Source organism: Chelmon rostratus, chromosome 6, assembly GCF_017976325.1.
Source record: "Chelmon rostratus isolate fCheRos1 chromosome 6, fCheRos1.pri, whole genome shotgun sequence".
NCBI classification, from domain to species: Eukaryota; Metazoa; Chordata; class Actinopteri; order Chaetodontiformes; family Chaetodontidae; genus Chelmon; species Chelmon rostratus.
In genome coordinates, this window is record NC_055663.1 from 17,595,613 (window position 1) to 17,665,129 (window position 69,517).

The 69,517-nt window shown below is 41.6% G+C and overlaps 5 protein-coding genes and 6 non-coding genes across 15 annotated transcripts; 2 read left to right on the plus strand and 9 right to left on the minus strand.

Moving 5' to 3' along the window:
• The first annotated feature begins 16,176 nt into the window (after positions 1–16,176).
• map2k1 (mitogen-activated protein kinase kinase 1) lies at positions 16,177–26,129 on the plus strand. The gene is made up of 11 exons (XM_041938205.1): positions 16,177–16,421; positions 22,305–22,515; positions 23,118–23,264; positions 23,459–23,536; positions 23,726–23,777; positions 24,136–24,260; positions 24,779–24,986; positions 25,184–25,248; positions 25,372–25,430; positions 25,554–25,599; positions 25,680–26,129. Exons 1-11 carry the CDS (start codon positions 16,339–16,341, stop codon positions 25,791–25,793), a joined length of 1,188 nt encoding a protein of 395 aa, XP_041794139.1. The 5' UTR covers positions 16,177–16,338; the 3' UTR covers positions 25,794–26,129.
• A 279-nt stretch (positions 26,130–26,408) lies between these two features.
• On the minus strand, positions 26,409–26,476 carry LOC121608630. The gene has a single exon (XR_006006962.1). It is a non-coding gene; the product is annotated as a small nucleolar RNA SNORD18 (small nucleolar RNA).
• Positions 26,477–26,680: 204 nt separating this feature from the next.
• On the minus strand, positions 26,681–26,752 carry LOC121608629. The gene has a single exon (XR_006006961.1). It is a non-coding gene; the product is annotated as a small nucleolar RNA SNORD18 (small nucleolar RNA).
• A 1,114-nt stretch (positions 26,753–27,866) lies between these two features.
• On the minus strand, positions 27,867–31,874 carry rpl4 (ribosomal protein L4). Its single transcript, XM_041939072.1, has 10 exons — positions 31,793–31,874; positions 30,897–31,068; positions 30,653–30,759; positions 30,261–30,399; positions 29,864–29,988; positions 29,055–29,184; positions 28,666–28,822; positions 28,385–28,468; positions 28,087–28,207; positions 27,867–27,999 (listed from the first exon to the last, which is right to left on the minus strand). Exons 1-10 carry the CDS (start codon positions 31,793–31,795, stop codon positions 27,928–27,930), a joined length of 1,110 nt encoding a protein of 369 aa, XP_041795006.1. The 5' UTR covers positions 31,796–31,874; the 3' UTR covers positions 27,867–27,927.
• LOC121608631 lies at positions 28,279–28,346 on the minus strand. Its single transcript, XR_006006963.1, has one exon. It is a non-coding gene; the product is annotated as a small nucleolar RNA SNORD18 (small nucleolar RNA).
• LOC121608628 lies at positions 28,551–28,622 on the minus strand. Its single transcript, XR_006006960.1, has one exon. It is a non-coding gene; the product is annotated as a small nucleolar RNA SNORD18 (small nucleolar RNA).
• LOC121608635 lies at positions 30,063–30,162 on the minus strand. The gene has a single exon (XR_006006966.1). It is a non-coding gene; the product is annotated as a small nucleolar RNA SNORD16 (small nucleolar RNA).
• On the minus strand, positions 30,465–30,564 carry LOC121608634. The gene has a single exon (XR_006006965.1). It is a non-coding gene; the product is annotated as a small nucleolar RNA SNORD16 (small nucleolar RNA).
• Positions 31,875–32,314: 440 nt separating the features above from the next.
• zwilch (zwilch kinetochore protein) lies at positions 32,315–37,459 on the plus strand. Its single transcript, XM_041938118.1, has 18 exons — positions 32,315–32,461; positions 32,657–32,699; positions 32,776–32,868; positions 33,273–33,418; positions 33,541–33,731; positions 33,869–33,948; positions 34,025–34,180; positions 34,310–34,381; positions 34,470–34,563; positions 34,671–34,723; positions 34,816–34,918; positions 35,014–35,093; positions 35,529–35,685; positions 35,830–35,858; positions 35,942–36,078; positions 36,171–36,266; positions 36,585–36,700; positions 36,818–37,459. The coding sequence occupies exons 1-18, from the start codon at positions 32,412–32,414 to the stop codon at positions 36,904–36,906; spliced, it is 1,785 nt and encodes a 594-aa protein (XP_041794052.1). The 5' UTR covers positions 32,315–32,411; the 3' UTR covers positions 36,907–37,459.
• Positions 36,938–42,822, minus strand: lctlb (lactase-like b). 5 transcript variants are annotated; one of them, XR_006006879.1, is made up of 16 exons: positions 42,516–42,822; positions 41,424–41,610; positions 41,155–41,315; positions 40,945–41,032; positions 40,726–40,835; positions 40,499–40,627; positions 40,278–40,373; positions 40,134–40,188; positions 39,866–40,027; positions 39,508–39,785; positions 39,261–39,387; positions 38,968–39,167; positions 38,736–38,799; positions 38,394–38,467; positions 37,843–37,887; positions 37,618–37,666 (listed from the first exon to the last, which is right to left on the minus strand). XR_006006879.1 is itself a non-coding variant. In XM_041938120.1 (15 exons), the coding sequence occupies exons 2-15, from the start codon at positions 41,548–41,550 to the stop codon at positions 37,551–37,553; spliced, it is 1,758 nt and encodes a 585-aa protein (XP_041794054.1). In that variant the 5' UTR covers positions 41,551–41,610; positions 42,516–42,822; the 3' UTR covers positions 36,938–37,550. The 5 variants fall into 5 exon arrangements, 3 of the variants coding, with proteins under 3 accessions (XP_041794054.1, XP_041794055.1, XP_041794056.1); XM_041938120.1 differs by lacking the exon at positions 38,394–38,467 and having other exon boundaries at positions 36,938–37,666; XM_041938122.1 differs by lacking the exon at positions 37,843–37,887 and having other exon boundaries at positions 37,588–37,666.
• Positions 42,823–42,990: 168 nt separating this feature from the next.
• snapc5 (small nuclear RNA activating complex, polypeptide 5) lies at positions 42,991–45,948 on the minus strand. Its single transcript, XM_041938124.1, has 4 exons — positions 45,802–45,948; positions 45,140–45,267; positions 44,975–45,055; positions 42,991–43,631 (listed from the first exon to the last, which is right to left on the minus strand). The coding sequence occupies exons 2-4, from the start codon at positions 45,227–45,229 to the stop codon at positions 43,434–43,436; spliced, it is 369 nt and encodes a 122-aa protein (XP_041794058.1). The 5' UTR covers positions 45,230–45,267; positions 45,802–45,948; the 3' UTR covers positions 42,991–43,433.
• Positions 45,949–69,517: the final 23,569 nt, after the last annotated feature.

Genomic DNA, 69,517 nt, shown 5'->3' on the forward strand with positions numbered 1-69,517 from the left:
AAAAAAAAAACATACAACTGTATACTGATCACAGCATGTGCTGCTGTGGTGGAAGATGCACTCAGATCCTTTACCTATATAAAAGCACCAATAGATTAATGTTAAAGCACACCATTACAAGTAAAAGTCCTGTGTAAAAGTATGTAAGTATATCAGGAAATTGCCCTCAAAGTGAAGGTACTGGTTCTGCAGTAAAACTGCCTGTGTGACTGATATATTACTGAATATGACATTATTAGACTGTTAATGCTGAGGGATCACTGGCTACGTTTACAAGCACACTATTATATTATAATATAATACATAATATATAATATACTGTATATACACTATTCCACTATTATTCAGAAAATGACAATATTAAGAATTTGTTACTGCTCGTGCTGACAGCATGTTCTATTAGGATATTCCGAAATTGGGCCTTATTCCAAATGCAGCATTTTCTGATTAAAACGTGGGATACTGCCAATATTATTCAGGCTTTGTGTGTATACAGCACATTCAGAATATTTGTCTCTTTTGGGATTTTTACACACAGCCTCTCACCTGTTTAGAGTCAGGTTTGCAAGGCTAGATGCATGCACGAAGGAGAAACACAGCAACTTTTAAATACTATGAAAGACTTTGACATCAACAGGTGTTCATGTGCAAAGGTTGACTTTGTCGAGAAGGTGGTTGAACAAATGAAAGCAGGAGGCTTTGTTCGTTGATTGGAGTATGCATAGCTCAATGTAAACAGGCATATTAGCGGAATATTTATCTTTATCAGCCATGTAAGGACAAAAACTCTAATATTTTGTGCATGCAAACATTGTCAGTGTGTGAGCAGTATTTTACTGTTGTAAATCTGAGTTTCAGGGGATATGTTTCCGCCAACTCATAGACATCTGAACTATAACGTGGATTCAAAAGCAGATACAGATATTTTTTTCATAAAGGCTCACAGTCATTAATGTTGAAACCACCAGTTTTATGTGTTATACTTCATAACGTCATCACATGTCATTACATGTTTCATGTAAAATTTTAATCTGAAAGGTAACAAGTAGCTTGCAGCTGCCAGATAAATGTTGTGCTGTAGAAAATACAATATTACTGTAGAATTATGAAGTAGCACTGAACCACAAGTACCTCAAAATTATACTTAGGCACAGTACTTGAGTAAATGCACATAATACTTTCCACAACTGGTGTATTGTAGTTTAATATGGTAACAGTCAAGTGCAGGCCAAACTCCACTGCTAATTCACAGAAATTCAAGACACTGTGCGATTACTCAGAAGAAAATCTGTGTATATTTCAGTGGGATTTCTTACATTACATTACATTAATTAATATGAAATATTAACTCTTACTTTTTCAACTAAAAGCTACATCTCCCACGTCCCTCTCTAGATCAATGGTTTACTCCCACTGCTGGTGTAGCACATTAACCTTCTGGATCACTAGTCAATGACTGAAAGAGGAATGACTTATCATCATGATTATTAAATCTGAAATATGCTTCTGCAGCATGTTAAGCCTGCCCATCACGCAACCAGGTGATCTCAATTTGGTGAAATGAGAGCTCCATCAGCCGGATTTGCATTAAAGATGTGTGCCCAATTTTTGCCACCATGACCTTTTAAATGTCCTTGAATCCACTTGTGCAAAATACTGCTACTTAGACTGAATGGATTAAAAAAAAAAAGAACCGAACAAAAGAGGGAAGTGCTTGTGTCTCTGCTCAGCCTGCTGATGAATACACGAAGAAGATGTCTATTTTCATCACTGATGTGACAGACTCAAATGAAGCTGAAATATAACTGATAGCGAGGACCCAAAATACTCGTAAATCCAGTCAAAGGTATTAGGAATTTGTTTGTACAGTCATTAGGAAACAATACATCCACTGGGCTGGAGAAACAAAGCGCTGAAATGTGTTTGATATAAATCATCTGCTCAATTAGAGGTTCTTATAGTTTAAAGTCATCCTGTTTCTCTGTTTCTCTCTAGTGTGTAATACTAGCATATAATTGTGTCATACATCACGACAGAATAAATATCATCAAATGTCATCATATATATATTATAACTATGCAAGCAAGTGTGTGTGTGTGTGTGTGTGTGTGTGTGTGTGTGTGTGTGTTGCAGATCTCTCTGTCATATCAATCTACACCACCTTGTGCTGCATATAAAAATACTCCAAAAATCTAGGGAAACCTAACCACACTGATCATTGCTGTAAATTTTGCTACACCTCCTCAACACACTCACAACACTGCTTGTTTCCATCTCAGCGTCTGTTCCATTATTCTGTCAGGCGGGTGTCTGACGCTGGTGCAGGGGGTGCCAGGTATTTGTGCCCTGACCTCCTGCTCTCTGGACAGGTCTGAGTGCGAAAGCATCGCCCGTGAGGGGCCAAAGGAGATGGGACACTCGGATGGCTGTGTGTATTATTCATGAGTCGCCCCTGTTGAGTGGGCAGTTATTCAGCATCCAAATCCCAGATGTGGTTCAATCTGTGCTCCATTCACTGTCCTGACTGCTGGCCATTGATCACAAGCGAGGTACGCGGGTGCTGAATAAGCGCAGGGGCTTTATGTTATAGGGCTCAAAGCGCCTCACTGATAGCACAAAGATCCATCACTAGGACTCTGGGAATGGGCCAAAGTTTGCTTGCTCGGAATGATGGGAAAGGCTGAGAGGAGACGCATCTACAACATTTATTAAACAGGAGCAGCCCAGCATGTGGCTGAGATGTGGCACTAACATGTTAAATGTCAGGCATCCACCTAATTTATCAGTGGATCGGAGTGTGTGCAAGTGAGCATCTCTGTTTCTGAATCAAAATTCACTTCCTCCAAAATCTGCACTGTGATTATTATTTGTACACGTAAACGCACACACATACACAGAGAGAGAAAATACTACGATGAGGTCCCTCCCTGAAAGGTGCCACAGGCAAGGCATAACACTCTAATAGGCATCACACTATTAATGGACAGTTGAGCACAGTGAATCATTTGCCCACTTTAATCATCAATCACATATAGGCAGCCAAATGTGGCGTGACCACAACTCTTCCCCTGTCTGCATTTGTCAGGACGATGATCATCCATCATCGATCATGTTGCAGAATTACTGTGTATTATGAAATGTGAATAATAATTACCGTGTCAGCCACCTTACTGATGCATACTGGACTGACTGTGGCACTCCCAAACACCTACGTAACGATCCCGCGGCCTCAAGAGTTCACGCTCAGGTCAATGATTCATGTTAATTACATATTTTTCTAGGACGAGTGCTAAACTCGTTCCAGCTCTTCTAAATTCAGCTTCATTCCAAGGCTCGCACACTGGATTTCTCTTTTATTTAGCACATGTCATTTCTGATTATGCTGTGTGATAAGGAAACAATCTGCAAAGTTCTTAGGACCCACGCAAGAGTTCACACTGCAGGATGCTGCACTGTTTGAGTGATGGGTTTTTTGTGTGTGTGTTTCTGTGTTCAAAATGGCCTCATCCTTTGATCAGAGTCAGGGAGTCATCCTCTACATAACATTTCTTGACACTTTTTAGAAAATGAATCACATCCATTTGAACTGATTTTCTCCATATTTTAAAATGCTCGTAGTGCCTCTCATTACCTTTCTGATGCTGTCAAATTACCATTAAATATTACATTTCAGCATGTTTCAGAGAGGACCATATTTCAATTCTCTACATCCATTCAACAACCTCAGCTCCGAAAAGAAAAGATTAGCCAAAATTTAAAATGCTCGTTGAATATCTTTGGTTTCTCTACAATCTAAATAAGTGATGAAACCATTTTAAAACTCCACAGTAACCAGTATTAAAAGCCAGTACAACTCAACTGCAAATGTGAAAGAGTGAGTAAACCATGCTTAACAAGCATATGCCTGAGATGGAAGGAGGATTTTTGCTGTCTTAGGCATAATGATGAATAATAGCCTTATCAACAAAGCACAACACATCCCAACACGCTGGGATCTTATCACTGCTCATTTCCTCGGCTCATGTATTTCCTGTAGCTCCGGTGGAAAATGTGTCGTGTGGTTCCCCTCACTGTAACTGACAGCCTAGTCATGTCAAAAGACTCATGCTTTATGGCAGCAGCCCTTGCACAAGAGAAGACAGAAAAAAAAGTGGCAGGTGTAAGCAGATGCATCAGCAGTATTTGCAAAAAGTCACAAGATTCCCACAAGGGACATGCTTGTCATTAAAACAAACAAGAAAAGAACTGATGAGTGCATTAATCAGAGCGCGGCCAAGCATCGACGGTGAGCTGTAGTCCGTGGAGTTCCTCCCCAGGAGCGCTTGCACCTGAGGGAGGGGGGATTATCGCAGCCCCACGCTGGAGCCCCTGTATCTGAAATCTGCCTGAGCTCATCGTTTCTGCTCCTCGCTAAGAGGCTGTGGCTGGATATCAGGCTCAGGAAATCTATTCCCCTGCAGAGCATCGGCTGACCGACGTCAGTGCTGTGCATTGTCGAATTATTAATTAAATGCATGCAAGCATAATCAGATGCAGACACTGTGAGACCTTTGGGACAGCTAACATAGAATTGAAGCTAAATCTAAATTGCAGATTTCTCCTTATTTTTCAATGCCAGCTAGCTATGCTGTTTTAGGAGCAAAATCTTGCGGCCTTAAAAATTTAGCATCACTTTGCACTTATTAGCATTGTTGTGATGCAAAACATGTACGGCCAGGACTTTTCTTCATAATGCACACTCACAAGAAAAGGAAATGCATGACAAACGGACTTAAACAAGCCTGTGTCTGTGTTTTGCAGCCAAATAATGCAGCATAGGCTGCAGCATAAATATGTTTACACAGACAAGTAAGAGATAAGACGTGGGTGTATGTTGTGTTTTCATTCACTCTCCACAGACGTGCAAAATGTAAATGCCACAGCTTTCAAAAGTAACAAAGTCCAGGTCCTGGCTCCATACATTTCATTAACTTTTGTTAATGTAGTTGCTATGGCTCTAGGGTATTTGCTCAATGCTCAATGCACTTTTGCTGAAATAATAAGATCTATCAGTCAGCGCAAAGCAAAAACAGCTTAATTTGCAGAATAAAGGTCATTGGAGCTCTTACTTTTGAAAGGCCTTGACAGAGAACAGTGTTCAAAGCAACAGAGTCTCAAGGAAACTCTGCCTGAAAATATTACAGTATACTGAGGTGCTCACATGTAGTCCTGTGTGTCAAGTTTATAACGCGAAACTGACTGTTCTGATTCACCCATGTGACCTGGACCCGACACATTCATTATGCTACAGCGCACTGCACGTACAGCACATGCCGATATGCTGCTGGAGACTCAACATATGTGCTGGTGAGTGTTCCACAGCTTTGAATTCACATATAATTAAGAAATTATTGAACTTGGGTCCAAACCAGCAGCTAATCAAGTGTTAATTGCATGTATTGAATAATCAAAGAATGAATTAGCATGCCCTGAATCAAAACACAAACGTAAATTGTGCTTTCACACTAATCTAATATGTTCTTTTATTGTTTCTAACCTACATTGTGAATTGTTATTACTACTAAAATCAAAATCCTGGCATTAAAAGCCATTTCTCCCCGTTTGCCAATAGAACATGTCCTTGCGAGGAGAGAAAGCTGTCAGCCTTCTGCAGCCACACGCTTTCATTAATCAGCACTAATTAAACATATTGAGTGAGCCAAACATCAGGATTTCTAGTTGAAAGGGTTTACTAGACTGTCAAGTGCACACAACAACAACAAAAAAACTACCAAATGCACAAGCCACTTATGTGCCCTTGAGGGATCCACTGCTTTGGAAGGGCTCAGAAAATGAGACAAAGATGTGTCTGCTCACTTCTCATTAAATACCGTCTGAATTCACGGCGTCTCTGTGGCGAACGTCGTCCTTGGCTCTTCAGAGAGCTGAAGCCACTGAAGCTGAACTGAGTATCAATTTGTTTTCTGGCAGCCCGACCTCTCATCGCTGGAAAAAAGTTGTATGAAATAACAGCTCGGGCCAACCCTAACGCTGGAGGATCACAACCTACACATCACAAGTTTTAATGACCGGCCATCTGATGAGAGGGGAAAATAACTTTGAAGCTCACTGAACATGTTATGGCACCTCCAAGCCCCGACAGACTGAAACTGCTGTATGTGGGTACAATAAAAAACCAATTACTGTTAGACCACATAAGTGATCTGCACACAAAGATTTATGTTTTAAAAATGATATTACAGTTATTTATGTTCAGGATGTTTCACATTACTGCACACAGTAAATGAGCAGAATAAGTGGGTGAAATGACTTCTGAACTCACTGACCAGAACATGTTGTCCAAAGAAGACCACATAGACCATATAGCTCCAAATGTGGTGATTATGAATTTTTCAGATAAACTGAAGGACTAGGAAAATGATCCTAATTCCTAAGGCAAATATACAAGTTAAATCCAGTGGGCTCGCTGAAAAATGCATTGTCACAAAGAAGAAAAAGGTGGTTATTTATGCTCAGGGAAGGTTGACATTTCAGAGATATGCATAGTTTGCACAGGACAAAATATAAAAAATGAATATGTGGATTAAGTCAGCGTGTTTGAGACTAAATTACAGTGACATGGAAGCCAGAAACGACAGAAAGCAAAAATGTGAGAGATGTGAGTCCACATTTCGGCCATGATGATCCGAAATCACAATTGGCTTTGTCTGTTCCTTCAGTGGATTAAAAATAACAAACTCCTTGACGAACTTCTTAATATAAAGGCAAAGAGAAATACTAAAATAAAATTGAGTTTGCATGATGTGAATTATTTATTTGTCCGTGAGGATGTGCTGTGTTTGTGTGGTTGTGAGGGGACAAGGATGCAGGATGTTACATTTGGGAAGTGATTAAAGACTGTACATGTGAAACTGATACGCACCCCAACAAAAGACAATTAAAGTCAGCAAAAGGGAACAAAGAGGAAGCATATCATGATTTTTTTTTTCACAAGGTCTTCGTTTACACAGAGTGTCAGCCTCGAGGTCAGAACAAAACCTGTATTGCTGTAGTGTCGTGATACATTTATGATAAATGACTTTATGAAAAATTGCTATAATGCGGGGCACCCATGCAGAGAGTGAGTTCTGCAGTTCCAACAGGGCAAAACAACAGTGTCTACTGTAGAGCCCCAATTGTTTCAAATAACAGTGTGTGTGCGAGTGTGTGTGTGTGTGTGTGTGTGCGCACGCTTGTGTGTGTGTGTGCGTGAGCCCCTGCCACCGATTTGATAAAAATCATTGATTTAACAAAAGCCTTCTCGGTCTGTTTATTTTTCCACAAAGGAAATCAACAGCAGTAATGATTCCATTATTAAACCTCGGTGCAGATCTGCTCATTGGCTAATAGACTAATGCAAGTTTAATCAGCTGCGTTAGGTTGCGCTCTGTTGCCATCTAGTGGCACAAACGTGGCATAACACGCTGCATCTGACGTTCATTCCGGGCTGAATAAAAACGTTCATCAGCTGCTGTGCTCACTCCTCATCTTTGACTTAGAAAGGACAACAAACTACCTTAAAATCCTCACCGAGAAATCAGTCTTAAACTGAGAAACACACCGCGACATTGGAGGTGCTTAAGTGCCACTTAAATCAATGTTAATGTCAAATGCAGCATTTTATTAGGAACCAAGAAATGACAGGTGATCCGCTCTACAGCCGCCGATGAAAACTTACACTGAAGCAAGTCAAGCCAACTGCTTGTGCATCCTCCAACACTTCTGCATTATTCGCGTTCACTGCACTACAGCTGGCTTTTAAATCTGTGCATCACCAAACTAATAGTTTTTTTTCTGACAGAACATGCAGCTTTCGAGGCATGTAAAAAAAACAAAAACAATTAAAAACACTACATGGCTGCAGTGGGTTATCAAACTCTCCGGGATGATACAGCCCTTTCCTTTGGCACAGCACGCGCATTTCCATGGGATAGACTCGCCAATAGCCTAATTAAATAGAAAGCACAATTTGTCACATCAAGCAGCCAGCGGCAGCAGCTTTCAAAATGCCAGAAGACTGCGCCCCAAGTTCCTGTGGGCCGCTTCGACAACACCAACAAAAATACAGGAAAGAAAAGCTATTTCATCTCCTCTGACAAACATCTGCAAAGCTGTTTATCACCACGGACACTGTCGATGGTTGTTGACCCGCCTGCTGCAGCATCATTAGCATCCTCTGCCGATTCAATCAAGCCCTTCTCTCTCTCTCTCTCTCTCTCTCTCTCTCTCTCTCTCTCTTTGTTTTTTTTGTACGTTTTTCGGGAAAAAGCATTTGAACTCACCCTCAGGGAGACTCGAGACTTAAAGTTATCGCCCTCAGCAGAACAGAAATCGGCGGGTCCGCGGTGCCACACGGTCTTCCATCTTTTAATCAGCGCGAGAAAGTGAAAAATTGCAGGTGGGTGAGAGCAGGTAGTTTCTGGAGTTCACGCCGGCGTGTTTCGATACGCAGGTGTTGCGAGGAGGGGACCGCCGCTGCTTCCTCCCTCTTCTCTCTCCTCTACTTCACTGGGTGAAGCGCGGCCCACTTTAAACTCTGGTGACGTCATGGGCACTGATGCTGATGCTGCACACCCCCCCTCCCCATCTCCATCAATACCTGCACCTCTACACACACACACACACACACAAGGTCTTGTCCTTAGACATCATCCTACAATGTTCCTATGGCAACTTTAACAGGTATGCAACCTGTGAAAGCTGTCAAATCCAAAGACAAAGCCTCTTTTCTAATTCTGTCGGCTTGCCATGCATGGTTTCAATATTCAAAATTAGCCTATATGAAGTGAAAGTGGGTAAATTGCCCAGAATGGCATAATGATTATAATTAAGTCCTATATTTTTCTGCAAGGGTGAGCACTTCAGTTCTCCTCTGATCCAGAAAAAAAAAGAAGATCACATCAGATCAGGAGAGTTTTTCTTCATTTTTCATGGTCGGTGAAGATTCACCTGTACTGACACATCCTCATCTGCCTGTCACGGCATTATGTGTCCAGTGTAAAGTCTTTGCATTTTGTGCATTTGAGCATTTCTTGTGCATTTGAGCAACATTTCAGGCATCAGCAACGATCGCGCCTCGCAGGCCTGGCGCTTCCCACGGCCGACAAGATTTCCCTTTCTGATTTTCCACATGGAGGATTTGTAAAGCTGGCAGTGAGTCTGGTTTCTTGCGGTGACATTTAACAGAGGTGTGTTTCTCAGTGGGAGGTCAGAGGCTGGTGAGTATGGAGGACAGGTTTAAGGCAAATGTTCCCTTTTTTACCAAATGATTGTGTCACCTGAAAAAATGTGCTTTTACCTGATAAGTCTGGTGATAATCTATATTTTTCTCAACAAACAGTCTGTGTATCAAAGCCTGCTGTAGCTTAGAGCTCCATTGTTGTCCTAAAGCTATTAAAAAAACATCAGCGAGCCACACTATTGCTGCTTCATTACAATGATCGCTGGCACTTTAGTTTGTTTTTAGTCAATCCCACATACACTGTCCTCCTGTTGTAAATACTCACTAGGGCACCATGTTTGTATTCATCCGCTGCTGAAAATAGTTCCAAATAAAGGCACCATTTACTCCAGAGATGAGCAGTATTTGCTGACTTTTCATGGGATTTATTGACAACAAGAAAAAATATAGCATAGCACCAAACTTGTCCTGCAATTAAATTGTGTCATTGCAGAATTTTGCAAAGACATGTTACCAGAAACATATGACAACTGAGAAGAAAAACATGACACAACAGGGAATGTAACACCATCTTAATTTATTATCGCTCAGGATCTAAGAGCAGTACACTCAGTACAGACGGGCTGTGGTCATGTACTGTAGCACACCAATCAACACCTCCTTGGCCACTCAAACCTCCCTGCTGGCCCCAACAAGACTACGCTGAAACTGCTGAGCTGCTCAGCTGTATCAAAACATGCTTTTAAAAAGTTTTCACAGGCTTTTAGGCTCCGTGCTCTGATTCTCAGACGTTTCTCAGTGATTATGTGTGACGTGAAACACCCAAAGTCCCTGAAATAACGACTAAAAACCTTTCACACGTTACGCTCTAAATAAACATTCGAAGGCTCAGCGTCTGACTGTATAGTAATTACCTAAACCTCTCAAAGTCGACTGACTGTCCAGATTTAATTGCAATTAGAACAGCAAGGGGTCATGGTACATGAAGAGAGTGGTGCAGGATGCAGCAAAACTGTAAAATGTACTTAAAGTATCAAAAGTAAAAGTACTTGCTTTGCAGAAAAATGCCCCATGTAAGTGTGACTTTACCATTATATATAATATTATTAGATTATTCTCAAGAAAGATTTGAAGTTGTAGTTGGTTGAGGCAGAGCCAAGTGTTTCATGCAGGGCTCTTAAATGATGATTATTCAAATTAATGATTTATATGTTGATTTTTTTCTCTCAATTAATTGGTAACTACTGAAAAATGCCCACCACATCATTGTTATAATTATTTATTGTAATTAAAGACGAGGAAAAGCAACAATCCTTATATCTGAGAAGCTGGACCCATGCAATGCTTAACATTTTTGCACGAAAAATGACTTAAATGATCATTTATCATAGTAGCTCTAATTTTGCATATTGTTACGTGCTCTCCATCTGTAAAGTAACAAGTTACTGTAGGAGCAGAAGTATAAGGTGGCATGAAATGGAAGTACTCAAGTAAAGTAAGTGAGGTAACTATGGGTATTTAGTTACTTTACGCCACTATATGCAGCGTTCAGGTGAATGTTTGCCTTGAACCTTCAACATCCCCCAAACCAAACCTGCAGTATTCCCACACGTGTGTATGTGTGCACTCATGTTTCAGTCTTCTACAAGCGCTTCCTCTGCCTCAGTTCAGCGTCAGAGCGTTGTTTTTCGTGCTTTATCAGAAATGTGTTTGCAGTCACATTCAGCGCATGCAGTCCTCCGTGTGCCGTCTTTGGCCCGGCTCCAGATGAACTACATCTGCCCAAAAGTAAAAGGAGACACAGCTGCCTTCGCCTCTGTATTAGCTCGCTGAGTTATCTTACCCGAACAGAAGGGCACAGCTCCACCTTCCCTTTGCCACTGGCTAAGGGACATTATGTTCTGTATGAAACATGAAAATCCATTACACCACTCAAGGATCTGCAAACAAATTCTTTTTTTTTTTTTTTTGGGGGGGGGGGGATTTTTTTCCCTCCTTGAGATCTCCTTTGTTTTCTTTTGATCCTTGTCATGCATGGTTCATTACTGTAATCTTTCTAAAGATTTGCCGCCATCTATGCTAGCCATTAGTCAAGAAAAAAAACTTTTACACATCTTAAACATTTAAAAAGCAGCGAAGTTTGCTTTCGTTTGCACCTGAGCAGACTTCATCCTATCCTGCCCAGGGGGCGGAGGACGTTCAAGGTGAAAGAAACAATGATGTTTGTGTTGCGGTGATTCAGTCGAATGCAGAGCGAGGAGGGAATCTCAAACACTCCAAATGAGATTCGGCCACTGAATAAAAAGCAAATAGAATGCTTATTAACAGTTATTTCAAGAACTGGAAACAGTGCACGAGCGCCCACTTGTCCTACCGTGGCCGTCCCATCCTGTGGCTAAATGTCTGTCTTAGTCATTGGACAGATTTGCATGTTTGGGGCCCCAACTGTTGGCCTCTCCTCTCAGCCGGAGCAACTGTCTGCTGTTATCGGCTGCTTCAGAAGCTGCCTTTGTGGCCTGCTGTAATCCCTGACCATAAATCCCCAACTCCCCAAACAAAGTAGTGGTGGATGAGGCAACAAATCCGCAGCATCAAACAAGACATGGCGTATTCTGGTTTTCCAGCAGTGCAGCTCATCTTCGATCAGTGCATCTGAGCTTGTTCCTTTATGTCTCTTCTGCTGTCTCCTCGCGGCACAGCTGGGGCACATCTGGAGCCGGAGCTTCAGCTGGTGGCCTGTGCGTCGCCTGTAGTAATTGTAAGTTACCATCTTCCCTAATGTGTGTTTTCATCTGCAGTGATTTCTGACTTTTTTGTCTTTTCTCTTCAGACAGGAGACATGTGTGAGGAGGCTATTGGCCCCTATTGAGAGAGATACAAGCGTGTAGCTCAACAGAACAGAAGCCATAAGGAGAGAGAGAGAGGAAAAAATAAACATCAAATCTAAAACCAGCAGCAACAAGATGACTGGCTCACAGAGATTGAGGCAGGATCTGATTGGTAAAAGTGAAAAGTGTGATTGTGCGCCAATCGAGCTGGAAGTGGGAATAAAACAGAATAAAAATGATTTTGTTTTTATTTACCCATTCATTTGGGATACGTCTCTGACGTTTCTGCTGCATTAAAATGGAGATAAATGTGATTTCATTTGCGGCATCCACGGCTTTAAAGAATGACATTGAGGAGCAACATATTTGGAGCAGCATCATCAGTCCCTGTTACTCTGTGGCAGTGATAATCCACAGACCCCACAGTCAACAGTTTTCATTGTAGCCGCTCTCTGACAAAGAAATAGCCCTCATAAAAACTGTTGACAGCGAGGTCTGTGGATTATCCACAGTACCAGAGACACACTGACTCCGGAAAGAAATGATGCTGCTGAATTTTTTAAAGATCCCCTCCAGACATGTTAGGATATATTAAAAATACTCTGCTTTAAATAATAATTTGGATATGATAGACATTTTCCTGCTGCTTTGTGGAAAAATCTGCTCCTTCGCCCTCACTGAAGGTTAAGCTGCTGGACGCAACATGTCTCCTCACTGAAGAGTTCACTCACTGCATGCCTTCACTGCGGCTTCAAGTCTCCGCATCACACCTGTGTAAGATGCATATTAGGCTGTGATTGGCTTCCGGACTATGATGTCACACCGTGTCACAAAGTCCTGCTCATATGTACGCGTCTTAAATTCAGATTAAAGGCGAGCACAGAGTGAGCTTTCCTCCTTCAGCAGATGAAACAGATTTTTGGGTAAATTAAACCCAAATGACCTGCATGACTAGCAGCACTGGTAAATTAGAAAATGTGGCATGTTATCATTTGATCAAATACAATCATTCCTTGCTTAGCTCGCCTTCACCCTGCACAAGCAACATGATTAAAAGATGACTCCAACTCGGACGTCAAAGTCTCTGCTTTCATAACCACTTTAAAAGTCTGCCGATGTGTTGTATATTTTAAGATTTGTTAACAATTTACATTTACCCACCTCAGGTTCGGATGGAGGGACAGCTGGGTGAGTGGGGGGAGGGAAGGGGGATGGAAGGGCGGGGGGAGTGTTTGTTTTTGTTTCATTTACATTTATTTATTTATGAGGACAACGCACATTAATAAACATTTCTGCAAATGTGCCAGAGTTAGCCAGCTGGCTGTTTACATAATATAATAGAGATTCCAAGCTGCATGAACTGCAGTTGTTATGTTGTCATCTCTGTCTGTTGTCATCATTTTTGATATTATGATTTTTTTTAAACCCCAAAGATGCTGCACCAATAAGAATGCATTGGAAAGAACACATGGAATATTATGGATGCTCCCACAAGCCTGGAGGATCCCTTGTACAGGTCAAATGTCGTGAAAACAATGTTCTTTTTAGAGACTGCGTTTCCCAGCATGCTTCTGAAGCATCAGTACAAAGCAATAAGGTGCCTGTTTGACCAACGTGAGCAGCTCAATGCAGTTATTTTAAGGTGTTTCCTTTTTTTCTCAGGAACAAAATAAAAACAAATTAGTCCCAAGCATAAATATAATTTTGTGAGGGAGAATTCTGCTTTGTTTTAATTCAGATAATCAATCTGCAACAAGTTGGGGGGGTCCAGGAAAACCACTGGTGTCGATGTTTCATGGTCTGTGTGGGATTATAGTCAGGTCTGAAATGCTCGAGTGGCCACAACCCAATTTGTCAAAAGCGACTTAGAATTCACGCGGCTCCTGTCCATGGGCTCGAGGTGGGACACGACCAATCTTTCCTCTCTGTCAGTCCTGGTTTATGGAGAAAAATATGATTTTGGCAGCAAAATGCTTTTGGTAAACCGGGCACGGCTCAGTGGCCTTGTGTCTGTCAGGACAATGTGTGGAGACTTCAGAGCAGATTGCAAAAATGGCAGCCGGTTCCAGCTTCTGCTTGATATCTAATCTACATGGTACGGTCAGGCTGACAGCTGACACATCATTCACGAGGGAAGGTGGTGCGCTCCTGTCGAACAGGTGAAACCACTCATTCCTAGTTTTGATTAATTGTTTCCACAGAGGTCAAACAGCCTGACTGGTAGAGCATGTAGCTCAAATTAAGGGAAGAATAGATCAAACAGTTTTTTCCATGCTGTGATTTATCTGAAAGAATAGATCAGAAAGTTTAATAGATACCCAGAAAATGTACAAATCATCAGATCAAGTTCAGAATTTAATGCTGCAATGTGCAAAAATTGTTAGAATAGCTCTTTTATACGCAAAAGCACTAAAGATTTGATAACCTCATAATTGTATAAACAGTGAGCAAGGCACTGATGGAAAAAGAGAAGAAAGCTCAGCACTGTGGAGAGTCTGAGCTCCTGCAGAAGACTGACCTCTTGCACAACATAATAATAATCATCAACAGCTTCTGAACAGCCGCAGAGAGTGTCAACAATAATAAAAGATACCAAATGTTTAAAAGGCAAGTACTAAAGAGGGGGAGGGTATTGCTGTGGATGGAATCAGACACTGAATCCTCTGTGATTTTGGACTAAATTAGCAGAAGTGGAGCATGTAGGGAAAATTTCACTGAATTTGTGGGAGGCTGATGGTAAGCTGGAAGCAAAAAGATGGTGAAATGATTCTAAAAGGGCTGCGTTCAAATGAGAAACAGGTTAGTGACCAAAACAGTCAGTGGGAGAGGAAAACAGTGGAAGGTTTGGAGACCAAATTTAGAACAGCTACATAGATGTTTACCCCATCGTAGATTTGACAGATTTCCCGTTTTCATCCCTTTGTTGAAAGTGGTGGCTTTAATGGTGTCTGTTTAAGGTCCACTGATCATATATTCCATCCTAATTAGAAATTAATGGCATTAATTTAATCACACAAAGTGGCTTTCAGATGTGTTCACATGAGTTTCCTGCATTAAAAGCATTTACCCCATTTGCATAATTATTACACACAACTTGCATCAAAGTAAATTCACATTTGCATTCCATTTGCTCTTTCCATGACATTCTTTTTTTTTTTTTTTTTTTTTTTTTGGCTTTTTGGGATTTTAATGTATGTTGTGCAGTCGAAATTATACATTGTTAGAATGTGCACGTGCATAATTGTTAGTCTGGATTTTGGATAATTAAACATTTAAGGGAATAAAATGGTGGGATGAGAGATCCTGAATTTTAAAAAAGGGGAAAAAATATGGTAAATAGACAGTTTTCATTTTTATTTATACTGCTTGATTTTCCCATTATGTTCAGTGGTGAAACAGGCAAACATGCATCTCATTTGTTGTGTAAGTGAGTATACAGTTTTTGGCTTTTGAAGTACTTTAATTGACTCTGCCAAGACTATCTTGTAGCAGCAATTAGAATAATGAAAATGTAGTAAAATACGGGATATCGAATATTCATAGTCCATGCTAATTTGACGTATTAAGGATTTTTTTCTGAGCATTTTATTTTATAATTACATTAATATTATTACTTTTGGACCTCTGAGACTGCATGTTGGGACATTTTAACTTTCTTGTGACATGGAGAACCGGTGCCTGGCTCTAACCGAGCACTGCAGCCAGGGGGTACTGTGGTCATGAAACAACATCACCTATTAGAGAAATACTAAATCCTTTATTTGACTTTAATTCCATCATTTTGTGGCCTAAAAGTGGCGCAAGTTCAATATGCTGAGTCCAAAAATGCTGAAATCGGGCCATAAAAAACACATTGTGTACTCGCTTTAAAGTGTAACTCCCTCCGAGTGGCTAAAACCAACAAATACAAAAGAAATAAACTCACTGTCTTCAGTAGTAGCTACACATATATGTATATTAGTAATAAGAGGAATTAGACCTGTAGGTAAGTGGTATTTGGGTGACAGCGTGGTAGTACCACCCGTCGCCAGCAGAGGGGGCGCTGTCCCAAGCACAGCCATGCTGTCCGGAAGACGAATGTAAATATTTTTGTGACGTTCATCTCCGGATCATTCACGTCCATCCACCCATTAGGGAGACTATCGGTCCCCTCCAGCTCATGACTGCGCCTCTGTGTCAGTCCATGTCGAGTGACCTGCCTGTGCCCGTGTGATAGCGGAGCTCTCTTCCTGCGCCTCTCCGTCGCTGCAGCTCGTGTGTCTCCACATCAGCTGCTTTCTCGAGTGTAACATGCAGAAGAGAAGGAAGCCAGAGCCGATCCAGCTCAACCCGATCCCCGATGGAAACACTATCAACGGCACCGGAGCCACAGAGTGAGTGTCAATGTTCATCTGCTACTGACGCTCTGACCGGTGACTGAGGAATATTGATAACGCTCATCTGATTGATCATTTATGTCAGATTCACGTTCAGCAATCAATAAATGCTCGTGACAGCTGCATAATAACATCCAGATATTGCATATCCCCTTTACAGTGGGCTGTGTGTACACTTATTTCTCACATCTGTAATGTGAGACTGCACCAGGTGTGTGCGTGCGTGCGTGAGCTCACTGAGGTTTTGCACTTGAACTGCAACTAATGATCGTCTTCATTTTTATCGATTTATGTGTCGAGATGTTTTTTTGATTGATCGAATGATTGTTTATCTAACTTCCCAGAACGCAGGGTGAAATCCTCCAACTGCTTATGTCTGACTAGTGATACAGATGCAGCTAATGATCATTTCCATTATTGGACTAATTAATCAGTTGATAGTTGTTGTTGGGTTTTTTGTTCAATTAACAATTTAGACTATAAAATGTAAGAAAATAATGAAAACGAAAGCCAACGAGCCCAAGCTAACACCGCCAAACAGCATTTTCCAATTGTCCAAAACACAGAAATATTAAATTTACTATAGTGTAATATAGAGAAATCCTCACATTTAAGAAGCTGGAACCAGCAAATGTATAGTATTGATAAATGACTTAAATGATCAAGCAATCATCATAATAATTGGCAATACATTTTCTTTACACTGACTGATCGATTAATCGACTGATCTGTTTCAGCCCTGACCAGCAGCCAAAAACACAACCAACACATTCTAATAGTTTAGAAGCCGGTAGCAGTAAATCTTTGGCACTTTCGCTTGATAAATGCCAACAGTTAATCAATTCTTACATTTGTGGTTGATCAATGCTTCATGCACTAGTTTGCACTCAGTAAACGTGCAGCTCTCAGGTCCTCAGGTTATCTCATCCAGTGTCATGGATGAGCAGGGCGCTCCATCTCTCCAGCGGCCCACTTTGTGTGGACAGTGATTAGTCAGAGATTGACCTTTGCCGGGAGGCAGCGTGTAGAATAATAGTTCTGTGCGTTGAAGAAGTTTTGTGTTCCCACCACGTTGTGACAAAACACAGTAATGGAGATATTGAACTGCTGTGACACCATGCTCTCATGGTCCTCAGTCCACGGAGAAAAGCCCAGTCAGTCCAGCAACAAGCTGGATCCGCTGAGAAGAGAATTACATAACATGTCATCTCGTGTGATGTCTGCTTTTCAAATGTGCTGCAGACGTGGAATATTTCATTGTTTCTTCGTTAGATCACACATCTGAAGGCCATTTGGGCCTTTTGCAATGAAAACGGCCTAAAATTAAAAATCCTGCATTAAATCTAAATATAATTCTGCATTAAACATTTCTTGTCTTGAGGCTGCAACCAACAAATGTTTATAATTAAATTATTTTCTAAATTATTTTATTTTTTCACCAAACAAGACTCTTTAACACAAATCTATGCAGTTTATAATTAAAAAGGTAAAGAAATGTAGCAAATTGTCACATTTAAAGTAGGAACCACTAAATATTTGACATTTTTGCTTCAGAAATCACTTTCCAACTAATTTTCTGTGGATTGAAAGACATACAAAACATCTTAAATGTGGCCATAATTTTGTGGCATTTCATTTTAAATTGGAAATCAAAGAGAGAATACAATGAACAAACTCAGTCCCCCATTCACATTTATGCACTTTTGTATATTAGAATCGTAAAAGGATGTTCAAGGCACTTGATGCTTTCTGTTGTGGGCTCAGCGTGTTAAATGTTAAACAGGGGAGTCGTGCCTTGGCTCCGCTCAGTAGAACTTGTTGATGATGACATAATGTTTGGCTGGCGCTGAGCACATTCCTGCTGCTGGGGCCGAGGAGCAGCATGTCACGACGCAGCAGCTATCAGGAATTCAGGATCAGACATTTGGAAGTCTCTGTCGTGGAGGGCTCCCTCTTCCCACCACAGCAGGAGCTCACAATGTTCGTGTGTGTGTGTTTGTGTGTGTGTGTGTCCAGTAATACTGCTGTACCGTGCACTGTGACACTCAGACTGACACACTGCTGACAGAAAGCCACACAGCCTGGTGCTCCTCAATCCTCCTTTCCATAAAAAGACATCTTTCATCTACACTTTCAGCTCTCTGAGGAAAAGCAGATCCCGTCTCAGACCAGTGATGGTTGTCGGCTGCTCTGCAGGCCCACAGATGTCCCTCATGTTAACTCTTAAACTCCTGCATACCATCATGAAAAAATCTGTCATAGTTACACAGTTGCAGCATCAAAAGTTAAATCAGATTTATCTTATAATGAACCTGTATGTTGTATGTCAGATGACGAGGGTGCCAGTATGATTCAGTATGTTATTAGACGAGAAGTTATCGCTCTCTAGACTCAGTTAGGCTTTGATAATCCATTTAAATGTCAAAGTTTTTGAGTAATTCCAGATGTGCAGTGTGCCCTAAAGTGGCCTCTGCATCATGGCACCAGCAGTGTTTAGAGGCGGCCAATGGGCACCTGAACTAGTAGCTATCGTGAAGAAGCACGGCGATGCACGGCCACTTCCGAAGATGCAGGGTTTAAATGTCCGACAGGGCAAATATGTTGACCAAGCTTTTTAATATTTCCTGATTTCCTCATTATAGCTCTGCAAGGGCATAATGAGCCAAAAGGTGGATGGGTGATTTGTTTGAGAGCTGGAGCTTTGCCAGACATTTGCAGACAAGTGAAGGGGAGGACTGAATTCAAAGAACAAGGCTACCTTACCGCACATGTGCGTAGCATTAGCTCGGGTGTCTATGTTTGGAGCCACCACAGGTGAGATATTGTTGTGTATCTTTTTTCTGTCCTCTGTCCCATGTGTCAGGTAGACTTTTAATGGTAGCAAAATCAACAGATTAGGCATCCTCAGGGTGCTGCTGTCCGCAGTTTGTCATGTGTTGGTCTAGGTCCCTGATATGCTGTATTAGCTTAATATATAGAGATAAAATAATGTCACAGAATTTGACCATGTAGCAAACAGTTGGTTGGTTTATCCCGCAGGCTGATTGTACCTCCTTTCTGCTTACGCCTCTGTCATTCTGATCAGCACACTTTAATGACCTCCTGTAATTCCCATTAGTAACAGGTGTTACTAACAACATTAACAATGGCTCTGTCCTGTTTAAATGTTCCAGTTGGCCGTGCCAGTGTGACAGCGAGATGGAGTTTGCAATACAAAGACCCTGAAACTGAAGCAGACAAATGGAACTCAGCCATCGTTAATTTTATTAATTGCACCAGTGTTTTACCGCTGTGACATGTCAAAATGTGTTGTGAAAGAGGTCTGCACTGTGGACAGGATGATACGACAACGGTATCTTAGCTGAAACTAAAGATTTGTTCGTTTCGAAACGACACAGAAATTAGCACATGGTTTTGGCTCGTTTGGACCAGCACACAGGAGGACGCTCACACCAGCAACACAGGTGTTGCATATTGGGTGTAGACAAGCTTAATGCAATCAATGAGCCTCTTATGGAAACCAGACCATTCCACTCTGGTGAAAAGGAACTGCCATTACTGCCCGCCAAATGCTTTCTCAGCGTGAAATGGCTGGCAGCCATGGGAGAAGTGTACTGAGTGGCCCACATAATGTCAGCCAAGCATGTAATATTATCAGAGGACATCTGAGAACAAATAAAAACAACCTGTTCTGGGTGGACCTGCTCATGCAAATTTGCAGTTTGCTAAAATCTTGGATAAGATCCTACAATCACATACATCCAGACTATCTAGAATATGACTGTTTTGTTTAGGGAATCTTGTTTTGTTGGAAAAGGTGTTCAGGTAAATGTTTGAAAATGAAGTCAACATTGACCCATGCAGCGACCATAGTCTGAGGAAGGGATTCATGATTGTTAGGTCCCTCTTACCATATCCTGTTTTCCACAAAGGAAAGATAAACATGCTTGATTGCAAAAGCATTAGTTTCCCTTTCACTTTAAACATTGTTGTGTTTTCCAGCACAGTAAAATCTTTCCAAAATAAAGTCATGCCTTTCTTGTGATACACCAAACTATGCTATTTATGTGCATTTAACCTGACTTCAGATTTTATGATGGAAGTCAGTGGAAAAACTTACAGTAGCTTGTATACTTGCAGGTGTATGAAAACATCAGATCTTGCATGCTTTTTTGCATGAAGCTTTTAGCTTTGAATTCACAAAAACAATAACAGTGCAATGTTTTCTGGATCAAAAAGCAAAGAAGTCATGATGATTTTTCATTTCCACTGTGGTCCATGTCACAGGTTTGGTGGGAAAACAGCAGATTGGCCTTGCAACTGCAGCTTCTTACGTTGATCTGGTTTCATTTATATCAGTTTAATAACAAAGATTGCCATATGAGTTCTGTTTTACAGTGATATCCTGTTCTAGACGACCTTGATTTTTAAAGATATTAGGGTCTAAGAAATACAGTTCGCAGTTAAGGTGAAGGCTTTTGAGGCCCAGTTCACAAGGCAAAACCTCATGGTGCTTCTAATTTTTATGCAAGTGTGGCACATTTCTTCCCACTTCTTTGTCGCACTTTATGGCAAGCTGCAGAAATACCGAGCCTGTTGCATTCAAGTTCTACTGGATGTCCTTGGACATTGTGTGGATGGAGCACAAAAGGCCAGCGTCGTGCTCGCTTCTTCCTGCACCCAGAGAGGGGGCTGAAGTGTGCAGCAACCGTCGTCCCTCCCACATGTGTATTGTGTGGAGTGTGTTTCAGGCTGCTCTTCTTCTCCGTATCTCCAGCCTCCGCCACCCCCAGCTCTTGTCGACAAAACGCCCACGCTGCCCACAGCCAACTCAAACTCAGCGCCTCGTCTCCATGGATATGCAGGCCTGCTGTCGAAAATAAAACCACTTAACCCTCTCTTTGCTGTGTGTTGGAGCAGCGGAGAGAAGAGCATAGTGCTCTGCTCGAGCTGCTCTCCACTGAGTCCTGATTAAGTACAAAGATTTATTTTTAAAAAGCGTAATTACCACTGAGCTTGAAGAAAAGCATCTAATTACCACCGTGCTATTGTGCAAATATGAAAGACAGGCAGTTAAAGTAAATATTCATCCTTTATCAGAGGCTGAAGATGAAACACCTGACTGGATCTTGAATACTTGCAGCTGTATGAAAACATCAGATCTTGCATGTTTTTGTTTTATTCTTTTGCAGCATAAAGCTTTTAACTTTGACTTAGCGAACATTTACTCCAAAATACAATGCTGATTTGTGCCTTGTTTCCATTAGTTTACATGAGCAGGCATCTGCAGTCTTTGAGGGTTTTTTTAAGAGCAAAGTTCAGTTTCGCAGACCGGCTACGATCAGTGGAATTAACTCGACTCGGTGGTCTTTACTCCTCATCAGATTCATGATTAAAGCTTAGCCTGTGTGTTGCAGTGCGTACAACGTGACGAGAGGAGAAGGAGAGGTCAGAGAGCAGCATGTCAAAGCACTTCACTCCACCTTTGATTTCTCAAGGAAATGAATCGCCATGACAACAGCATCAAGGGAGCAGCGTCAGCGCTCGGAGGAACTCTGAGCTTCCTTACATCAGGGCCGGGGAAGGAAGACTGACACACACACACACACACGGCGACCCTTTCTATGTTCCTGCTGGCTCCTGGGTTTGTTGTCATCGTTCCCAGAGGCTCGTGCAGCCGTAGTTGTCACACACCAAGCGCTGTCTTTTCTCCAGTGTTGTATTTGGCCCATGTAGGGACAGCCGGTACTTTGCGCAAAGAACATCTCAATCAAAAGTTCTGTCTGAATGGACTCAGGGACTTTTTATTTAGGGAAGAATACATTAATAATACATGAATTACTCATCTTTCTCTCCGTCTTTCTTCACCTTCTTTCTAAGAACAAACTTGGAGGCACTGCAGAAGAAACTAGAGGAGCTCGAGTTGGATGAGCAGCAGCGGAAACGCCTGGAGGCCTTTCTGACACAGAAGCAGAAGGTGGGAGAGCTGAAGGACGATGACTTTGAGAAGATCTGTGAGCTCGGTGCAGGCAACGGAGGAGTCGTCTTCAAGGTCTCCCACCGACCCTCTGGTCTGATTATGGCGAGGAAGGTAAAGCTGCAGCCCTGATGGCTGCTTAAAGGGTGGGGGCTTTAGTGAAAACACTGAAAAAAGCTGTTTTTTCAGAGTTTTCTTCAGTGTCTGTTTTTAAAATCGTCTCTTTTTTGTTGTATTTTGTGAACAACATGAAATGTGGGTTACTGGGAGAGCAGTCTGTCACAGCCTCAAAAAGCTTTATGATATCCACACTTGGCTGAAAAGACTGAAATATGAACACACCGTCCATATTAAAACACTTTTCTTTGTCATTTGTTGATCATAATTGTGTGTGGATGGGCATGTATTAGGCCTGCTAATGTTGTTGGGACCTAAATCTGCTTACATAGTCATATTTTGGGGACTCAACTTCCTCTTGAGAACGAAACACAAATCTTTAAATTTTAGGGTGAAGAGTTGGTTTAAGGTTTGGATAAGGGTTATGGTTAGGGCAAGTCTACAAGAAATGAATGGAAGTCAATGTAATGTGCTCTTAAGTGGTGGAAACAGGACTGTGTGTGTGCACGGGTGCGCAGAAAAGGAAGATCGAACCCCCGGTAATCCCGTTCAGTGTGATGTGAGAACATAAATAAAACCCGACGTCTCCTGTGTTCCAGCTGATCCACCTGGAGATCAAACCAGCCATTAGGAACCAGATCATTAGGGAGCTGCAGGTGCTGCACGAGTGTAACTCCCCCTACATTGTGGGTTTCTATGGCGCTTTCTACAGCGATGGAGAAATCAGCATCTGCATGGAGCATATGGTACCCATCTTTAATATGTTACGGCTGCCAGTGTGTTTGCACAGCATTTGCTTCGAGTGCTGCTTTTTATAGTCTGTGCTGCGAGTGTGTTTTCTCCCATGTGCTATTGAAACAAACCAATTTTGTTCAGATGTGTTGAATTTCACATGTTATATTTTGAAGCTCTCCGTGTTTTCCTTCCCTGCTGGCTGTAGGACGGTGGCTCCCTGGACCAGTCGCTGAAGAAGGCAGGCAAGATCCCAGAGCAGATCCTTGGCAAAGTCAGCATCGCTGTGGGTAGCTCCAACACCTCTCCTACCAGTATTGTGCTCTGGTCGTCACACTCCAGCTATACTTGTTTTGTTTTTGGTTATGAAATTGTGTCTTTATCGCTGATGCACATTCAGTCATATATTATTGCTTTTGCACTACCAACTAAAGTGAATCGTTACAACACTGATGTGCAATATTTGTCTTTCCAGGTCATTAAAGGGCTCTCCTACCTGAGGGAGAAACACAAGATCATGCACAGAGGTCAGTCGCTGTTTAATTTACTAAAAGATGTCATACATATATTAAGGTTTTTTAAGGCTACAAGACCTTTAAAACATAAACACCTGTCTTCAGGCATGCTAATCTTAATAACACTGTTCGCATTAAATAACATGAGGCAGAGTATTGATCTTCACCTCACAGTAATTCCCTATTTCAGATCCATGGACTAGATCTTTGTTGCACTTAGTGACATATGACCAATAAAAGGAAACGTTAAAACAGATAAGCAGCACAGCATGCGGCGGGCCTTTGCAGCAGCTTGTTCTGTGGTGCTTACTGTTCCCTGTTGAACACTTGCCCGCCATGTTCTCCTAAATACTGCATGTCCCTCTCTCAGATGTCAAGCCCTCTAACATCCTAGTGAACTCCCGCGGTGAGATCAAGCTGTGTGACTTTGGAGTGAGCGGACAGCTCATAGACTCCATGGCCAACTCCTTTGTGGGCACTCGCTCTTACATGTCTGTGAGTTCAAATGGACACGCTCCTGCTTTCCTGCTGCTCTCATTCACACGCCAGCCTTCACCATTCCTGTTACAACTGTAGTAAGAGTAGGATTTATATGTCTAGGGCAACTGGACTCCCCAGATCAGAGTCCATTCACAAATTGGATGACTCACAGACCAGCTGGGACTGACTTTGTACATAGGCTTCATGGGGGAATAGGCCAGATATTTTTTCAGCATCAGTTGTTAAAAGTAGGCCTGCATTTAAACACGGGCTATGCAATTCACATAATATATAACACTGATTACATGACGTAATCCAGAGCTCTAAATTTATGTTGCTTTATCAAAAACTATTTATGCAGTAATTTAAATTAACACAACAGCAGTTGTTGCATGTTAGTGTATGTAATGAATTTCAGATTTGCTTTAGCCTGTTGCTTGTTATGCTGCTGTATTTTACCAGGAACTTTCTAATTCTTGTATAAATCAATAATGGTTGTAGTAATGATATAATTGCATGTGTGTGTTGTGCAGCCGGAGCGTTTGCAGGGCACCCATTATTCTGTTCAGTCGGACATCTGGAGTATGGGTCTGTCCCTGGTTGAAATGGCCATTGGACGCTTCCCCATCCCACCGCCTGATGCTAAGGAACTGGAACAGATTTTTGGCTTCCCAGTGGAAGGGGAGGCAGCCTCCAGTGAGTCCTCCCCAAAGCCACGGCCCCCTGGGCGACCAGGCAGCTGTAAGTGCCATTTTTTTTTTTTTTTTTTTTAATAACTACAGCTGCTTTTACTGAAATAATTTTAAAAGGTCTGTTGAAATTGTTTACCCCAAGAAATCAGGCACAGCATTGTCATGCAGCGAGATGTATTTGTGGCCTTGAGCGATGATTAATGCGCAGTGAATTATGACAAAAGCTGATATCTTTCACCCCCTTAGCATACGGCCCTGACAGCAGACCACCGATGGCTATATTTGAGCTGCTTGATTACATCGTCAATGAGGTGAGTGTCTCCACTGTATGATCACCTATATACCTGTGCACACTTTGGGAACATGTTTGCCAGCAATTTGATCACGTTAAACTTTGATCCATTCAGTACTGACTGGCCTTTTTCAATTTTCAGCCTCCACCAAAGCTACCTGGGATATTTAGCGCTGAGTTTCAGGACTTTGTGAATAAATGGTATGTAGGAGAAACATTTACTGGCATCTACACCAATGGCATACCCATATTTGACAGACTTAATGCCACCTAGTGGTGTTAAAAATGCAGTACATCCTAAGTTGGTTTGTGTCTCCATTGCAGTTTGATAAAGAACCCTGCAGAGCGTGCAGACCTGAAGCAGCTGATGGTAAGTGTGCATGTTTAACAGTATTGTCCTACATTTTGCTTCACCTCTTTACCATCTTACAAACCTTTCCTTGTCTTCAGGTGCATTCCTTTATCAAACAGTCTGAGGCAGAGCAGGTTGACTTTGCTGGCTGGTTGTGCAGTACCATCGGACTCAATCAGCCTGTGACACCCACCCACAGGACAGCAATGTGAGACCCGCTCTGTCTACGACAAAGCCCATGTCCCAAAGTCACTAGGGGACTGGATTTGTATTATGGGCAAAATGTATGTTTATACTGAGTACTAAATGAGTTTAAAGTTGTGCAATCAGTAGTTGTAAATTTAGTGTACACACCTACATGCCAAGTGAAATTAACTATGTATTCTTTGGGCTACATTACAGGCCTGCCTGAAAAGCCATCTTTTTCTAATGATCAAAGTATTTAATGATAAATGCTGCTCAACCTGTGTGCTTGATATTCCCTTTACCTTTTGTCCTTACAGCGCCAACAGATTACAATCTTTGTTAGCTTATGTGAAATAAAGTCTTGTGAATCAACATTTTGAATGACGGGTCTGACTCGTGCATTTGGATCAATTTATTTATTTCTCTCTCTCTCCAGTCTGAGAGATTTATAGATTTGCACCTTGGGTTTGGCAAGTGCTCCCTTCTTTCCAGGCTTCTTCTCAGGCTTCAGGCTGACACGACATTTTATGAGGATTCTTCTTCCTCGGCACTCTGCGGTTGATCTTCTTGCTGTAATGACAATATAACCTAGTCTTAACAATGTGAACTTGCACTAAACTAAGTTTTAAAGAAACTTTGTGTCGCTCAGGACTTCCATAATAATCAGGGTTCAGAAACACGGACCTGAAGTGGAACATCATCATAGTTGACAAGCTAAGCTAATTTCAAGAACTGAACAGTGCTTACTTGGGTGTACGAAGTGCTTTCTGGATCTCCTCACTCTTCAGGATCCTGCTCAGGTCTATGTTGGTCATCTTTTGCATGGGCAGGCTGGAAAAAATAAGGCATTAAGAATTAAATTCCTCATGTTGGAAAACATGAAACTAGCAACATGCCAAGTCTTTTGATGCTTAAACTCAGAACTTCATTAAATATCACAGAATTTCAAAAACACGGACCATGAAGTGGAAGCTCATCACAGTAATGTTATCAACACTAGTTTAGTGCGACTGCTCCTTAAATACTCACTTTTAAATGAGCTTCAGGGAAGCAGGTTTACACCAGGTGCCATGCAGCTCGTCTCTCTCCAGACAGGGAAGTGTCCAATGGACCACTGAGAGCAAGCCTCAGGAGGTTGTTTTCATTCTGCAGTGACACCTTTATAATAGAGCACAACAATTCAACAGGTTGGGTGATCCTGTTGCTTCTTTTAAAGCCATCATAAGTTCACGGATTTAAAACTGATGGCCACTGTCGGCAGAAGCTTATTTTACTTGCATCAATACCAAGTTACGTAAAGACTGGGGTCTAAAGGACAGCAGCTTTACTGCCTGTGTCGCTACACTGCCCCATGTTCTTCATTCAAGTCTGTAGTAAGCATCAGGACTACACATCATTAGGTATTAATATAGACTTAAGATAATGGTCTGATTATAGTGTATGGTATAGTTAAACAACACACCTGGGATATTTGTGAAGGCTTCTGTGACACCAGCGTCTTGATGGTAGATTATGTGTGGTCATCTTCATTGGATCCATCTGCAATTCCTCATCTTACCCGTACCAGCATCATTCACCGTCATGCTTGACTCAACCTGTGCTGCAGCCGTCTTCGTTTTGTTCGGCTTTCAGTCTTTACTTCAGGTGAGTACGACACATGCAAGGATTCCCCTAAAATTGAGGGGACTGTGCTCAAAGCACCTTGACTCCTACTCTCATAGACCCTTCTGTCTGTAACAAACCCCATATCCCAAGGTCCTCTTCTCGTGACAGTATTTGTACTTTAGCCAAAATGTATGTTCATACTGAGTACTAAATGAGTTAAAAAGGTGTGCCATCAATAGTTGTATATCAAGTAAACACACCTACATGCCAAGTGAAATTAACAATGCATTCTTTGGGCTACATTACAGGCCTGCCTGAAAGGCCATCTTTTTCTAATGATCAAAGTATTTCATGAGAAATGCTGCTCAACCTGCATGCTTGGTATTTCTCTTCACCTTTTGTCCTAACAGCACCAGCAGATTAAATACTTTGTTAGGTTATGTGAAATAAATAGTCTCATGAATCAAATTTGAATGACAGGTCTGACTCATGCATTTGAATCAACCGATTTATTCTTTTTTTAACTGAACTCCAGTCTGTAAAAGATTCATAGATTTACGCCTTAGGTTTGGCAGGTGCTCCCTTCTTTCCAGGCTTCTTCTTGGGTTTCAGCATCTTGGCCTTGATCTATGGCGAAAAATATGGTTTTAAAGTCACAATCAAAAATTACAGTCTCCAGTTTTTGTCTCCAAGTTGAATTGTTTAGATTCTTACTGTAGGGTCATGCTTGAGGATGGCATGACGTCTTGCGGTCTTGGCGTAAGGGTTCAGTTTAAGCATTATCCTCAAGTTCTTCAGAGGATTCTTCTTCAGCACTCTGCGGTTGATCTTCTTGCTGTAATGATAATATAACCTAGTCTTAACAATGTGAACTTGTGCTAAACCGTAAGTTTAAGAAACTTTGTGTCGCTCAGGACTTCCATAATAATCAGGGTTCAGAAACACGGACCTGAAGTGGAACATCATCATAGTTGACAAGCTAAGCTAATTTCAAGAACTGAACAGTGCTTACTTGGGTGTACGAAGTGCTTTCTGGATCTCCTCACTCTTCAGGATCCTGCTCAGGTCTGTGTTGGTCATCTTGTGCATGGGCAGGCTGGAAAAAATAAGGCATAAAGAATTAAATTCCTCATGTTGGAAAATAAGAAAATAGCAACATGCCAAGTCTTTTGATGCTTAAACTCAGAACTTCATTAAATATCACAGAATTTCAAAAACACGGACCATGAAGTGGAAGCTCATCACTGTAATGGCAACAAGTTTGTCTTGTGCAACTGCTCCTTAAATACTCACTTGTAGTCGACCTTCAGGGAAGCAGGTTTACGCCAGGTGCCGTACAGCTCATCCAGCTTGCGGAAAGCACTCTCTGTCCAGATGCAGAAGCGTCCAACGTGACCACCAGGGGCGAGCCTCAGGAGGTTCAGTTTGTTCACGTTCTGCAGAGTGATGCCTTCATAACACAACACAACAATTATAAGCTTGCCAGGTTGCCTTGTTGCTCCTTTTAGAAACTAATTTAAAGTTTACTTATTTAAAACTTTGATACAATACAATTGGTATAATAACCGCTGCATATGAACTATATACACAATTACATATTAAATAATTCTGAAAAAGACTTTAATGGTCTGATATCTATTTACCTCACATTACTGAGTTCTACATTTGACCAAATAACACACCTGGGATATTTCTGAAGGCTTTGGTTACACCAGCATCTTGGTTGTAGATGATGCATGGTCCTCTGCGCTGGATCCGTCTGCGATTCCTCATCTTACCCTTACCAGCACGCATGCGCTGAGAGGCGTAGACCTGAGAACAGAAAGCTTATTATTTCAATATGCCATGAATCAATAAAGAAGATAAGATAAAACTTCATTTATATAAATCTGGGCACGTATACAGCAGCATGTGATAGCAGTGGGAAGAAAAATAGCAGCAGAGGTAGAGAACATTCGAAAAAAAAAACAATAAAAAGCAGACTAATATATATATATATATATATATATATATATTATACAATCAAAATGAAATTTGACTATATAAATGAAAATAAAACATGGAGAAAAAATATGTAAAAATTATGTGCTACCCCAAAAACAATGTAAGCTGCCTTCAGATTAAAAATACTAGTAATGTCTAATAAATGTACTTAATTTATTCAGTGACCACAGGCAGAGGAACCGTTCTTAATTGATCCTACTGAAAGTAACAAGTTTGTCTGACATTTTAATGCTACACTTCCTGTTGTACATATGAATCAGATAACAGCTGTCTAAGTCATCCTTTCCTCAGCCTGTGCTGCAACCATCATAGTGTGATGGGACTTCGTATACAACTATGATTCCTACATCATTCATACAATAGGTAGACAAAGACAAGCTGAAATCAACACTTAATTACATGTTCACTTTGTTTCAATTTCGAATCACGTGTTCCCTAATGGAGAGCTGAGTCAAGTCAAAAGAGAAAGTGTGAAAAATTTGATTACCTTCTTAATGTCATTCCAGGCTTTGAGCTTTTTCAGCAGGAGCACTGCCTCCTTGGTCTTCTTGTAGCCCTCAACTTTGTCTTCAACCACCAGTGGGACCTCAGGGATTTCCTCAATGCGGTGTCCTGACAGACAAAAACATTACATTAACCAGAGAGATCCACACACAAACTTCTTATGAATGTCAAAGACCAACGCTTGCTCAGAATTTAACACACATCAATTCCCTGTGACAGCTTGAAGACAGCAGGCAACTGTCACTGTTCACAGGATCAGATGCAAATTACACCATCATGGCAAGTCAAATATTATAATAGACTTAAACTTGTTAATTATCATGGTAGACATATTTCTAAAAGACTTTCTTGTCCTGTACAAATAGTTTTTTTAAGCTCACCTTTGGACATCACAAGTGCAGGAATGGCAGAGGCAGCCACAGCAGAGCAGATGGCATAGCGCTTCTGGGTTGTGTTAATCCTGCGGTGCCAGCGGCGCCAGGTTTTGGTGGGGGCAAACATGCGACCTCCGCGACACATCTAGATCAAAGTCAAGGAGGTCTGACAACTACTGTAGGAACATTACTACTGAAGTACCTAATGCCTGCTCAGACTCTATTGTTCGTCAGCCATCTGTGCCAGCATATGACAGCAGGCATTCTGTCACTGGTCACAGTGTCAGACGCAAATTACACCATCACTGCAAGTCTTTGGTTTCAGTTTGCCCTGCCACGTACAGTATTATAAAAAGGAAGAAAAAAATGTAAAGCTCCAATTTTGGTCAGAAGGATACATTTCCAAAAGCACCCTGGCCAGAGCGGTGAGTACCACCACCTCTCACACGAGGGATACGGGCCACAGCTCTTCCTGTACCCCAGGACTCTGCACTGGTCTGGTGACCTGAAATAAACAATTACACAGCTAAATTACAAACAACAAAATAACTTAGATTTGTGTACGCATGCACTCAAATAACCAACTTAACTGATGACAAACCTTGATCAACATGCAAGTTGAGAACAAACGTGTACACTCACCTGCCAGTTCACTGACTGCATAAGGCTGGCGGCTGTTCTTGCGCATGTTGGTGTGAACAAAATTCACAACATCAGGGCGAATTGGAGCCTTGAAAACAGCAGGCATGACAACATTCTTGCCTGCAGATTCTCCTTTCTCGGAATAAACCGAGATCAAGGGTCGGGCACAGGCCTAGGAGGCAAAATGAACCAGAACACTGAGCTTCAAGCAAACATGTCATACTGACTTTAAGTCATGCACTATATTACTCTGTAAGGTGTAGTGGCTCCTTGAGAGGAAGGAATTAAGAACGTGTCTGCCGAACCCATTACATCTAGCATTTGCCAGCAGACAAGTTGCTAAAGTCAGTCTGATGCAACTGGTATGTCAAATCAGGCACAACTCACGCTTAACGAACATAATAGTAGCAGAACCTGCCCATTTACACTTACATTTATTCACGTATCTAGAATAATTAATCTTCGGCTATTGGCCTTAGCTTAGCTCGATTATGCTAACGTGACTTAGCAAGGCAGTTTAAAACGTTACCTTGTCCTCTCATTATAGACGTCATTAACGCAAAGCATAAACACACTCGAATACCACGATTAGTTTCTACAGCGAGCAAAATATAGATGCCATCTAAATAAGCGACATCAGCTGCCTGGTTGTTAGTGATCTACCACTGAGTCGTAAGCCACACGTGTAACTTGGTTGAACTACTGAAGCTATTCGTCCAAAATGGCTCCTCGTGTTAGCTTCGCTAGTCGGGAGCATTCCAACTCAGTACTGTATTAAATCTGATCTTTACCTTTCCAAAGAAAGAAAATATAGGTTTATTTGTAAAGTAAAAACAACGAAACAACCCCCACGTATAAAACAGCATGTTAATAACATTAGTGGTATAATTTCTCACCATTTTCGGTAGTTAATTTTAGGCTCGCCGGGGACCACGCTCCACTCGCTATGGCGGCCACAGTAAAAAGGAAGTTGGTAAATCACCCTGAATGGTTTATGCCTCCGCCCTGACGAATATCACTTCCGTCGACAGATTTTTTCCCCACCATTATTTTTGTTTACAGCAAAGAAATACACATGATAAACTTTGGATGAATGTAAGAAACAATTGCTTTAGCATCTAAATTAAATTATGCAGCAAAACAAAAAGCACCTTAAAGTTTGTTGCTACAGCTGGGACTATTTCTTTACGCCATGTTGGCGCAGTATGAACGTAAACGCCGGACTATTTTCATAGTACCGTTTTTTTCCTGTAAAGTATTTTTAATTTGTTTAAAATTTCTATTTTATTTGTGTTGCGTTGCTTACACCCTTTTATGACTCAATTTGTGAATTCCTCAAACGTAAACTAAAAATAAGAAAGAGATGACCTGTGACCCCATGACATCACCGCCCGACTGAGCGCGCGACTGTCAAACTATCAACAGTAGGAGAGCAAAGCAGTGTCTTCACGAACGTCTCTTGTATTTCTCTACGTTGTGTACTCTCTAATAGGAGTTTTGTTAGATATTTTTTCAATGGGCTCAAAGGTGATATCTAGTGCTAACGAGTTTTATAATGTTCTTCGGTGAGTTTACTTTTAGATATTTGACGTTACTCATTTTTAGCTTTTTCAGCTAACGTCAAAGTAACGCTCGGCATTGGCTGACTTTTCAACCTACGGCTTATGTTTACAATTGACTGCCTCAACCATCATCTACTTATCTTGCCAAAGTAAGGTTAATTTTTGTTGTGTGATTTGTGTTGTCCCGTTTCGTCGAAGGTCTCTTCAAGATGAGGAAAGCAATGATCCATGTTTATATGAGGTAATTTTACTTAAAGTAAAATATGTCGCAGTTCTTTTGTCGCAGTGATGTTGGTGCAGTATTTGTTGGGTTTCAGGAGGACATCCAAATATTAAAGATGCATGGAGACCGAATCCCTGTGCTGAATATGTACTATGGCAACCAGCCAGTCTTCATCTGTGAAAAAGCTGTGAGTAATGTTAATGCTGTGACTCTTTAAATATATTCAGGAAATCTGCAAGCTCTAGACGAGTTTTAATGTGTAACATGTAAACTGAATAAATTAACACATTTTAATACATGTAAGAAGTCTATAGTTTCTTGATGCACGGTTCTTCAGATTACCAGTTGCTTATGGCTTTTTTGACATGCAAATCTTGGTATGGGATGGTGCATTAGTTTAATATCTTAAATAGGAATCAATATCTTCCACTGGGCTTGAATGTCAGTGCAGTTGCCAAGAACCACGCACTATTCTAAAAGCCAGGGATATACTATAACTAAAGATGCAATTTCTTTCCTAATACAATCTTGTTAAGACCTCTCACTAATTGCCCACCTTTGGGTTGTGTCTTTATTTCTTTATTTCACAAGGTTCCAAAAATAAATGAAGCTGGTGATCAACAAATGACTGAAACATCAAACTGTACTGATGATGATGATGATGATGATGCTGATGATTATGCCCGTGCACTCCGGACAGAACTGGGACCACAGCCACTCACAATCATGAAAGCAAGGTGACTGATGTTAAGAGGTTTAACACTTCATCCAAATGAAGCAAGTGCTGGTAGGACTTTCTAACCTGTCTGTCTAATACACTGTAGATGACAATCAAAATGCTAATATCTCCTTTTTACAGGCAGTTGCTGTCTTGGTACATATTATCTCAAAATGCTAATGTGTCAGCTGTGGACAACAACCCTGCCTTACACCCTCTGTGGGTACGGTGTGACATGTCTGACCCAGCTAGAACAACCTGGTTTGGAGCTGAGACTGTCTGCATTGGCAATAAAGTATCTGGTGCCAAATTATACTCTGTTACCTGCAAAGGTATAGCTCAAATGTTTCATGCCTTTTGAATAACCCACCCTTCAAACATTATCAGTATAGTGATTATGCTTTTTAATTAATTTCAGTGTGATTTTGCTGCTTCTGAGTTGTTTAATTCCGATTCATATTTTATTTAGGCTCTACTGTCGACAAAAGATCTCTCATAACCTTGGATGAGCTTAAACAGGAGCACAAGAACAGGCGTCACCCATCCTCGGTAAGTGAGTTTGCATCCCTTCTTGTAAGTCAGTATGAATGAATGGTCATTCACTTACATCTGCCAGTGCTTCCAGATGACAATTAAAGGCAGTGCCAGGTTCAACTTGTTTGGCTCTACTGTTGTTGAAAACACCATGATTGAGTCACAGAGCAGTGTGACAGTGGATTTCAAATGGAACCACGTGGAGAGTATCCTTGAGACCCCACCCCTGTCCTCTACAGCAACACTGGTAAACACCAGTAGTTCACACTCAAAACATGCTCTTTTTCTGCCATAAATACTTAAAGTTGAATTGTAAAATACAAAATAAAGTAGTACATTTTCTATACTTACCTACTTTAAATTTGTTCACGTGCAGAATATCAAAGTTGCCAGCGGGGACATGAGGAGCCCAATGTTTGAGATGTACAGGGAGCTAGAGTTTCTTCAGGTTTGTGTCTCACAGTAGTCTGAGTTACTGATTGTGAGTATCAATACATACATAAACAGCTTAATATATTGCCTTCCTGTTATGTCAGACTCTTGCTGATGGTTTGAGAACTGGTGAAACTGAATGGATGGAACCTTTGGAAAGCACATCAGCAGTAAATCTGACCAAGGCCTTCCTGGAAGGTATCTGCTGTGTTAAGTCACTGCACCTTCACAATGATTTAATGCATATAATGCATTTAATAACAGATGGTCAAGAAGATTGCTTTCTTTTTTTGTTCTTCTTTCAGAGCTTCAGAGCACTGCAAAGACACTGCAGGACCAGGCTGCAAAACCAGCAGAGGTATGATAGTGTTAAAATCAAGGGACTTTTCACAGATTCACTCATTTCAGAATAATGTGGTAGCTATGTTGCGTCTTCTTCTTTCTTTAAAGACCACAAAGCTGAAGTCTGAAACGGACACCCCCATTTTCAACTCTCTTTTGGAACGAGGTGATTTGGATTTTGTGGAGCAGCTGTGGGTTCGGATGAGAAAGAGTGAGTCAGTTCCTCTATTAAGATAACTAATACATGTGATTAGTATTACAAATAGAAAGCCACAATCATTTCCTCCGTTTTATTCGTCATTGTAGGTGTGACTTCATATCAAGACGTAGGAGACTGCCTGAAATTGGTAGTTGAGGCTCTAAGATACGGCGACATCAAACCCTGGGTATGAAATGATGCAGCTTCTGTCAAGTGTTTATCGCTGAGAAAATATTTATAGTTGTGTTTAAGGTTTTTTTTAAATTTCCGCATCAGTGATGGCCGTGGCTGGAGGCCTTATGTTTTCTGGTTGTCCCATCCCATTCTAAAGAACATAATATCTCAGGGATGCCAGGAGGGAATTTCTTCAAATTTGGCACAAACGTCCACTTGGACGCAAAGATAAACAGATTAGAATTTGGTGAACAAAAGTCAAAGGTTACTGTGATATACATTGAAATTATCAATTTCAGCACAGTGATAACTTAATTTTGCCAAAAACTACACTTATTTATTACCTTTTATTGCATTCCTTCATAGTCTTCTCTTGACTGGTTGGCGGGGGCATACAAGAGCAAAGCGGTAATTTTAGTTTTGTTTTGTTTTGTTTCACTTTGTCCAGATTCACAGAGACAGCAGTAGCTCCCTCAGCAAGCTCATCCTGCAGTCCTACCACCAGCAAATCGATCATGTGTCTCTCACAGGTGTCACTCCTGTCCACATGCTGCTAGAGATGGGTCTGGACAAGATGAGAAAGGATTACATAAACTACCTCATTGGTAATCGTTTACCTATCACTCTGAATATTTGTATAATTCTGTTTATGCTTTATGGTAATATTTCACCTCACCGCGTATGAACTGTTAAGCACAAACTTTGATTTGATATTCAGCCATTCACAACTGTTTGTTTTTTTTTCTCAGGTGAGGAATTGACAACTCTGAACCACTTGGTAAGTTCAAGACTATTTTACTGACAATTACGTCCAAATGACTGTTCACAAAATATTCTGAGTGTGAATATTTTACTCCGTAGTGTTATTACCTGAGCACAGAGGTGGATCTGCAGGAACAAGTGATTCGACTCAGAAAACTGCATCACGTGCTGGAAATAATTTTGACCTGCAGTACTTTCCTGGGCTTGCCCTACGACCGGCTCTTCCTTCTCACACAGTAAATGGCTTTGGCTTTTTCCAGTGATGTGTGAGTGTGCAGAATGTAATTTCCTGAAGATGACATTAAAGTCTCCAGTTTCATTTCTGTAGGTCATGTTTGCAGCACTACAAGACATACCCGTACGATGAGGAGCATGAATTCAAACTGCAAATCAAACCCACGCTGATCAGCCATTTCTACCAGAAGTAAGGATCTTTTGCTGCTTCATTACATCCAAGGAAACTGTAGTGAAATTGAAATATTTGTATTTTTATTCATGTTTCAACACAAACTGGGACTTTGCTTCACCGACAAAGGTGTTAAAAAGGTGAAACAGAAGATAGGACTTCTGTTATTGGGTTTTATGACATTTAAAAACTTGCCGAAGTCGTTTGACAGAAGGAAGACAACTGAATTCAGATGTGTTCATGAGGTTTGTTGTGCTGGGTTTTGTGAAACACACATGCATGTAAGGGCCAACTTTTAACAAGGGCTATTGTCTCATCCCTTTGTGTGTGTTCCAGGGAGCAGCCAATAGTGTGGGGGGTTGAGGTGTCCAGTGGCCACGGTCCTCGTGAGGTCAGGACATCCTTACAGCTCAGTGACAGACCGTTGGTTGATCACGTCATCTTTGAAACAGGTTATTTTTATGCCCCACTCCAAACATACTGTAGTACACGCCATATAGCTGCAAGTGATTACTATCCCAGTGTACAGTGGGCATAGCTCATTCCGTCTTTAACTGTTCTGTCTTTAGATTACCCAAACGAAACAGTGAATGGGGACAGTGAGGATCCTGCCTTCTTCTCCACCATGGTGTGTTGCAGTCTCATCAACTTTGCATGAATTTACACAGAACACAACTGAACAACAAAGGAGGTGTTTATTGTCATTTTTGATATTCTCATCAGGAATTAACATGTTTTAAAATTAGGACCTAGCCAGATGACCTTGTTTTGCATCACAAAGTGTACATGTACAACTATAGAGTGTTCTGGTATTATACTGTATTTTTGTCAGATGTTTTAAATGAACTTTCAGTCCTCTGTATGTATGTTCTGTAACGATGTCATAGGTTTTCTAATTGCATCTTTATTATCACATTTGCTGAATCTTCTCCTGAAACAACTCCTAGTTGAAACCAAATGAAAAAACAAAGTACAGTTGCTCACAAGGGTGGTTTGCAATGGTAATATTCCACAGCAATGTTTTAAAATCCAACATGTTGAAGGGCTGTCCACACTGTTTGAGTGTCCTAAATTCATTTTTTTAGGCTAAACCAATGTTTTTACAGCAAACACTGTATGCACATCAAATTAATGAAGTCACTAATTCTCGTGAAATTCAGTTCAAATAATGTATTTATGTTCAAACATGATCCATTAAAGAAAGGATGCACTTAGAATATGAGTGTGTGTGTATGTAGCCTGTGTGTATGTGTGTGTTGATGCTTGTGTGTGTGTAAACATGCACACTGTGAGAGCTCCTTTCTAGTTCCGCCTTCGCAGCAGGAACATGAGGAAGACGGCACTGAGCAAAATAGAGAGTGTGCACACAGTGGGAACAACGATCTCAGTTACCATCTCCATGTGGCTGGTCAAAGGGTCTGCAAATTGCACACACACACAAACATTAACAAATCACTAGCATTATTATGTAGTTCAGACAACTGCTTATGAAGCGAGTAATGATGCTCAAGCACAGCACTCAAAGGGTTAATATTTTTCCCTTGATTTAAATAATCCTTGATCTGATTCATAGTGAGCATGAGTGATTCCTTACCATGTATAAGTCTTAGAATATTGGCAGCAGTACTCCGCTGTTCCTCTAATAAAAAAAGAGAAAGTACTCAGAGTTGATTAACAACACTTTAACCCTTTGAGAACTGCATGCAGCTACTGGGGAATATTTCAGAGAGCAGCATTTGCACCATAGCCAGATAACAAAAAAATCCAATCATCTGTTATTTATGATTACCAGTGGTCAATAACCATGGTGGTCATGTTCCTAAAACCTCATGCTGAAGTTTTGCTTTCTAAATTCAGTTCTATCTCAAACAGTTTCACTGGTTTTATGTTATCTGGGTAAATTTATAATCCTGCTTTGTGAAATCCCCTGTTATGCTCATGAGTTTTTGTCAGAGCTGCTGTGAAATCAAAAGGGCTGTTCTTGGTTGCAAATTAGATTAAAGCACACTAGTAAAACGTTAAAGAAATGAAGACGTAGTTGCACACATCTCAGTGTTAAACTGCAGAGCCTTAATTCTGTTAGTCAGATTTAAAACCGCACAATCACAAAGCAACAACAAAATGACATTAATGGAAGATATATACCCTCAAGTTCTAAACTTCATCATGCACTGGCCAAACCTTTGGCATTTCTGCATGTTCCTTGGATTTTCTTCTAGCTGGAGGGGCAAACAAAGAAGATATCTCAGATATTCTGTCAGAGATTTTCTATTTCCATCATTATTATGTAACTAGTAATTTGTTTGTGTGTTTTCTGCTTAAAGAACAGCAACACAAGTCAAATTATAATTTCTAATCTCATTTGCATGTAAAACTACAGGCATGTTTGTTATATTTAAGTCATAGAATCTTTATTTGTTTACCCCAGCTAGTTCCTCACCTCTGATCATTGATAAACATGGTCAGGGATGTTGTAGATGAACTGACCTGCAGCAAGGAGCTGGTTGCTAGAAGAGCAGGTCTCGATAGCCTTCCTCCGCCAGCTCTCAACCTGTTTGGGTTTAGAATCATGTCACATATCATCACTGATGTTACTTTTGTGGCACACTAGAGCATTAACCAGTGAATCTTGATGTTTTAATTTCAGAAGAGTGTCTGACACGTCTGTCTGGGAAGAATTAGAAGCAGGGCTTTGTAGCAACCACATTGCGTCTCTTACCTCTCTCTGATTGGGAAATCCATTGGAGCTGATGATGCGTTTGTAAAACTGAACAGAAGCTTTAGGATAGCGAGGCTTGTTTTTGTTTCTGAAGTCCACGTAGTACAGGCCGAACCTCTCGGAGTAGCCTTCATCCCACTCAAACTTGTCCAGCAGGGACCATGCAGTGTAGCCCTTTACATTGACTCCGTCTTTGATAGCTGAGTGACACCACAGAGAACAGAGAGTGGGATTAGACTTAAAACCAACCTAAACAAATGCACAGCTTGTTGTACATGTATGAGCTCATTCACCTTTCAGCATCTCATTGATGTAGTCTTTGTAATACTGTATCCTCCAGTCATCACACAGCTCTGTGCACAGCATCTTCTCAGAGACTCCATTCTCGGTCACATAAACCATTGGGTTTCCATACTGAGTCTAGATGGGGAACAAATCAACATGAAGTGCAATAAGCTGTCATAATGAAATATATCTGTGCTGAGATCATTGCAGGAACAAATGTCAACAAGCCTGTTCACATCATTGACTATAAGTCACCTTGACAAAATTGAGCAGACGTCTGAAGCCCCAGGGCACAGAGTAGAGCCACTCAGACCCGGGATCAGGCCATCGTGGGTCTACCAGCTCAGCCAGGTCACGGTCAGTGAAGTAGCTGCTGCTACTACGACCTGAAGGGTTGTTCTTTTGGGTGATGTAGCGGGTGGTGAAATGACCGATGCCGAGGAAGTCACAGGTCCCTTTGATGTAGCTCTTCTCTTGGGGGGAAAATGTGGGCAGGCGAGACGTCCCGAGGCCCTGTTGGACACTCTTCCTCCCTGCACACACAGTCACATGTAGTGATTAGTTCGTTCCCACTGATATTTCTCCAGGACTGACTGTTTAACATGCAATGTACCAATGAAGTCTTTCATCACTTGAGGGTAGTCTCCATGAAAGATGGGTGTGGCGAACCAGCCCATGTAGAACTGGACATATCTCTCAGCTGCTTCAATGTCTTTCTGGTTGCTGATATCCACCGGCTCTCCCCAGTCTCCAGACAGAGAGATGCCAATCAAGCCTGCAGATATGAACAGCAGCTCTCAACACAAAGACAGACAGTACTGTCGAGAGGCGGATATTGAATTAAGTCAAGATGTTACTTTCAAGAGTTTGACCATGTTTACCTTTTTGTTTTCCCCTCCACTGTGTATCATAACTGTGCCAAACTTTAGCATGTGCCTATGAAAAAGATGTTATGAATACAATTTCTGTTCAAAGTTGCACATTTGTTGAATGATAACTTGTGTTTCTTGAATGCATTCTCCCACCTTGATTATGTGATGTGCAGCCCTGTACGCCCCCGTTCCTCTCAGCTTCAGCCCGGGAGCGTGCTCACCTGTCTCATAGCCTTCAACTGCTATAGACTGAAGCAGATTTCCAGATTATGGAGTATTAGTGTGATGATAGTACTTTCAGTAACAGGCAGATATTTACCCACTCTCTGCGATAAAAAAGAAACAAAATGTACATGTGTGAATGTAATACCTACCCATGGATTGTTGAACGTGATCCAGTACTTGACTCGGTTGCCGAATCTTTCAAAGCACAGGTTGGCAAATTCATTGAAATAATTGACCATGCTTATATTCTGCCATCCACCATATTTCTCTTGCAAGACCTAGAAAAGCAAAGAATACGGGAACCCGGTAAAGATGAATCGTGCTGTAATGCCAAAAAAAGACAAAGTAAGGCATAGGAAATATTCTGTATACCAACCTGTGGAAGATCCCAGTGGTAGAGAGTAACAACAGGGGTGATCTTGTTCTCCAGCAGGTGGTTGATCAGGTCGTCATAGTACTGTACTCCTTTTTCATTTACATGGTCGGCTGCAAATGGTATCAAAGTGTGCATAACTCCTCAGTTTTAGTGATCAACAAATTCAATCATACGTGCCAGTTCAGACCCAAAAGGCTTGAATTAACGGCAGTTACTCACACTTTATGCCTGTGGGGATGATTCTTGGCCAGGATATGGAGAAGCGATAGTGGTTAAGCTTCAGCTCCTGCATCAAAGAAACATCATCCTGTACAACACACACACACACACACACACACACACACAGACGATAGAGTGTAATATTAAGATTTCCTTTTGCCCCCCTCAGTTCTCCATATCTCTCAGACACGCCGCACCTGCTCACCCCACCTTGACTTTGTGGTAGCCCTCACAAGAGGAATCCCCAGTGTCATTTTGTTGTATTCTGCCTTTCTTATGACTGAACACGTCCCAGATGCTCAGTCCTTTTCCATCTTTGTCCCAGGCTCCTTCTGTCTGATAGGCTGAACTGCCGGCACCCCACGAAAATCCTAATTAATGCAACATTGGCAACAACCATTCAATTCGGGATAATCTCACCAGTTACCAAATTGTTAAAATGTCTTGAATCTATCCCACTGAGGAAAACAAGTGTTTACCAGCTGGAAAAGTGCCATAATAGAAGGAGCTGTGGTCGTTCTTTGTCCAGTCGAAGTCCTCAGCCGAAGACAGACACAGCACCAACATAAACACATGGCACACACTGAATGCACAGCGGGGCAGCATGGTACTCCTGAGCCTGCAGCACAGTCACTGTCTGGTTCTGCTCCAGTCTCTCACTGACGTCTGCACACAGAGGAGAACCATTCAGCGTCACCACCTAATCACAACAACGAGCTTGGACTGGGCTTCACATGTTGTTCTATGCGAGGCACATACACACACGTGCTTACAACCCTGTTTTCTAAATGTCTAAATTAGTAACAGAAGAAAATCTTGACATAATCACAATAAACTGTCATCAATCTGAAAGCATCCAATGTGACTGGAGACTACAGGGGGTCCCGCATCCCTAATGCAGAGCCAAATACCCCTTTTCAAACTCAATGGCGTGTGAGCTCATCTTGCTGAGGCAGACAGATCCCATACAAACTATGGTTTCACCTCTGTAAGCAAAGTTAATGTTAGAGAGGTTGATTATATTTGCAGTGCACAATCACATGACATGTGGATGCACACGCATATAGACTAAATGGGAATATAGGAACTTGAATAAACTCATCATTTGACATTTATGGGAATGATATTGCATTATGTTTGTTACATTGTCATGGTTAATGTCGAGATTTGACCGCTCAAAACTCTAAATATAATTCTCTTTGTAGATCATTCCAATCCCAGTTGTTCAGGAGCATCATATCACATTTCAGTCTCATAGTCTAATAAGCCTGCAATCAATGTGCTATATGGGATTTATCATATGCAAAATTGAAGATATTGCACTATGATAACTTTAACTCAGGATTGAAAGTTTGGACAGAGTCTAAAAACTCTAATGTTGCAATTATCATACGTTCCTGGCCATGTTTACCTTTGTTTTTTCCCCATATATATAATTTTCCCCCTTAAGCAATTTTGTTTCAGTAACCCGCCTGCAAATAAATAATTAAATCACTTGTGCAAAAATCCATAAGTCTCTCCATACAGTTTGATTCACAATAGCAAACATGGTGAATAAGATGTGCAATTACCTGTGTGCCTTATGAAGAATTCATTTGCAGCAGGTGTGTGTGCTGAGCCCAAGTCCCTGGGTGAATGGGAGCTCTCCTGGAACAGCACACCACATAGAAAGCTGTATATATCTATCGGCGCAATCTCTATTGTATGTTGCCTGTTGTAGCACCACCCTTCTCCAGAGCTGTCCCTGCTGTCAGTGTGAAAGCTGGCCTTATTGTGAGGCTCACTGTATTGTTTTAGCTGTTTAGAAAATGCTGAATGGTTTGCTAGTGGAAAGTGTTTGCACTGCACTACCCATTTGCCTGGGTCAGGTTAGGACAATTTTACATAGGTATTACCCTTAATTGAGTGTCCGAGAAGGAAACTGGAAAAAAAAAAAAAAAAAGGATTTATCTGCTTATTGCTCATAAATAAACATTCATTACAGGTAAAAAGCATTACTGTGTGTTGCAAAGCATGTTGGCATAAAACTAAAAGCGTACATTGTAAAAATCAGTCAGGTGAACCCTATGCAAAACATTTTATTTTGTGCTTACGATTATCATTTCTTACATAACGCATACACACTATCTTCTTATATGGCCCAGCCATACATTTTAATGCTAATCCTCAAAATGCACAATATATCTAGTAAGCTATAAGCACCTAGTAACACTGTCTTACTGCATTTCAGTGAGAAATGTCTCACAAAATTTGACACATGAATTCTAACATAATTTGAAATCTGGATGACGTGCCTTAAATCAGGCGAAGGAGCGGATACTGTAAGCACCAGACATCATTTTACGCTGTAACTGTTACTTACTCCATCCAAATAAATTAAACTTCCTAAGTGATAATACAAAACAGGTCAACACATAAACAGATGTCCGTTTACATGTGGTTCTTCTTCAGTGGTGCAAATATTGAAGCCCCTTGAAACATTGAGAATCTCAGTAATCATCATCATCCTCCTCCTCTTCAGGCACAAACTCAAGCTCATTGTCATCATCTTCATCATCCTCTTCATCATCCTCCTTATCATCATCATCCTCCTCCTCTTCCTCCTCTTCCATGTCATAATCTACAGCGGCATTCAGTAGCAGTTTGGTTCGATTGATCTCGCTCTCATCATCAAGGTTAATGTGAACCTGAAACAATGAACACGAATAGTAAACACATGCCTGTTGACCATTTTTAAATCAAATCTTAAAAAGTGCAAACTTAGTGCGCAAGACAGCATTTTCAAAGCAGTGAAGAGAACAGGAGACAAACTCATTGAATGTCAAGATGGAGACAACGAGTACATACGTTTACATGCACATTAATATTCCACTATTATTCTGAATATGACAATATTCCAAATTTGATATGAGTCATGCAAACAGCAAATTCAATTTGCATATTTGCAAATTAGGCCTTATGCTGAACAGATCATTTTCCACTGTGGGATGTGCCGGTATAACTTGGGTTTGAGGAGCATTCTTTGGGCCTGTACAAAGTGCATTCAGAATATGCATCTCAGTTATACTTCTCACTAGTTTGCAACACACGGCCTCTTGCCTTTTTACAGTCAGCTCTGTGTGCTGCCAAGCCAACAGTTTGCAAGGCTGGGGTAGAGATGTATGCATGAAAGAAAAGCCCAATTTCTGGTCGGGTGGAGACACACACCTACTTTTAAACATGAGGACAACCTGGATATCAAAAAGTTTTTCAATATGTGCAGAGGCTTTGTTCGTCAATCGACTATGCACAGCGGAACACAAACGTGAATATTAGAGGAATATTCCTTTTCATTAGCCATGTAAACAGCTTAGTATGAATATTGTCTTTTTTTGGAATAAATTATTTTGTGCATGGAAACAGTCAGTGATTTCATCACCTAGTTTGATGAAATGGATTCTTTTGAAAACTCAACTACAATTTCAGTAAAAAACTAATGCACAATTTAAATGTCTGAACCACTGAATGACACAAACACACTTCCTGCAAAGGCGAGGTATGTTTCTGAGTAAAAGGAAGTAGAGAATACAAAAACAGTTCTACAAAGTTTTAGTCAAAGCCTTTATGGGCGCTGTAATAATCTGATTATAAAAATAAACCAGTAAACTCAGCAACATTTCTGCTTGAGAAAAATGATTACTTGGCCATGTGTACCTTAGTCGTACTGTATGTAAACTGGAGTTTTAAATTAATGAGATTACTGCCTCACACATAAACATGTTAACTGATTTCCTGTCTTAACACTATTACGCAGAGTAGCCTGGTTTGGGTCTGGATGTAAATGTAATCGGTGATGTTATGCAGGTCTGCAAACTGTCATATCCCCTGCAAGACAGTACAGTGGTGTAGTAAAAACATCTGATTCTCAGTTCACCAAACCAAATTAAGTGTGACTTAATCAACAAATACAAGGAAAAATATTACTGAGAATACATTAATATGACAGATTGAGACATCATCTTTCGCAGGGTTGTCCCCTGATGTGATTTACCTCAGTGTCTGGGGGTGAGCGTTGTGAGGCTCCTTCTTCTGTTTGAGCGTTGATGATAGATTTCAAGGCCCCTTCTTCAAACTGAAAGAGTGAACACACATATAAAGCACAGGCGCCACAGACACAAACCCCAATACAGTCAATACTGTGAACTCTGTTGCTCACCTTCAACCTGTTCAGCTGGTCTTGTAGCATGACTTTGATTTTGAGGAGAGTCTCCTCTTCCTTCTTCAGCTCCTGCAGACGGCTGTGCATCTTTACTGGTCCTGCTGCAGTCAGACCATTCCTCAACACTGAAAGGGAAGAAATCAGTAGTGAGGGATACCGTAACATGTCACGTTTCATGTTAATCACAAAGGACGACGGGGATGGCAACGTCAACAATTGTCAACGCTGTCAAGTACTGCCTTGTAACTTGTGTTGGACAACAAGTATCTTCAGTAAAGTCAGTGAGGAGTCTTATAAGTATGCGAACAGTGTGGAATATGACGGTGGAAATTCTGCTAGGTCGATGTTTTTTCATCTTCCTGTACCACCAATTTAGATTTCATTTAACAATATGACAATTCCTAAGCTCTTCTTATCAGCTACCAGCCACTGTAGTAGACTAAAAAATTAAGTCTTTCATTGTACATTATAGTATAGCTTTTATCACATCTAGTTCCTAACAGATCAGCGTTCAATCTTCAATGCTGTGGCGACTGCGTCAAATAAAAAATAGGTAAATAGATTGCACTGCTACGGAAAAACAATTTGGCTAAGCAGCGGTGCATCATAATGACAGCTTATTTCCGCACATGGCACAGTAAACAGTTTAAGACTATTACCTTTATTTATAAATTCTTCCTACAGCCTCATATCAACGTCGAAATGAACGATATACAAGATAACAGCCTCCCGACAGCTTTAATTTGGAATACTGGTTGCTTAGCTATTGTGCTACAGCTATGGCTACTAGCTAAAGTTTGGGTCCTGTGCGGTCATATCCGGGCTTAGTGGGACTTTCAAGTGCAATGGGAAAGTTTTTTTTGTGGTCCTCGCGAAAACTAACGATGTGTCAGATATGAGTGTCAGCACATAGATGCACTGTATATATCTATGGTAAAAGCAGAGGTTTAGTAGCTACAGTGACTCACTTGAAATCTGTAGTTTAACAACAGTCATCAATGACAACATCTGACAGTGAAAATTATTGGCTTTTAAAGGAAAAGTAATTCGAGGGAAAAGACTCTTTCATCACATTATTAAAAAATATATTTGTCATACTCGTGTTTCACTGTTCATTTTGGTAATTAATTGCTTAAAATTATTAAAGCAATCCACAACTCACGCATTTGTCTTTGAAACCATAAACCTTTCCAGAAGCACATAAATGCAGCATTACAAGTAGCGGAACATTGTGTCTGGCGACATCTTGTGGTCAAACGACTGTAATTGTTGCCTTGGCCTTTGGGGTGAAAATGAGATTGTTTGTAAATTATTTGACCAAAACATTCTTTGTAGACGGTAAGAAAACCCAGCAGTGTTTTTGTAATGTACGTCAGTTAAGTATCTAACTAAAGTTAGTAAATGTGCCTTAACGGTACCCTGCAGTCATTTTGACCAGGTGGACGTTAGTTAGCTAGCCTAGCTAATTAACGTAAATTAACGCAGGTATTTCTTTCTAGTCGGTTATCAATGCCCCGTCATCCTTTTCTAAAGGAAGGTTTGAAGTGGCAGGTGTCAACTTTACGGCACTAGGAAGCCTAATTTGTAACAAATGTAGTTCATGGTGTTAGTCTCTCTCATAAAACATAAGGGTCACACTATTGGAAGGCAAATAGGCCTTAAAAGGGAGGCCTGCTTGCTACTTCAGCAGACGCTACGCTGGGTGTAACTGAGCTAATGTGCAAGGTGTAAATTTGCCTCTCATGCTGGTGTGAGTCCAAAAAGTGCCTTGACTGTATGATTCACAAGCCTAAAAGTGAGTGACACTTGAACAACAAAGGTTTGCAAACATGCTTTGAGAATAGGTTTGTTGGAAAAGCAGGTTTATGAGAGTAACAGAAATAAATGAGGATATATATGCATTTTTTGTATTCTGACAAGATGTATCTTCTTACCTGGCAGTTTTTATGTTGGACTATTTCATGTGTTTCAAGCTTTTTTTGTCCTTAATTATCTTTACAAGCTATTTTAACCTCTTGCCTGGATTTTATTATTAGTTCTGAGTAACTTAATGCTTGAAACTAGAATTTCCAAAATGATAAAGCTGTGTGATCAACACTGACAAGCAAAAAACAGCTTTGTCACAGTTAGAATTTCTTTGCATTCAAATAAATTGACTTGTTTTTAGACTTGCTGGAATATTATGATAACTGAGCCTATGAGACCAGATATTTTTACTTGTTTTAAAAATGTTTCTGTTCTGTTTGCAAATGCTTTTGCTTATATATGTAAATTTCCCCCATTTTATTTTTGCTTTTTTCTTGTTTTGGAAGCTGAGTTTTTGCAGTGAATGAGAGTTTTAAGCACTTGCACGTACGTAAGTAAACTGGGATCGTTTTGATGGTACAGAAACACCTACGATTTCTATGTATGCTCAGTTTGACAGTGATAGAGTAGTCTGCCATGTTTGTTTAAGTATCTGACCTAGCCCCATAAGCAAATATTCAGCAGCCTTGCACATTGCCTACAAAGCATGCAAGTCTCCCGTAAATCCCCCAAACCCCCATTACATTGAAACGGAGCAAGTAACGCAGATAACGAATTCAGTGAAAACTTAAATAGATCACAGATGGAACTCATTGATGTGAACAAGATCTGAAACGGCTCTTAATCAGTCTTCAAAAAATGTTAGAAGAGCCCATTAGGTTCTTTATAGGATTCCTAGGCTAAGTCCATCCAGATGTGTGCATTGATAATCACAGCACGCAGGCACGACTGGCGACTAACAATAAAGTCAAGCCAAAATGAGAGACGTACCTGTCTCTGTTCACACACGTGAAAACAGAACTGCTGTAGGATGTAGTTTCTTCAGATTTCTAAAACCAGATGCCTTCTGTTAATGTGGTAGACCATCATTTCAACAGCACAGACCATTACTGTTTGGTGAAACATATATGCCCTGTCAGGATCCTTATAAATGTCATCATGCATCTTATCCTACAAACAGGAGATTTGTAAAATTGTAAAAGATATCGTTCACACTTTTGTCACTGATTATAGAACTGCTTTATTCTAAATATCCTGGAAAGAAAGTACTGTCATTATTTTCACAAACGTTGAAAGATGTGTAACTATCCTTAACGACCATCCTGCCTATGAATCTGCATGGTTCTTTGTAAAATGTCTTCAAATGTCTTCATACATGATGTTGCATAACATCCTTTTTTCAGCTCACCTGTGAGGTGCATGACTATCTTGCGTTTTGTGTCTATAGTTTCACTTTGTCACAATAGTGTGTGTTGTCTGTGCTTCAGGTGAAATGCATCAGCTGTCCAGTGCAACGCAGTGCCACCACTAAAGACTCAGGAACATCCAGCACCCAGATACCACAGGTATGAGGTTGCAAGAGGGTGTCGTCTGTCTCTGATACAGGTGTGAGTAAGTACTCCTGTCAATACTTCTCTGAACTGTGCTTTTCTGACCTATGCTGCAAGCAGGCATGTGACAATATATAGATTTTATAGTACAATTATTTTAGCCAAAATTAAACTTAAAATATAATTAAAACATCCAGTACATTATACATACTTATTGGAACACAAAACGGCTTACATGCAAAAGAAGTAGGTTCTGGCTCATTTAATGATGACTTTTCAACAGAATACTGTACACCCTGTTTGCTTGCTTTCAAACAAATGCTAATATTTTCGACACAATACCCAGCAGAGTTTTCCAAAATACAATAAAGTCATGATATTTGCACTAGAACAAGTCAAGCAGTGATATTTCTGATGTCTCTGCTTCCGCTGTTTAGCTGCCACTGAAGGTGACGTGCGAGGGGAATAGTCAAGGGTCTGTTAAATTTGCGTCAGTCAACTAATGGATTAATTGGTTGTTCATTACAGCACTGTACATTTGCCATGTTGTGGTATGTGACTATGCACAAGAGCATTATTGTTTTGAGAGCCAAGCACCCTGGGAGCCTTGGGAGGGTGAAACCGGAGCAGTGTACAAGAGACCTTAAGGATTTGGGGGTCAGACGAAAAGGTGCTCTGAGACCTGCGCCCCACTATCGCAGCTGCCAGCCTTCCAGCACAGACATGAGAGGCCCCACTGTGGCATGAGGGTTTTACTTGGAGCTGGTTTCAGCAGCTTGAAGGTGGCTAATACTGTACAGTTATCACTCTGCTCCTTGAGAAACACAGTTGCTTTTTCCTTGTCATCACGCAGACTCTGTTGCTGCTGCATTGCAACTTCTCCCCAATGAAAGCTCTCTTCGGCAGGGCTTGAGCCTAGTGCTGAGGCCTGGTGGCAGCTGAGGCTGGGGCTCAGTTGCCCCGCGTGCTGCTGGGAGCCGTGGTCTGCTATGCTTGTGCAGCGTTTGAAGGTGCTCCCCACACTGTGGAATGCAGTGCTGGGCGTGTTGGATGAGGGGCCTCCCAAAAGGGAGAGGAGGAAAAGGGGAGAGGAAGAGAGAGGGGGGTGGCTGGGTAAGGGGTGACCTTTGAACAGTGCCGTCAGGAAGTTATGACTCAATTTTCAACCGTGGCAGTTAAACAGAGAGTAAGAGCATGGAAACAGGAGAGGGCTGAAAGATGGAGAAGGAGAGTGGGAGGACAGATGATGATACAGATTGTAAGGTGAGGCCCAGAGAGATAAGATTGTAAAACAGCAATGAAGGGTTTGTGAAGTCGATGGGGTCTATGAGTCACTGTCATGCAATCACAGCTGAGGAAAACCAGATCATTCCCAGCATTGCTTGTCATTTGCCTAAAGTTCAGGAACAAGGCACCAGCCTAGCAGGGCTTTACTCTTAACTTTCACAAAAGTTTTTAGAACATTGTCAGCTCGTGTTTTACATGACTGTGATGCACTATAGGTTGAGCCCATAGAAGGCGATGGGAAAGGTGGGGGTGGCAGCTCCAGGATGTTCCCTCTTAAGTGTTACAGTAATGTGGACAGGAGCCTCAGGCGCCAATGAAAGGAAAGGACCCATGCGGAGATGTGGAGGAGCCTTTGTTTCCAAGGAACTAGCTCAACCTTTACGTTTCCTGTCCTGAACTCCCACACACACACATATTCATGCAAATTGGCACGCACACGCACTGGGACAAATGTATTAGAGTTCATTCATTGTAATCAGCACAATCTTCTGCACGTACGCAGAGCCAGAAAGGTATGGATGCATACTTTTGAAGTGAATAAGTGGATGTCTGAGTGTTCTGATACATTATGTTATGTGGTTAAAAATATGCCTCTGGACAGTCACACCCTTGCATGCAGTACACAGTGCCATAAGACACAGATATATGTTCATATTTCATGTTATATAATCATCTACGTAAAGGTGAAGATTTAGAATAATGGTCCCGTTTGCCTTATTTCTTTGCACATTGAAACCTTTTACACTAAATTAGTCAGCCGCTTAATCCCAGTGGGAATGCTGTCACTGCATCACAGAAGATGATTGATAACAATGTTAATCACCAGATTAACCACAGTGCTGTGGTATGATCCACTGTGTGGTTTTTGTCTATCAACACTTACGTGTGTATGTGTGCATGCAAGTGTATAGCTTGGTGGTGCCCGCTGCAGTTATGATGCTGTCCTCATTCGTCAAGCGAGTGTAGTAAAAGCCAAGCATTACTCCCTTGTCCAACTGGAAAACCTGATCATTGTTGCCGTCAGCATTTCATTATCTGAAGCACTTACGTACCAGGAGACACTCTTGGTTCTGCGCACTATTCATGACAAGCTCAGGAAAGCCTATTCATCCCGTGCTCAGATTTGATTTCAGTGTGCTTATGTGGCTTTTATTTGGCTTTTAACGTTAAACTGATCTGTCCAGAGAGGTATAAGCTCATTCAGTCAAATTGGAAAGGATGTGCAGCATGTTGCGATCCCAGGGAAGTGAAAAAGCAGAGTGACAGAGTGGTGGAGGTCTGGTTCTCAGAAGCACGTCGGACGCATGGAAAACTGAAAAGGGGCTGAAAGCGCTGGCAGATCCTGGATGTAAGGCAATCCAGTGTAACCACAGTAAAAGGCTGTTGATTTAGGTCGGGCTAAATCGAGTGAGCTTCTTTATGTTGCAGCCCAGGGAATGCCTCAGATCACGGCATGAGGTTTGGGCCTTGATATGATGTGGTTTGGTCAGGGATGGCAGGAGGGAGTTTGGGGCCGGGGCTGTGGAGAATGCCGCTGTCACAGCTGAAATTTGTAAACTAATTGACCACCCATATACAGCATTCCCGTTTCACTGGCTTTTCTCTTAAGACTGACAAACAAACCCAGAACTCAAGAACACCTCCACCAGACCAGACCCACTGACTGTAGTGTGATTAATTACATTTTCCCTTTTCCTCTCTGTCTCTGTCTCTGTCTCTGTCTCTCTCTCTCTCTCTCTCTCTCTCTCTCTCTCTCTCTCTCTTTCTGTTGTTGTTGCTCACTCTCTCACTCTCCTGGGCCTGGTGTATTGGTCTGCATAGTTCACCTCCCTTGGTACTCTAAGTTAAACATCCCAGTAATGTCAGACCAGCCAGAAGGAAATCCACTTTGTTTTCCTTTTCTGCTGTCGTTTTTTCTTCTCATAATGATTCATTATTAGTGAGTCCGCAGGCTCATTTTTCTCTTTTAGTGAGCCTTTTCAATCTCAAATATCCAACTGCCTGGCCACAAAATGTGGTGAAAGATGTTTTGTAGAAAGGTGAAAATAAACAAATCCTTTTGACCCTATTCACCACAACCCAAGAGAGTGAAAAATGACAGGGCTCTAAGATATCGTCCAGTACAGCACTGGGCAAAGGGAAGTCAGGGGTACTGATGCCAAGGACAAAGGTCAAATGACAACACAAGGTCAGATTGTTCCCATACGATTGTCTGTTTGATCATGACATAGCATTGGCTAGGTAACAATGTGATCAATAATCGTCTGCGTGGGACCGTGCGTAATGTTCTAAAGGCAATGCAAGTCAAACATTTGGCTAGTTAAAAGTCGGTTTGAATGTGTTCCTTTGGGTGCAAATTTTTGGCTGGTGTCCCGGTTGTAGTTGGTGAGAGACTGAGCTGTTCTTATCATTTCGCCTAAAGCAAATATTGACTACAGAGGTTTGGGCATTCCTCAAATTCCTCATGGAAAGACCATAGCACAGGTACTGCACTCCTGCCTTACCTTCTGATTTCCTCACTCTCATTAACCGAGCCCTCTGCTCCAATTTTACCACCTCCTCAGCCAAAAGCCAAAAATGCAGAGCGCCCTTAACACATTCCCCTTGACTACAGTGACGTTTGAAGAAATTGTTAGCTATTTTTTTTACACCTATTCTCTTTCTTTCTGAGAATTAGATGAGAGTTGATTGAATTGCTTTCACATCTGTTTGTTTAATATGAAGGTAGAGCCAGAAAACAGTTAGCTTAGCTTAGCATAAAGACTGGAAATGGAGAAAGCAGCTAGCCTGACTCTGTCCAAAGGTGACAGAATCATCTACCATAAGGGGTAATGTGCTGGAGCAATGACTTCAGAGCTGTAGCTTTATGTTTTGGAGAAGAGAAGAAAGAATGAATGGAGCATTACGTAACTCATTTCAATAAATGAGTTTCGATAAAAGTGATTTCAAAGATTGCGAAATGTGTACTTGAGAAGATAACTCTGCCATTTTTGGTCACCTACTGTAAGTGTATGTCATGAGCTGATGTCAGCAGTCAGCTGTGAGCATGGCAGCCTATGCTAATGGAAGAGCAGGCCCATTGGTTGGAGGAATGTGTGAACACAGTGACAAAACCATTTATTTACAGGCACTTCCACAGTGAGGTCTAGCACCCGCAGCCCAAGTGCAACCCCAGGGACGACACAGCTGCGTGTGAACCTTGTAGCGCCAGTCCTGCTTACTTTGATCGCCCGACATGAGAGCGGCCCTGATCTCCAGGAACACCACCCATCTTGTCTGATATTCTGAGTGCACAAACTGAGACATTCCAGACGTGTGAACTGCCCGTGACAAATGATCGCCCTTTGGGTTTTCAGCTTTCGCATGCTGTGGGCTTCTTGGCACGGTGAGGTGGGTCTCAGGCTGAGAGTTTTCCCCTCTCCACGGCTTCGGTAACTGGAGCGGCACCACAGAATGTGGACAAGTCCTGGTGTGGATTATGTTAGAGAGAGCCTTCAGGGTGGGGCCATGATTTAATATTGACCTTTTTCAACACCGGACAGCCTGCCCTCGGAACACTGACTGGACTGTGGGGACTCTGTGTCATTTAGTGGACTGATGACTGGATTAAATCAACTTGAATAGTACAGATCCTAGGCACAGTACAAAAGAAGTTGGTTTCATTTTAGTTTCAAGCCATAACCCTTTGAGAAGAGAGAAGTGAAAATAACATCTATTACTGCCAGATTAGTCACTGCATATTAGGGGGTGATGTTGGTTTTGATTGGATTCCAACTCTGCTCCAATTTCTTCTGCGGTTGCATGAAATATGTCCTTTTTTAATTCACAACTGGAGTCTTGAGGTGTGCTCCATGTTTTAAAAGGCGTTATAGAAGCACATTGATTTCTCCATTTCATTAAACAAGCCCTGCACTGTGCCATAACTGATGTCATTCTACTGTTTCCTGTCATTTTCCAGCTCAGGCACTGTTCCACATGCCCTTCTCCAAAGTCTGTCCAGTCAAACCCATGATTGATTCTTTTACACTTCATTTGTAGCATTCATCAAAATTCCATTGAATCATGAAACTTTGGCTGACTACTGTCCAAAGTAATCTAACCGCAGCAAAAGAAATGCTAGGGCCTCCTGGGACACAGATTTCCCCAATGAACTGATGACATTTGGTAATACAAAGAGAAAAAAATACTGCTTCAAAAATGTCCTGCCCCCATGCAAAGAGTTTTCCCTGTAAAGTTTGCCTCAGGCAGTTGTATCACTCAAAAATGTACAAGATTCTCATTTTGCCAACAAGTGTCACATTGGCACCAGGACCGTTTGGAGGGTTATAGGCCTGTGAACACTGATTTCTTGACTGCTGCATTGTCTCTTCGCAGTTGCTGGTCCAGTTGCTGGATTGCAGTTGAAGTCACAAGCACTATTAGTATGAAGTTACCCCTCCTCACTCCTAGTTTTGTTACACTCTGGTGCAAATGGGGATAACTGCCAGAAAAAGTCGGTAGAATATTTTGCAAGAATGCTTCCAAGATCTTAACTACTCCTGTGCGTGTGTGAAAGCTTGCACATGTCTGCATTTATGTGTTTTTGAAGTTCTGTTTGTAGGCAGATCGTAATCGCAAATGTCACGTATGACCAGCTGTGGCGTGTCTGAGACATTGCCTGATTAAAATCCAAATACACACATCGGATGACAGTTCAGTTTCAGTAATGAAGGTGAAGATGGTTTCATAGAAAGCACACTGTTGGTGAGACAGCGATGAATCTGGGTAGTTTTGCAGCATTTGTGGATTGGCACCGACATAATACTATATGGTGGACATTGTTGGTTGCAATAGGAAAACATGATGCATTACAGCAAGCTTAATGTACCACATGTTGCATTTAAAGTGGACACTGAGAGGTAGCACTGTATTCATCTTTTTTCCCATAGCTGGACTGTGTGGAAGTACTCCTCCACGACTGCTGGTTACAGTGTGGGACCAGGGAGAAAGTGTTGTGGAGAGGCTGTGAGGGCATTGCTAGGCAACAGGGTGGGCAACTTGGCGTAATGAGCGCGGGGCTCAGGAGCTGTCTGCTCAGTGTTCCAGGTCCTGACAAGAACAGACAGGCTGGCCTGGGACGGCCTGCATGGAGCTGCCACCACGGCCACCTGCTCACAGCAATCATCACCAGCGCTCCAGCCAGCCACCGATACAGCATACAGACCCAATTAAGAGCCCTGCATGTCCCCCTCCAGCCAGCCATCACTAACACTCCTGCAAGTCTGACAAGGCTGCCTTTTTTCCCCTCAGCAAATCTCTAATTAACAACGTTGGTAGTGGTGAGGCCGGGCTGTACAGAGCTGCTGAAAGGGGCTGGGACTCTGGGTAATCAGCTTAAATACAGGTTTATTTCCTGCCCCCTGTGACTTGCTACTTCCAGCAGAGATTGCATTCTTTTATCTGTTTATCTCCAATTTCCTCTGACTTGTAACGTGTCTCCTAGACACACTGTCACCTCCACTTAAGGCCAGACTGGCTGCTCCTGCAATCAGATGGTTTCAGAGCAGTGATCAGAGTTGGTTTTGGCAGGGCATAACTCTCAACAACATCTCTGTCTGTTCCATTACTGCCTTACCACCTCCTCTCCGTCCACTCCCACTTCACTGTAGGCCTCTGATCTCAGCTGCAGAAACACTACTGAATGTCTAAAGGATCAAAGATTCTCATACGAAAATATACCCTTTCATCAGATTATATGTAATCATTTATAGTTTTGGAAAGACAGTATCTTATGTAAAATAATGATAAATCACAAAGTTTTAATCCTGTAATTGGCAAATGCCAGATTTTAATTTGTTAAAATAAAAAAAAAGGAGGTAGAAAATTATATTGTGAAATGACCTCATTACCAGAGCGGGATTAAGAGAGCTGTGTGTTCCAGCCGAGAGCAGAGGAGGCGGAGGAATTTCCTTTCAGTGGGGAGGTGTTATTGTTGGAGCCTTGTGCAGTGCCGCTGGATGAAATACCCTCCTCCCCAGTTTGGGATTGACTCTTGATACAAGACCGCCACTCTTAATTGTAGGGAATTATGCCTAATCATCTCTTTTGAGCAATTCAGGCAAAAATAATATAGACTGATTTACACTAAAATGACAATGTAAGTGAAGAGCTTGTCTGTGGCATCATTGAATACATTTGCCATTGCACATTATTTTTCATCCATACATCATATGATGTCTGTAATATGTCTTTTCTGGCTTGTAAAGAGAGAAGAGTTGGCTAAGGATTTCCAGTGGTCAGTTTTCCAGAAATTGCTTCTCTTGGATGTTGCAGTTAATAAGATTCGTTCATAATCACACAGTATTGCACTATGTATGACTCACATGGTACTTTATAAGACTTTTTTAATAACATCAAAAGAATAAACTAACTTTATTTTATGGGTGTTTTTCTGTACTTTCTCCAGAAAGGCGATTAATGATGTTCACTATGGAGGACAAAATGTTAACCTTGTTTTTGTTTTTTGTTTTTTTGTGGTGACACGCTTAAAGGCATTTCATGTATTAATTGAATTAGATTTTATAGCCAGTCTTCTCAATGAATATGTTATTATATGGCTTGTTTTGTTGTGCTGTTGTTTTGAAAAACATGTTTTTATCAAAGCTAGTTCAGCTAATGGGTCTAAATGTAAATGTGAATTTCTTCATCTTTTTATATTTGAACTGGTGACTTGTTTTGAGTCCTCACCCAGTGCAAGCTGGTATAGGCTTCAACCACCTTGATCCAGAACAGTTTAGCCTGTATAGGAAGTGGATGGATGATAGTTCAGAGGCTAAGCAGCAGAGGGTGCTGTTCATCAGAAGGGGTGAACGTTTTATAGCATGTTTATAAAGGTTCACTGCCATAGATACAAATAGCGAGCATTTATAGATATTTTAATGATCAACAGATTTCATGTGTTTAATTTTTTTTAAGACATTACAGCTCCAAAAGAAATTCTGGGTGCTGTTGTATGGTATTTTATAACTACCACATTCAGTATTTCTTCCACAGTATTTCTTTTCACTGGACACTGTATGTAATTCAGCAATCAGAATACATCTGTCTTCATGCTGGTGTGTCAGACGTTTGGTTTCAGGTGTTTGCTGTGATAGCTGATGTATTAATTTGCGCTGGGCAAAACCATGACAGCTTAGGTGTTAGCTGACAATCCTCAGGGGCCTAAATCAGATAAACCACTTGAGCAGCACCTGGAAACACCTCTCAGATGAGACACCAGGCAAACACACTACTTCCTGCCCTGTGTGTGCTCAGGAGTTCATCTTTCCATCATGTCTTCTTCTTCATTTTGTTCACTGATGTTCTCATTTATAAATGTTGATTTATGAAAAAAAGCAACTTTTTTGGCATTTTTTCAGGAGTTGAGAGTTGAGAATCATATCTACTGACAAATAACCTGAAGAGCTGCTTAGTCTTGCTTATTCAAGATACTTACTTACTTTCAGGAGTACCGTAGTTGTGGAGTTGGGTAGGCTCTCCTTTCATTGCGTAGCATGCATGGAAACTTGTGTGCTGCCAAACACCCAATCTGTTCCTGTACAGGCAGCGGTTTCAGTGCAGGAGGTTCAACAAATACCTAAATGGGGAGATTTGGGTGTGAGGCTGAAGAGAGGGGCACAGTGTTACACCAAGGCTCACCTTTTACCTGCATTAGGTCATAGGCTGAAAAAGGGGGAGGGCGTCAGGCACCCCTCCAACCCCCTGCACTTTGGCAGCCCCTCCACAACTGATGGGTCTGAGTTTTCTGTTGTGAACAGTGAATTTGTAGTACCAAGTCCTCCAGCCAGGCTGTGAAGAGAGGAGAGGAATGATGAGAGGGGGGGCTGTCATTTCTCCAGCTGACCCTGGACTGGCAGGGTCTACTTTGGCGAGCACAGTCTCCAGAGCCCTCGTCTCACTTAGCCCCACAATATCCCTCTTTCTCTCTGTGGGGCCAGGGCTGCTCTGGATGAAATTTCAGCAGGGGTATGAGGGAATGGTTCATGGAGTTTAGCACCTTCTCTAACATAGGCAAAATAAATGACTTCTCCTAATGCTCTAATTGGTGGCAGTTTGATGATCGGGTATCATTGGCCTTCAGGACTGAAGCACCTCGTTGTTTTGCTACAGCTCAGTGAAAGAGCTGGTCTGTACCTGTTGCTTCTGAGATTTTCTCAAGTAAGGAGGGAAAAATGCTTGGTAGCATGTGGTCTGTCGGGTCCTCTGAACTGTGTTTTTTCCATGAAGTCAAAGTAAAGCATTTGACATTTTAAGTTAAGCCTGGCTACTGATCTCTCCTCCTCAAAATCCCTGCCCCCTGGCTGGGATCTGTGTGTGAATTGTGAATCAAATGAGTGGCTTAAAAATGGTTCAGTCTCTCTCTCTCTCTCTCTCTCTCTCTCTCTCTCTCTCTCTCTCTCTCTCTCTCTCTCTCTCTCTCTCTCTCTCTCTCTCTCTCTCTCTCTCTCTCTCTCTCTCTCTCTCTCTCTCTCTCTCTCTCCCTCCCTCCCTCCCTCCCTCCCTCCCTCCATGTGTTTTGGGTTTTGGTAGGTGACTGTCTAGGCTCCTCTATAGTTGGTTAAAGATTTTGAGAATGAAAAGAGCCAGAGGTGGATAGAAGCACTTAAAATCTGCAAATGCACCCTCAATTTTCTAAAACTCTGTTCCTCCCCCAGACATGAGTCAAAGTCAGACCCCTGCTGTTCTGCTGTGCCAACAGCAACGCTCATAGTGTTAGACTAGATGTGTGTCCTTAGCCACACTGATCAAATTGTCTCGCCTGTGAGACTACATCAGATCCATCCATCACTCTGCAAATAGCTGAACTGACTGAATGGCAGCCAGTTTTTGATGTCACTGAATGCCACAGTTTCGTTCACAAAATAATCCTTTCAGTTATCCAACACATTTTTTTCCTCCTGAGGAAGACATATTTCCCATGCCAAACTTTTTAACCTCTGCCAGAATGGGCCTGTTACACTCCCTTGTGTATAAACAGGGTAAGAAAATGAATTGATGATCAGTGAATCACGTAGCTGAAACAGAGGCTTTCTTTGTGGCTCAAAACGACTTCATCTGTGGAGACGAACCAGTCATAATATGTATGTACAAATATGTAATGTAAAGGACAGTTGTGTGCTTCATGGCCAGTTAAGGATCACATGTCACAGACTGTTCTTTATACAAAATGCAGAGTGAGCGTCAACTTTTGTCTTCCCACAAACATCCCATCTTTTGTATTGTTTAAGGGGCCACAGGAAAGTTTGAAAAGTTGAAATCTGTCAGAGACAGTGTTCTTACTTCAGAAGTAAACATAAACCACATTGTTTTGTTGCTTAACCCAAAGAATGTTCTTAGTATGCTTTTTGCAAGTAGGTTTCTGGCACTTAACAGTGTGAGGTAAAACCTTTACATGTGAAGTGAAGGACAGTGGTACAGTGGTGTCAGTTTGTTATTGTACTGCATGCCTCATGGCTGCAGCATGTCACTTTCCATCACTTTCCCAGGTTAGCCCTGTGTAAGGCTTTAGGCTGGCCCACTGTTTACAATACCTCCCATTCAGCCTGCTGCTCCTCAATGAAATTTCTATTTATAGAGGCCACTGGCGTGCAGAGAGTCATCTGCTTGTTCTGAATGAGGTCTGGTGGTTTTGACAAGGTTAGCTGGATTAAAGCATGGGGGAGGCGGCTGAAGGACAGGTCACAGGGGCTGGTTGGGGTGAGAAGGCCACCACGAGAAGACTGCTTGCCTTTATTGTATGTGATAGTCAGTGTCAGCACACTATTTAGTTAAATGCAGGACATGTGCTGAAGCTGAGGTAACCAAATATTTACTTAAAACCCAAACTCCAGTTTTATCCCTTTAATGTGGCGTTTGTGTCTGCCTTTCACCTACACTGACGCCAGATATGCACAGATTTCTGTTCTTATGACGGGAAGTCAACATAAAGTAAGAGCTGTTACCACCAGTCAGCAGTGTCATGCACATTGATGTAATACTTTTGACAACACTGCCCTATAGATGGCCTTATGGCTGCACCCATTCACCCAGCCAATGGCTCGCTGAGAAAGAGACATTCTCCAATCAGAGGCCAGCTTTTGTAAAAGTTAGGCATTTCATTGCCTGAAAAATATTTTTTCACTGAGCACAAAATGTTTTTGACTGCTGCACTAATGAACTTAATGTCTGTTGTCAGTTTCCTGAAAGATCTACTATTGTGCCACAGGACCTTCTGGCTAATATCGCTGTTGTGTTGAGGAAATGTTTTCTGCAGAACTCATCGTGGCAAAATAGAATGGGGGAAAAATGGCAGTTTCCTCAATCCTTGCAGAGTTTTTTCCCCTTCTGTGTCTTTGTTTTGATTCCTTGGTGTGTGATGGTGTTTCCCACACAGTGGTGCTACAGCCAACTTACCCTGCTCCATTGTGCTGCTGGCCTCTCTTTGAACCTGTACAGCTATAAACATGGCTAAGTGCTCTCCATCAGAGGCAAGCTTGCAGGAGGACAATACTGTCACAGGAATTTTCTCTCCACTGTCCCCAGCCACACAGTGCAGCAACAGGGAGACAAGAGCCTGGGTAAGGCACTTGAACACAGCTCAGTTACTACAACCTCTGACCCTTGAGACAAATCTAAGCAGAGATGCCTGTCCGATTCAAGGAAACACCCACAAACTACGCACACACCATCATCGCCATCATCTGCTCCCCCGTCCCTCCAACCTCAGGCTATTATCTCCTTCTAGAGTTCAGCCAAACCTAAACAGAGAACTGATCTTTCTCTCTCTTTTAATATCGAAATGGAGCCTCTTGCTGATCTCTGAAAGCTGCTGATTTGGTTTCAAAGATTTGGCCAGCTATCTCTCCAGTATCTCCCAGAAAAACATTGTCAATGTGTGGTCAGGATAAGCTGTGTTGGGCTGAAGTGCAAATGAATGCCAGTGTGGTCGTGTTTGGACAATTTAGCAAGGCTGCAGAGGAAAAACCCTCAAAGTCATCTAAACATAGAGACTCCTAAACCTCCCAGTCTCTCACGGTCTTGACTGAGTGGCTAGATGATGGACGGCCTCTGAGATTACTTAAGAGGGATACTATTCTCTACGAGAGTAGCGGACAGCTTTGAAAAGTTTATGCCATACAAATCAGTATTTTTTCCACCCTTTAAAAGCCTTAAGTGTAACTTTGTCTTTTGATATGCTGAGTGCTCTGCTTGTCTCTCACATGTGTATTTTTTAGTGCCCTTGCTCCGAGCTTCTCCTCTAAAGCCACAGCTCCCCCCGAGCAGAGACCCTGCCACCCACACAGCTCAGATACCATCTTGTGCATAAACACAACCAAAGGAGGTCACTCTAACACACGTGTGTGTATGTGTGTGTGTTTGTATTATATATATATATATATATATATATATATATATACACACACACACACACACACACACAATGAAGATATTGTAGACACTGTCATGTATTGGTTCCTACCTAAAACACCTTGTCCTACACCATGTTGATTTTTTTGACATAAACGCACATTCTAGCTCCAACAGGAGCTATTCTGTTTCTAAGTGGGGGTTGAGACCTTCCCAGTCAGAGCAGGGTTTACTCAGATCAGAGACAGTTTCATTCAAGACTTCAATTAAGGCCTCCACAACCCTTGACTCATTTTCCACTCTCTAATTTTTCTAATGGCTGGGACAGGAGGCTGGGAGCAGCACAGCCAGCTCTGCACTGCTCATTAGCTCTAGCACCGCCGCCCGCGCTGCATTTAACTTAATAATGAGGCCAAATTAACAGCAGCCCTGGCCTTGCTCCAGGTGCATTGTGGGTGAGAGTGAGGGTTAGGAGGAGTGGAGGGGGAGTACCTGGCCAGCTGAGGGGGTTTAAACAAAGCAAGGCGGTAATGACTGGAAACACAACATCTTAGGACTGCCTCCTCGGTCTCTAAATGGATGTCTACTCCCACCAGTTTTCTCCACCCAGCATCAACTCTGCTCATTGTTTCTGTAATCTAAAATCTGCTGACTTTTCTCAAGCTTGATACTCTGTGTTAATTACGTCTGTTGAACCATAGCATGAAACTATTCAGTACATTTGCCCTCAGGACTGAGCCAGATGACACTGGAGGGAAGGGTGGAGGGAATTGATTATGCCAGAGGAGGGAGCTGTGCAGGGTGGAGTGAGGTTGAGTGTGGATGGGTGGAGAAGACATGTCCTCATCTCCTGGTGTGCGAAGACTGCACAGCCGTGGTTGTCCTCCAGCTCAACCCTGTGCCAAACTGGGTGCTGCCAAGGGCTATGTGTTAATGAATCCAGGCAGCCTGGGAAAGAGTACAAACAAGCAAGGCCCTGGATGACAGAAACTGTCTTTAGTCTATATACGCCCTCACTCATGATTTATTTCTTGTTCTGCATCATGAGTTTCTTGGGTTAGCTTTTGCTTTAGAGGAAATGCCAGCCAGGTCTGGCAAACACATGTTTCAAGTCATTTTGTATTGTACATACATGTTCTTACTCAACCAACAGGCAGAGAGTGTGTTCATTGATTCTGCAGTGAAAGGCACATCATCAGGTTTTGTGTGTGTGTATATATATATATATATATAAAAAACACTGTTTGTGCTGCTGTAAGTCTTCACAGCTTTGCTTCAATGCTTGACCATTATTTGAACCATTCGTTTGAATAACAACATCTTCGAATCCCAGATTTTATAGTAGAGTTGCCTCAGTTTCTGCTTCTGATGTATTTCCATTACAGGTCACAGCAAAGCATCGAGTTTTCCAAAATCTAAATATCGGGTATCAGAAAAACACAGAATCCTCTTCTGATCATCTGGGTGCAAAAATACAGTGCATTGCAAAAATATTTTATTTGCTCCAAGCTGATTTTTTTAAACCCTTTTCACAAGTTGCTACTGTATTTCCTACTCAGTTAGACAGAATTGACATATCTCGTTGCTCTTTTGGATGATACAAGGATAATCGAAATGCATTATTTTGAATGAAAATGAAAACAGAATGGAAAGCAACCTCAATATACACAAATATAACCTATAATGAAATATTTTAATATGACTTGTAATTTGGTGTTTTGGGTTGTACAAATTGAACAAGGACATGACAAGTATGTCATTCCTGGCTAAAACCTTTTTTTCCTTTTCTGTGCAGCAGACAATATTGTTTCGTCCACCTGGTTAGAAGTCTGTCTGGATTCTGGTCTTTAGCAAGGTGTTTTAAACAACCTTCTGGGTCTTTGAAAAGTTGTAAGTTATTTATTTTTCAGAGAGGTACTCAGCTCAGGCTTAGACATGCTGATAATAGCCTACATAGAGGCACAAACTGGGGCTAATAGTAGCACTTTAATGTGATGTTGCTGACATATTGTAGAGTTAGTTTTTTTAGGATGCTGCAGGGGGTCAGAGATAGAAATGTTAATTAGACACAATAATGCTAAAACTAAAACACTTCTCTGAAAGCAGCATTACCTCCAGCTTTGTGCCAGGTGATGACAGCATCAACTCCCCAGAAGCTGCTGCATGTTGTTCAGAATATAGAGTGAAGTGTCTGTTCACCTGCTGAAGGCCCTGCAGCCAAGAACCTTAAGCATCAGTTGCCAGTGAGGTGGTCATGTGACTGCTCTTCTGCCACCATACCCCTGATGTGAACCCTGACCTTGTGACAAGGCTAATGCTAATTCCCTCTTTTAAGCCTTCAGGAAACACGTCCCCCTTTTCTCACTCACACTCACTCAGTGTCGTGACAGGATGCTCTCTATTTAGAAAACCATATAATGCCATAGTTTTAGACTGCTGCTGTTTTAGTAATGCCTTGGCACACTTCAGGCTGTTAATGCAGTGTACAGGCCAGAGGTGATGGGGGTGATGCATACATCAGGATTTGATTTAGTGTATGTGTATGTGTTAGTCTAATTTATTCTGACTCACTTCAGTCAACAGTGAGCAAATGACTGTGCATGAATTGAAGCTCGCTTGTGTGTGCCTGCGCACACAAATGCAAAGACACACACTGCCTGAAGAATTTCTTAGTATTGTAAACAAAGAAAAGATTATTTTTTTAAAATGAAGAATGACAATGCTGTTGGACTCTTTAAATAACTCTGTGGTTTTGCCTTTTCTCTGTGCTGGATATGTACATTTTCCATGACCTGTTTTGCAACTGGCAAGCAGCCTGGCACATTGTAGGTAACTGTACAATTTTCCCCTCCGGCTAAATGTTGTTTTTTTAAACCAAAGCCTTTGATGTTTAAACTTCTTTTTATTTAAGCTTTTAATGTCTCCCAACAGAATCACTCAGGAATACACTGCCACTGACTCAATAACATTTGCATCCCTGGACCATATAACGTGCGGGTGTTTCTCATTACTGAGAATATTAAATGCATGCAAGTCATTTGAGGACTTGAAGGGAAATCATAACCAATGTAATATCCAGCACGAATAAGGATAAAGTGTTATTACACTTCACAGTGTTATTTTGCTTTAACTTCTGTGTCTGATTGACTTTGATTATCATCTCTGCCAATGACTCGCTGCCCATGTTGTGAAAATCATGATTTTACTAATAGTTTGTTTCAATATAAATTGAATCTGATTTTAGTGTAGTCTTCATATGTTTATGTACATTGTGCACTTAAGTGACTAGAAGTCAGTGCCCTTGGTCTATAATTTCTTCACCGTCCCTGTGTGTGTGTGTGGTTGTGTGTGGTTGTGTGTGGTTGTGTGTGTGTGTGTGTGTGTGTGTGTGTCTGTGTGTGTATGAGTGTGTTTTTTATGTGTTTAGAACAGAGCCCCCAGTGTTTGGGCAAAGCAAACACACTATCATTACTGGCATGATTATGGGGCATTGAAAGTTTAAGCAAATATTCAAGAGGCTTTGTCTGTTTTTAGGATTTTTTGATACACGGATGACCACTGAAATAGCTAAAATGCTGACAAGGCCAAGCCAAGCTCCGCTTTGTTCCCAGTCCTGACAGCGTGAAGCTGGTAACTCTTTGCCATGGGTACAAATAGCAAGTCAAGAGGAATTTACTTAGCATTAAAGGACTCCCCCGTCTCACTCCAAGTTAAAATAATGTTGTTCTGGATATAATCATCCAATTAGGATGATGAAGGCAGGACTTGGCTGGGACAAGGATCACATTTCAAAGACTCGTGTCTGCCAGTCTACACACTGATGGTAAGATAGCCAATAGTCAGTACTCAAGACTGTGTGTAAGCTAGGAGGAGAGAAACATTCCTGTGTGCCTATGTATGATCACATGCAACTATGTCTCGCTTGCTCCGCCAGTAGTATGGACGATATTGTGCACATTGCGCTTTTATCAAAGTTAATCTTGAGTATTCCTGTTTTTTATTCTGGTATATTAGAAAGCAAAAAGTTTGTAATGATTTGCTTTGTTGTTGGAGATGGCAAATGGAGGCTCTCAATTAAAATTGTGTCCTGATTCATCGAAAAACATTACTTAAAGGACCCAGGGGTTGTTGTCACCTTGCCTCATAGCTACAAACCCAACATTGTCACACTACATGGAGAGACGTGACATTTTGTTTTCATAAAGGAGTCATACTAACAGTTTAAGGGCCAAGAGCATCTTCACGTCATTTATCATCATCCAATGCAAATAGGTAGACACTGAAGGTCGCCTCTGTAATTTGTGTTCTTTGAGAGTGAGTGTATTTGACCTTCCTCTTATATGTAAAAAAAAGTGTAGAGAGGAGGAGAGACATCCTGCCACTGACACGTTTACAGGCCGCCAAGCCTGCAGAGTGCTGGGGGCGTGGCCTGATGGCAGCAGTGCTGTCTGAGTAATTACAGGCTCCCTGGTGGATATTACTAAGGTCCCAGCGATCCAGACTCCACGCAAGGCCACTCTCCCACTGTAGTTAAGGCAGCGGGGGAAAAAAATTCTTAACCAAAGAAAAGTCAGGGAATGAAAAAAACAAACCTTTTCCTTCTTTCTGGTCTAATTCAACAAGCATAGCTCTGTTTTCTGTGCATAGCGCTGTTTGGCTTCTGCCAGAAATATGTACCCCAGTATAGGCACATTTTTATTATCCAGCAGGGCTCCTGGTATTTTGAAAATGAGGTAAGCTCAATTACCAACAAAGGGCTCCTCTCAGGGGTCTGTCATCACAGGGAGGGAAAGAGAGGAAAGAGAGACCCCTCTGCTTGTACTTTGATACTACAGGATTATGTGCACAGTGGCATGAATTGTAGTTGTATTTTAGTTTGCAGTGTGTGGAGACCAGATGTTCAGATGACATGCAGGACAGGAGAGTATTGAAGTGGTACTCTGCTCACAAGAGTTTTCAGTTGTAATCTTTATCTCAGCAGTGAGCCCAAACTAAGCCATAAACTTCTACAGGGAAACACTGTATTTCACTCCACATATTTGGCTTTACAGTTTCTCTCTTAAGGTTGAGATCTCAAGCAAAAATTGTCATTTTATGTTGTTCAGTAACTTATTAGAAACCATGAATTCAGCTTTGTTATTTTCATGACTTAAGTCTAATAAGTCACTGTTATAGAAAGTGACATAATGAAAGTGTCACTGGAAAAGATACACAAATAAAATAACTATAATGAAATCAACAAGAACTTCAGTAAAACTATACTTAAAAGCTCTAAGAATGCTGCGAAAATTTAGATGACAAAATTATATTTTATGATACAGAATGTATTGATTCAGTAGTCGTGAATGTTTTGAGGTAAAAATAAGAATTTAAAGTTAGAAATAATGACCAATGTAAATGCTCACTCACATAATTCAATTGAAAATGCTTTTATCTCAGAAGAAGAAGAGGAGCTGCCCCCTCTGGTCATAATAGTTCCAAGAAGAGAAAGAGCGATGGAAAATGCAGTTGTGTGCAGTAGTTTCTGATTTGCAGCCTCGCTCTCTGGTGTCATGTATAACTGTATGTACTGTTGAAATTATTTATATTTTCCATTATAAGGAGGAAATAACTGCCACGTTCTCATACAGCTAAAATGAAATGCTGTCAATTTGAAACATGTTCATCTACAATAAAACAATAAAGATGAAAATAAAATCAGTTGAAATTGAATGAAAAATGCACACAAAATAGTGGAAAGTGAATACAGTTTTAGTTAAAACAGAGACTGAGAGATAATGATGGAATTTACAGTATCGTGATCTCGGAATGCAAAGCAACGAAACAACTGACTGATTGTTGACTAAATATAGTGTTTCACAGAAAAACAAGACTTTTTGTTCACAAAAACATCCACTTAATAAGAATTGTAAAGAATCTAGACAGAGGGCCCTAACAGTATGTCATATTAATTGTAATTATCAAGTCTGTTTGTTTTATGTGTGTGTCTTATGTGAGCGGTATTTCCCGGGGCCAGTAGGCCTCCTGCTGCAGTGACGCAGTAGGCACCAGAGCTGTTTGGGTTCCAGCCTGTCCTAGGAGCCGCCTGACGTCTCCTTGCTTCCTTATCTTAATGACCATTAACCGTTTCTGCTCTGTGTCAGCTCTGCAGCTCCAAGGAAGGGACAGGAAGAGAGAAAAAAAGAGGGAGGGAGTCAGAACAAGAGAGCAAAAGAGATAGTGAGGGAGAGAGAAAGAGGCCCTCTGATAGAAAATTCCTGACAGCTGATAAGAGGGAGAAGGAGATCCAGTTTACTGCACAGATAGGGTAGGAATGTGTGGCCAGAGGATGATGACTGGGTCCATGACTACACTGCCCCTATCTGTGCCTGCCAAGACACATCACCACTGGCTGCCTGCATGCTAGCCAACCTCCTTTCCCAGAAAAATACTGGATTGAGTGTGCTCCTTCATGACTGTGCCTTTACCAGTCCTTCTGACTTTTGCACTGTAATATCATGGACCCATAATTATGTTACTGCCATAGTGCTGTGCAGTCCGCCCAAAATCGCTATTTTCACTAAGTCACACTTGACAGCAGCGTCTATATGTACAGCTACATAATATTTTGGTACATAAAATATTCATACATGCCAGCTGTCTAATTTTAGCATGATCACTATGCGCCACAAACTGCAGGGCTAAATGAACCTTTCCTTGGAAACACACAATTTCATGTGAATTATTGGTCTGCTACATAGCAACGCAATAGACATGAGAGGAAATGGAATCCAGCTCAGACAGTGTGGAGCATGGCCAGGCAGTCAGAAAGGGCATTCTAGCTGTGCAACTGAGCTCCGAGCTTTTTAATTTACGATAAATCACAGTGAATAGATGTACCCTAAAAAAGCCTGCGTATATGCCGTCTCTCAGTCAGAGACAGAGAGAAAGAGCGGGGTGAAGCAGATTGGGTTAGTGGGAGCCAGGGCTGTATGTGGATCAGACTCCCGCTCAGCTGTCTCCAGAGGAAATCAAACAGGCCTGTGCGGTTCATTATTTCGCCAGTCGACTCAGCAGCAGAGAGCACTGGCGACAGGGCCATTTACTGGGAGTCTCCACTGACCCAGCTTAGCATGGCTACAATCAGAGCAGCCAGTCAGCTGGAAAAGCTAAGGACTCACTGCCTCGTGGACTTCTTTCAAAACAAACTCATGTTGTGTGCTGTTTTCATGAGCTGGTGAAAAATTTAAATGAGGGGTAATTCTCTCAAACTTTTCATCTTCAAGCCTAACTTGGGAATGGAGTGAGAACTTCTCCCCAGTTAAAGCCCACACACATCGCTGGACATGAGCTTTGTCACTGTCTTTACATGCTGATATTTGGAACGAGACTGGGGAGTGGGGGAGGGTCTAGCTCTCCGTTGTTTGTTCTCCTTTTTGTATGCAAAGTCCTGTGTGGTGACCCCATCGCAGACTACCAGTAGACTTACAGTCGACAGGAAGCAGCAGCACACATGCACAGCAGACCGGTACTCAACCTCTGACCTGCAATCACCTCACCTTTCAACTGAAGAGAAAACTCAGGAGGAGAGCCACATGTAGTGAGGCACGTTCTCCTGTGCACGTCGTGTTTTTTATAGAACTCAACATTAGAGGGGCATGAAGTCCAGCAGGCCACAGATGTTATTTGTTATATATTTTCTAACAAAAAAAATTATCTGAGTCAAACCAGGATTAAAGTGTGTGTGCTAACACAAGCAAGGATGATGCAACAGCATTAAAGGACAGGAAATAATGACTGGGTTCGTGATATTTTTCCATTCTTGCACATCTCTATTTCTGAACAGAGAGCGCCCGACAGCTATCGGCCAGCTCAGACGCCAGTCTCCACACTATCATCAGGGTCCGATGAAGCAGATAGCTCTGGGAGCGCTCACTGCTTCGCAGTGTGCAGTCAAGCATGGTGATATGGGTGGAGTTGAGGGTGCGGGGGGGTATTCAAGGATGGCTAGACAGTTTGCAATCTGCTGTGAGAAACAGACAAGAAACATTCAATCAGCTGGTGTGCAGAAGACAGAATGGCACCAGCAGAGCGCCAGCCAGGCACAAAGCTGGCCAGAGGCATAGGTCACAAATGTTATCACCCAGCCTCCGGTGAAATGCTAACTCTATCTCCATCATCAAGGTCAGGTCATTGTTTGCTTTGTCTGGGCTGAATCATGGCCAGCGCCCCTACTTGTTGGTAGTGGACAAGCAGGTTTGGGTGGAGTATGAAGCTTATGGCTTCTATCAGCTTTAGACTGTAGGCAAAGCTATTTATTTATGTGGAAGGTAATTACAAGGTGCACTAATATCATTTTTTTCACAAC

Coding starts and splice junctions, on each gene's coding strand:
- rpl4 (XM_041939072.1), bottom strand. Junction 30,400..30,652: donor GCCAGGGTGCTTTTGGAAAT/GTATCCTTCTGA, acceptor ACTTTGATCTAG/ATGTGTCGCGGAGGTCGCAT. Junction 28,823..29,054: donor AGCCTTCAGAAATATCCCAG/GTGTGTTATTTG, acceptor TGTGTTATGAAG/GCATCACTCTGCAGAACGTG.
- lctlb (XM_041938120.1), bottom strand. CDS start 41,550: ATGCTGCCCCGCTGTGCATTCAGTGTGTGCCATGTGTTTATGTTGGTG. Junction 40,628..40,725: donor ACCACTGGGATCTTCCACAG/GTTGGTATACAG, acceptor TTGCTTTTCTAG/GTCTTGCAAGAGAAATATGG. Junction 38,800..38,967: donor GATTTCCCAATCAGAGAGAG/GTAAGAGACGCA, acceptor AAACCCAAACAG/GTTGAGAGCTGGCGGAGGAA.
- map2k1 (XM_041938205.1), top strand. CDS start 16,339: ATGCAGAAGAGAAGGAAGCCAGAGCCGATCCAGCTCAACCCGATCCCC. Junction 16,422..22,304: donor AACGGCACCGGAGCCACAGA/GTGAGTGTCAAT, acceptor CTTCTTTCTAAG/AACAAACTTGGAGGCACTGC. Junction 23,265..23,458: donor GCATCTGCATGGAGCATATG/GTACCCATCTTT, acceptor TGCTGGCTGTAG/GACGGTGGCTCCCTGGACCA.
- zwilch (XM_041938118.1), top strand. CDS start 32,412: ATGGGCTCAAAGGTGATATCTAGTGCTAACGAGTTTTATAATGTTCTT. Junction 32,869..33,272: donor TCTTCATCTGTGAAAAAGCT/GTGAGTAATGTT, acceptor TTATTTCACAAG/GTTCCAAAAATAAATGAAGC. Junction 34,382..34,469: donor GGGAGCTAGAGTTTCTTCAG/GTTTGTGTCTCA, acceptor CTGTTATGTCAG/ACTCTTGCTGATGGTTTGAG.
- snapc5 (XM_041938124.1), bottom strand. CDS start 45,229: ATGCACAGCCGTCTGCAGGAGCTGAAGAAGGAAGAGGAGACTCTCCTC. Junction 45,056..45,139: donor ACCAGCTGAACAGGTTGAAG/GTGAGCAACAGA, acceptor TCACTCTTTCAG/TTTGAAGAAGGGGCCTTGAA. Junction 43,632..44,974: donor GCTCACCCCCAGACACTGAG/GTAAATCACATC, acceptor TCATTGTTTCAG/GTTCACATTAACCTTGATGA.